We start from the raw sequence: 72,089 nt of genomic DNA, 5'->3' as shown, positions 1-72,089 counted from the left end.
AAGTGTTGCCGATTTGTTATACACCGATTCAGTGTTGGAAAGATCAGGGGCCTCATTTATAAAACAGTGCGTAGGATCCTTACTAAAAGTGTACGTGCGCCCAAAAGCCAAAAATGGCGTACGCGAAAAAATATTCAGACTTATAAAACCGTGCGTACGCCAGAACCTGCACAGGATTCACTTTATAAATCCCAGTCTGAGGAAGATTGTGTGCACATGTGTCTCCTCCCCGAAATAACCATATGTGGAGCTTACAACGCCTAGTTTTAAGCTCCAAAGGAAAAGTGTTCAAAAGCATTGCATCCACAACAAATATTTATAGGCTTGAATATATATTTTTTTTTTAACTTTTCAGTAAATGTCATGTAGTTTAAGTGTTTAACTCCGTTAACGAGAATGTCATATTTAATCTAAATGTTTATATCAGAAATAAAACATAGTTTAAATCATTGTTTTATGTAGCCTATTTATGATTAGGACTCATAATTAAGATTTACGGTTTTACTTCATCTGCCGTTAGATATGCGTCAGTTTTACTAAACGGCCCAACGCGCTCGCTGGCGCGGACATTTAAGGTGTGGATACCGGTATTTGCTTCAAGTGATAGGCTTGGTGAGTGAAATTATATTTGTATTATCTTTCTGTATATGTATAATTTTATTTTGATTTTCTGTCTAAAAGTGACCAAAAAGACATTTAACTCCAGCTCCCCATCGGTGTCGCCAAACTGCTCCATCTCCAAAACGTTCGTACGCATGGGTCAGAGTTTGCGTGCAGGTGCGCACATTTTCCCGTCAAGTTTGTTTTTATAAATCACAACTTATGCGTCGGAAGTGGCGTACGCCTCTTTCTGGGCCTGTTTTGTGCGTACGCAATGGTTATAAATGAGGCCCCTGTTGTTTTAACCATTAATTAAAGTGAATCGGTTCAAATGAGTCATTATTTCGCGAATCGGACGTGTTAGCGGACGGACGTGTACGTGTTATGTGATTATTATTCCAGCAGTTTAGGACATCGCACAAGATTTGTGTCAACACAGAAAACATTTTATGACTGATAGGTTTTTTCGTTAATTGAAAGTATGGTTTAGCTATGCCAGCTGAATCTGGGGAACGCTTTTCAGAGAAGATAAGGCAAGTTTTTTTTTTTTTTAGCACAATTCACACCCAGGCCCAGCGGTAATTCAAGAAATAAATCGACCCGTTTGTCCCCCCCTATCGGTGGTTGTGTAGGCTATTTGTTTATTATTATTTGTGCATATTTAGGCTATATTTATAATTAGAACGTATTTTGTTAATTACCGTTCACCTGTCGGCTTGTAGTAATGTTACTGTGTATGGGCGGAGAGAGGAAGGGAGAAGGAAGAAATGTGAAACCGTTTTTTGTGTGAAGGATACTGTTTTACAGCATTTACTGAGACACTTAGGCTTTAAATACATATTGTTCGTGGGCTAATGAATGGCACTAGGCCTACTTTGTTTATTTTATACTTATATTTTTCATTCTTGTTTTGCATTGAATAGCCTGTTAAATTTAAAGAATTTGTTGTGGAAATTGCCTAAAATACATTTTATTTGTATACTGTACAAATTATGTATATTAACAATATACATATTGTTTGTAGACATTTCGTTTTTACCTGTATTTTACATCGTTTTTTAGTGTAATAATAAAATTTAACTGATGTATATACCAGTGCGATTTATCGTGCTTTATTAAAAAGTGCATATACAACTGAGGATACGCAATAAAACAATTATAATGTGTTCATTACTCCCACACACGCACTAACTTTGTGTTTTATCGCTGTTATAGGCTAATTATGAGGGATCCTTGGAATATAAGCAGCCCATGGCCCAAAAAAGTTTGAGAAAGTTTAGATGAAGTAGGCTATCTGTGATGAACTGTACATCAATAAATCACACCAATCTTGTGTTATGGGCACTGCCATGCCATTGATACAGATGAAGGTATTCTGGTATTTTTCACAATGTGGTTGAGTCGAGAACATATATCACATATTTAAAAAAATAAAAATAAATCATAGTTCATTGCAGATTTGAGTACAGGCTATTTATGACTTTTTTAAATAAATCACACCATAGGCTATCTAATTTTGGTAAGATTTACCAGCTAAACCGTTTATTATTATTAATAATCATCTTTATTAAATTCTGCACACATCTTTACCTTTATGTCATTGTGAACTAAAAGTAGCTTATTTAGAAATCAATTTACAAAGGTTTAACGTTGGTTACATACAATTTTAATGTGAGTTTTAAGTTGTTTATTATTAAAATATTTATCATAAAAACATGTACCATGTTAAATGTACTTTTGCTTCATAATAAAAAAGAACATCTTGCGTATACAATAACATGTTTTTTTCTGTTTTAACATTACAGAGGAAATAATTACTGAGTCAATAATTATTAAAAATGGACAAAATCATCCACCAGTGCATCTTAGTTGAAGATGGAAATCCTGCTCGATATCGTCTGCAAACAAGTTCAGACAATTTGAATCAATCAGAACCATTCAGAAAGATGACATTTGGAGAGAGAGACACAAATAAACCCCATAAAACCATTCTGATGGTGGGAGAAACAGGAACAGGAAAAACAGCCCTGATCAACACGATGATCAACTACATGTTGGGTGTTCAGAGAGAAGACAAGGTTTGGTTTGAGATCACAGACGATCAGAGTGACCAATCACAAGCTCACAGTCAGACCTCCAGCATCACTGTTTATGGGTTTTATCCACAAGAGAGTAAAACTGATCTAACAATCATCGACACACCAGGATATGGAGACACTCGTGGAGTTGATCTTGATAAACAGATCGCTGAGAGTTTTCTTAGTTTGAGTGAATCTGCAGAAGGGATTCATGAACTACACACAGTGTGTCTGGTGATGATGGCGAGTCAAACTCGACTCTCTGACAGACAGATATACATATTTGATGCTGTTCAGTCTTTATTTGGGAAAGATATTGCTGAAAACATCGTCTTGCTCTTCACATACTCCGATGGAGCTCGGCCTAAAAATGTCCTGACGGCTGTTAAAGAGGCTAAAGTCAAGGTTGCAGTGAATTACAAGAATCAGCCTGTGTATTTCCTGTTTAATAACTGCCAGTCAGACGCTGGTGATGATGATGATGATGAAGAAGAAGATGAAGATCATGAACAGAGGATGGATCAATCATGGGATCTCAGTTTTAGAGGAATGGCAGGATTGTTCAAGTTTCTTGACAACATAAAACCAAAAAGCCTGGAGATGACTCGAGATTCTTTACAAGAATGGAAGCAATTAAAGACAAAAATCACCAATCTTCAAACACGTGTTCAAATGATGGAACAAAGGGAAAAGGAGCTGAAACAAACTCAAGAAGCTCTGGACCAGAACAAAGAACACATCACTGAAAATAAGAGCTTTGAGTATGAAGTTGAAGTGTCCTATAAAGAGAAGGTTGATATTAAATTTCCTCTAGCCTATAAGGCCACATGCTGCAGCGTCTGTGAGGAGAACTGTCATTATCCAGGATGCTGGTGGGCCAGAGATCCCTCGTGTTGCGAAGTGATGAAAGATTATCACTGTACAGTGTGCACAAAGAAATGCCACTACAGCAAACACGTCAAAGAAGCAAAAATATATATAACAAAGACAAGAAAGGAGAAGAGGACATTTGAAGATTTAAAGAAGAAATATGAAGACAAAATTGGAGGTGGTGTGTCTCTGGTCCAGAAGCTGGAAGAAGATCTGCAGGAATTAGAGCAAGAGAAAATAATGCTGGTGATTGAAGCTTTTCACTGTGTGGAAACTCTGCAGATGATCGCACTCAACACTGATTCTCTGTTCACACTTCAGCACATTGATTTTCTGATTGAGAAACTGAAGGAAATAAATGAGCCGGAAAAAGCTGAAATACTGGAAGACATCAAGAAAGTAGTAGAAAAAGAAAATCAAAGAGTATTGTGATACATAAGTGACTAAGAAAGGAAATCAAGGATCAGGAATTGGTGTAGGTCGGATATACTCTAGCTAGCATAATCAGAGATGATTTTTATCTCTGTATAATTGTCCCATATATTGTATTTATATATAAATTGGCTTCCAAAGGTAATTGATCACTAAAGTTTAACTTGGAAAGTCTGAATGCCAACATTACATAAAATATAAAAATGTAATTATGGTAAAGAACGATACTCAAACTAAATTTACAATAAGAATTTTAGTCAGTGTTTGTTTGTGGTTTGATGAATTTGTTTATTGTTAGATATGGAAAACAGGGACATGTCACTTTATATCACAAGGTAATCCAATAAAGTCACATTAGCTACACTATTTTCCAAAATATTATGCAAGTATATCAGCAGGATTTTAGTGCAATGAACATTTTAGTTTTTCAAAGAAAGTGTTTGTTTGTTTTATTCCTCATATCTTTTTAGATAACTGTCATCAATCTCAGACAGGTTTGTTAAAGTTTTAATTGTTTATATGTTGTAAGAAAAAATGATGTGGATGCTGAAGATCTCAAATATGAAGTTTATTACAGCAAAGCAGTGGCAAAGTACACGAAGCACCTTGGGTTCACCAGCGTCAGAATGAACCCAGAACATCCAAATCTCAAACCTTTTATCCTGTTGCAGTTTACCTGTCTTTATGTAAATAAAGTTTCTTCTGTTGTAACAGCTGTGGTCTGTAGTTCTGACACCTCATTGTCTGATCTGTGTCCCACACCCATTCCACATCTTCTTCTCTGATCATTTAGCCATTTTGGGGATGAGCTCACTCTAAAATATACTTTGGAGTATATTAATTTAATCTAAGGCAGAATTATTAATATTAAATGAATTTAAGGCAGAAACAATGAGCTCATTAAAGTAATGAATACATGTTAACAAATTATTAGGATATCTAGACATGTTTTGCAGCATTGCATGTTGATTCAGAGTTTGAGTCATCAAAAGTCCAGTAAAGGTCAGTAGCAATACTTTATAATTGATACAGAACTTAACCGGTAACCAGTGTAGAGATGATAAAATTGGTGTTATCATATTTTCTTGACAAAGTGTTACGTCCAATGATGTATTTGTGTTTTATTTGTTCCTCTCTCTCTCTCTCTCTCTCTCTCTCTCTCTCTCTCTCTCTCTCTCTCTCTCTCTCTCTCTCTCTCTCTCTCTCTCTCTCTCTCTCTCTCTCTCTCTCTCTCTCTCTCTCTCTTTATTGTAATTCTCTTCCCATTGATTCAGCGATGCAACAAGAAATCAGTTATTTGGTGTCAAAGGAAGAGAAGTAATATATATACATGATAAGATTAATATATTTAGGGCCCGAGCACCGATGGTGCGAGGACACTATTGGAATTGGTCTGTTTATTATTAAGATTAATATGTTGTGACACACACACACGCACACGCACATGCACGCACGCACACACACACACACACACACACACACACACACACTAAACACCTTGTGAAACTTCTAATTATATAATCTCTCTATATTTGTGACAATCTTGTAATACAATGGTACATTTTATTTAAAGTAAATTATGAAGTATACTCTCTACAGTTGTTTTTTAGTTACAACTCTTGTGTTAGTGTGTCTATTTCACTTTACTTGCTTTTTTTAAGGCAATTCGTACAAATTGTACGAGGTGGCTAATTCGTACCAATTCATACGACCTCACTCGTACGAATTAGTACGTTTTTTTGCTAAATCGTACATATTTTACGATTTGCCAAAATCGTATGAATTCATACGAATGACCTACCCCTGATCCCGCCCCTAAACCTTCCCATCACGTGGGTTTAGACAAATCGTACAAATTCGTACGAGTGAGGTCGTACAAATTCGTACGAATTAGCCATCTTTTAATCACTCGTACAAATTCGTACAAATTGGTCGTGAGATAGCGTTGGATATTTTCCTAATGTGAACGAACTCTAATAAAAAGTTAACACGACTAATGATTGATTCAACAGTACTTGAGTATACTTGATTAATACGTTTTATACAAATGTTATTAAGTTGTGCAAACTAAAAATGAATACACTACTTTACTTGGAAATTTAAAGCAAACAGTTTCCTCACTTTTTTAAGTCAACTTATTACATTTTACAGTGTTGTTTACGCCCTAGGGAGTTAGTGTATTGTTATTGTTCTTTTCTTTTTTGTAGCTAGCTTAGTTAGTTTCTTCCTAATATTTTGAGGGTTTATTTGTGTTGTTTTGGCCTCTTGAAATCCTTCAACATTTGTAAAATAAACTTGTTTTGACATTAAGTTGGTTTCTATCTTTGTTAAATCACTGGTGTTTGGAACTGAACCTTGCTGTCTCCACACATCACACCATTTTTATTCTGTTACTTGTTCCTCCAACCCTAGACTAAATAGGGACTTAACACAATAAGAACTCTAGCGGCTGCATTTTGGACTAATTGTAGAATGTTTATTGAGGATGCAGGACAACCAGCTATGATGCATTACATGAATCTAGTCTCGAGGTCATGAATGCATGAACTAATTTTTCTGCATCAAAAAAGCGAGCAATTATTACATTGTTTAAATTAATAAATGTTTTGCTAACTGTGATTTTGTATATGTACATTTCTGAAATGCATAACTAAGATAGTTACCTGATAACAGAACACTGTAAATTGTAATGGCCATTTTCTGTAAAGCTGTTTTGAAACTATGTGTATTGTGAAAAGCGCTCTACAAATAAATGTGAATTTAATTTAATTGAATATATTAACATCATTTGAATTATCATTGCTTTCGGGGAGAAACCTTGTACCTCCATATTTAGCCTTTTTTTTCATGAATAATTCACCGATTACATCTGCCTAAGGGTTCTGCAAATATTTAACCAAAGAAAAGTATAAAAAAGTGCTTGTGACTAAACTTCGTAACTCCATTGGCTTCTCAAACTGTCAGTCAAACCCTCATAACTCCTCCCCGTCTCCGCCCAAAAATTATTCTGCCTATTAAATACAATAATATGAGGTAAATCCAGCCCTGCCTACAAATAACATTAAACAACCTCTTTAGAGATGCTGAGTTTTGTTTATTACACCCAGTCTACCTGGACCATAAAAAATTTTTTCGCATAAATCACATGACCTTCAGAGAAAGGATGTTGGGTTCAGTATAAAGCAGGCTTTCTGTTGTAGTCGTCTGCAGATTCTCAGTGTGAGCTGAAGAAGACGGACCGATCAAAACATCACATTGTAAGTAAATCCATTTTAATGAATTATGATCTGAATTATGAATTATGAATTATCTGATGACTGTCAAGATATTCTTCACATATTCGTAGGCTATGTGAATTTTATGAATTTTTTTTTTTAAAGGATTCATTACAGTTTTATACACAATGAAGTATTTATGTAAGTTTACATGTAGCCTACATTGCATACTGAGTAATTTAGTTGGTATCATCATTATAATTTAATAATATTAATGATTTGTGAACTCATATATGTATCAAAGGTTACAACAGCCTGTGTCTAATTGTATTAATAATAATAGGGGGAAATGTTAACATTGTGTTTTTCTGCTCTTTTCCTGCACTGTTAGCCCGGATTTTATATCTAATTAACAATTTAATTACAGTACACTTAAATTATTTAATTTTGAATGCATTACTATAAAAATGTAAGTGAATTCTACTACTTTTGTAGACATATTTGAATGTGTGGAAAACTTTAAGTTTAATGGATTAAAATTGTAGAGTTTGTGTACTGACCACGCCCCTTACCCCCACTCGCCACAAGGACACACACACGTGACGCACGCACACACAGTTGTTTCAAGTCAGGCAAGCAACGCCATTTTCTCTCGTGGTTGAAAAGTGCATGCAAATTCGTAGAGCTGTTGGTAAGTAGTTTAAAACAAATGTTTTAGTCAGGTTTATTGTTTCTATTTTTCACCGATTATTATTTGAGTTGTGAAAACGTTGTTTTAAGTAATTTTGGACTTCTTTTCACTAACGTTAGCCCCGCTTGAACTTGAAACACAGGCGAATTTAGCAGACATAGTTTCGTCTGTTCATTTGGTTTTTTCTCTCTCTCTCCATCAAAATGATCTTTGTGAGTAGTGTTTAAACATTGTTTTAAACCGTTTGGGACAAAAATATGCCCCATAAAACCATTTTCGCTTGAGTGCAGCGAACACGAAGCCCGCTCGATCTCCTGGCGAATTAATCTGACTTTTTTCGTCTATTTAACGTTATTGGTTTGAGTTTTTATTTTATTTTATTGAGGGGCTGTTTGTGAGCAATAACATGCTTTAAACAGGTCGTGACATTTTCACTTGTTAACTAGGTGGTTTTCTCACTCGTGCACGGCGGTCCCATTTTAACCCCTGCATGTTCGACACAGATACAACGAGATTTCCAGTGAGACACGACGACCGACCACAGTTTACTTAATCTGGTGAGTGAATTTAAGCTTAAGTTAGAAAAAAAACGTACATTTTGCTACGTTTTTAATTTTTTAAATTGAGTATTTGAATAAACATATGTATAAATGAAAATGGGTATTTATGACCACTTAGGTCATAAACTGTGACTGAAATCATGTTGTGGTCATAGATGTGGTGACAGCCAATATTGTTTGCTATGTTTACCTTTATTTAGGTTTATTATGAGTTCAACAGAGTGGCGGGGAAAAATCTCAGAGAGAACTTCTTTGATGCACTTGATCATTACTCTCCAAATCTGATTTTGGCTGAGCTTTTACTCCAGACAAAGGTGGGTTTACTTGTCTACATCAGTCTACCCTCTCTTTTTCCTATTGTAATTTCTCTAATTTCTTCTCCTCTTTCCTCTGGACTTCACTTTCTTTTTCTTTCCATTCTTAAATCTCAAATTTCTTTCTCATGTCCTCTCCACTATACTCTTCCACTTTTCTTGTTTTGTCTTTTTTTCCTTTACTCCTCCATTCTCTGCTCTCTCCTTTCCTGTTTGTCATCTTGTCTTGCCCTGTTCTTTACTTACCAAAATCTGACAAATTTGGGGGAAATTTGGGTGAGCATCCCTAACAAACTTCAATATCTCCAATATCTTCCAGACCACCGAGCCAACAGATGTTCGGTCCCTTTGCCTTCGTAGACTGCCGGTCATTTTGGGGGATGACCCTTCTGTATTCTTTAAGACCTGCTCTGTAAGTTTTTAATAGGTTTTAAATGTTACTGTTACCATTAGAGTCCTGTCTGCTACTAATGTTCAGAATAGTTTATCAGTATCTCCCAGACATTTATTTTCAGTATTTTTAATATTTCGGAATATCTGTAATATTGGTTAATGAAATGAAAAACTGAAAATATTTGTCTTCAAATGTGAAATAGGCTCAAAATAAAATATTTATTTCTGCAGTTTAAAGGATTAATTCACCCAGAAATAAAAATTCATTACTCATTCTTTGGTCATTAATTACTCATACCCTCATGTCCTACCAAACCTGTAAGACTTTCATTCATCTTTCAAACACAAATGAAATCTGAGGGTTTCTGTATGTCCCTTCAGTGACAGTCTACGCAACTACCACTTCCAAGCCCTAGAACGGTTGTAAAGACATCAGTAAAATAATCCATGTGACTCCAGTGGTTTAACCATGCGTCATGGTGCTCTTGTGAATGTGCATTGGAAATATATATTTTGTAAATAACAACATTTTATTATTTTAGTGCACACCAAGCATTCACATTACTTCATAAAATTTTGGTTAAACCACTGGAGTCATATGGATTACTTTAATGAGGTTTTACCTTTATGGATCTTGAAAGTGATAGTTTTGCAGAATGTCAATGGAGGAACAGAAAACTATCAGATTTCAAAGATATTGAATATCTTTCAAAAATATATTTATTGTGTTCTGAAGATGAACGAAAGTCTTACAGGTTTGGAATGATGTGAGGGTGAGTAATTAATGGCTGAATTAAAATTTTTGGGTGAACGAAGCCTTTAAGTACAACTGAAAGTAATACCTTTTACTAATGTCTTTTGATTTTGAAGTACAGTGCTACCATAAATAGATTTATACATTACAAGTATTTGTAGCAAAAGTGCAGTGAATGTGGCTTGGCAGCTAACCATAAAAGCTTGTGCACAACTGGGGCTGAAAGTGTGTAAAATATCCAGTTAATGAAGAAAGTGATAACTTTTTTTTAATGCATTTCAGTGTAGTTTACATTGTATTGGAGATACATTTTAGTTGACAACACAGTATTATCTAACTGTCATTATAATGCCGTGTCAATCTGTTTCTTTGTTAGGATGTCAATGACCAGGACTCGTACCACCAAATTCCAGTTGGAATCCTATGCCTGGATTCAGAAAGTCCACAGCTAGTTTCTGAGTAGACAGTCTTATTACAAAAGTTAGAAACCTCTTAAACTTGAAGGCAAGAAATTGTTTCTTCACTGTTGTATTTTGAAATGAAAATGTTTCAATTGAAATAAAAAGAGAGAGAAAATTATTTGCTTGCTTTTTTATTTTATTTTACTGAAGTTATCAAGTACACATTACTTAATTTTTTTAGGGCAACCAGTTTGCTCACATTTTTTAAGTATACGGGCTAGTACATTGAACTTAAATATACTATGTGTACTAACTGCAAAGTAATTTATATTACAAAGGATTTTAAGTTAAATCAACTTGAATTTTTAAAGTTACCATTACTTAAATATTTTAGGGCAACCAGTTTGCTCACATTTTTTAAGTAGATTCAACTTGTCCGGGCTAACAGTGTGATTTCAGCTGATTATAATAAATCATGTTGCCTAAATACAGAACTTTTCCGTGTTTGAATATTCTCTCATCTTCAGAGTCATTTCCATGATGACCAGATCACGCCATAAACTGCATCCAAGCAACTGAGACACAGCGCAGAGAGGTAACAATTATGTAAGTGTGGTATCTAAATGGTGTTTTAATAATGGTGCTGGTTAATAATTTAATTATCTTTTGGTCACTTATTTATGTGGATAATTGTGAGCATCTGTTTTGTACAGAGCCCCTAAAGCTGGGCTATTCAATTAGTTTGTCATGGGAGCCAGTTCATGAAAAGTGTCCTAAATGAGGAACCGGAGAGATATGGCTTGCATGAGTGATGACACAACAGCAATATAGGAGCCCATATGTTGTATTTTTGCATCAAAGACACCAAAATAAACTTTGTTCCTACATTTAAACATGCTCATGTTGTACTTTGAAACTGCATAAGAACATCAGTGCATTGTTAGACTTTTTCTATTTAAATGTTGTATTTTGAAACTGCATAAAAACAACATCAGTGCATTGTAGGCTTTTTACATTGAAATTGGTAAATCAGAGAGCAATATCAAACTCATTTAGAATTTAGACTTAAGTGCACATAACAAAAAAGTTAATAATATGGAACATAACATTGTTTTATGTTATTGGTTCTTTTTTGTCAAAGTAAATCATTTCAGTAGCCCTATTTAAATGACAACATCCATCTCAATAATTGGTAAACATTTAGGCTGCCTACTAATGAGAGAAATATATATTTTTTTAGATTTTGCAAGAGCAGTGAAATCGGGTGTATACTGTATGTTGTCAGAGCAATATAGTGGTGCAAGTGCTGGGCTGTGAGGGATGCGCTATAAGGGATGCCATTAAATGCCATTTTAATGGCATTCATGTGCATCAATGATGACTCGCATGACACACATCGGGTCTGAACAGTTGCGATACAGTGTGGACATAATTTTAGATCAGATTCCAATCGGATACAAAGATAGTCGGATTTGGATTGACAGTGTGAATGTAGCCATAGTCAACTACTTTACGTCAACATTTTAGCCATAGTCAACGCTTCATTTACACATGTGGCTGAGGCTGTGCCTCTCTCAACCACAAACGCCTTCTTTCATTAGTTTTTTGCACTCTTCTCTTTAACTTTTGGCAGTCTATAGAACTCAAAATGTTTTTTCCCAATAATCAGCCAAATTTGCGAGTCCGTTCAGTTCAGTGGCAATGTTTACATTCAGTGCCTCTAAAATGGCCGACTTCCGGATTTGACGTGTAGTGAAAACCCTCTATAAAAACGATGGTGTGACATCATGATTGACAGGTTATCTGGGCGAAGTAGTCACTGAAGCATCAACTGACTTTTTTGGGATCTTCGGTTATACTTGTTAAATATGTGGTTAGTAGTTGTATTTACCTTATTTTAACAAGCCTCTTGTCATAATGCAATCAGCAGACATCAAAATCGGAGCAGAGCGGAGCAGACAGAGACCACTTGCAGGTACGTGTGCTTGCTATTGATTCTGCGAGAGTGAGAGCGGGGCCTTGATTTCATGGCTTTACTTCCTGCTCACTACTGGTCCCGAAATCGCTACTGCGCAGACACAGATCCCAAGATGTCAGCGCCATATCGGCCATCACTTCTCACCAAGAGGGTGAAGGGGTGTCGTCCATTTTTTTTTACAGTCTATGCTTATTTAATGGCAAATTAATGGCAATGAAACTGTTGCTTTAACCAATCAGTTAATCAGTCAGATTTAATCAGCCAATCAGATTTCGATTTGATTGCACCGGGGCCATCGAGCAGGCGTACGATAACGTCGGCATTTTCACACCCTTTGATTGGATGGTCAGAGCGTGTACTATTACTGGTAGTCAGATAACCGCATTGCGAACTGCATAAACTAAAATATAGTCCTGTAGATTTAATAGTTTCTTTCCCTCCTCGACCCCCAGCAGATTCAAACCTACCGGAAAAAAACCCTTATTCAGCCATATCCAGCTTAAAGCAGAGTTTACAGTCTATGGTCACGGCACACTATTCAATCTTTCCCGGGCAGAAATACGATGGGGCAGGCTCGACTTTCAGCATTAGCCTCGATAGAAAAAACGTATTGTTGGAACTGAAAAGCACAGATAACCTGAGAGTAATTGAAGTATTTTTGAGAAAAGAAATTAGGATGAATTTTGTGTAAAAAATAATCAGTAGTTTTGGTGATTATAATGCTTTTTTTGCCCCTGTTTTTTCCGTGGTGAATATAATTTTCTTCTTAATTTTCTCACTCGCTCGTTTCTCTCTACCCGGCCTTTTCCAAACTCACCGCATTAACACTATAACTGCCGGTGCAATATAAAAACAGCAATTTCACATCAATTATAGAGAGTCTGTGCACTGCTACTACACTATTGTACAGCAGCCATATCACCCTGTAGCCCAAGACTGGTTGCCCACTGAAGCTAAGCGGGGCTGAGCCTGGTTAGTACCACCTCCTGAGAAAACCAGGTTGCTGCTGGTAGAGGTGTTAGTGAGGCCAGCAGGGGGCGCTCACTCTGTGGTCTGTGCGGGTCCTAACGCCCCAGTGTAGTGACGGGGACACTATACTGACAAAAGAGCGCCGTCCTTCGGATGAGACGTTAAACCGAGGCCCTGACTCTCTGTGGTCATTAAAAATCCCAGGATGTCTTTCGAAAGAGTAGGGGTGTAACCCCGGCATCCTGGCCAAATTATGCCCGGTGGCCTCTGTCCATCATGGCCTCCTAATCATCCTCCTATATATACTAATTGGCTTCATCCCTGTCTCCTCTCCACCAGTAAGCTGGTGTGTGGTGGGCGTTCTGGCGCAATATGGCTGCCGTCGCATCATCCAGGTGGGGCTGCACATTGGTGGTGGTTGAGGAGATTTCCCTCTTCTATGTAAAGCACTTTGAGTGTCCAGAAAAGCGCTATATATATGTAATGAATTATTATTATTACTATTAAAAGTTATTAATTCAGGTAGGACACCACTGAAGGCCTAGGTGTGAAAGTAGGCAATATATTCACAGATCGAACTTCCCGGATCAATATCTCGCAAGCTAAAAGATGTTAAAACACAAATGACACCTATTTACAATCATAACTGTCACGATTACCAGTGAGAGCGCCCATCATTTCAACCAGAGGGCACTCGACCCCGGACTATTGTCATTCCCTAATGAAACTACATTTCCCATAACTCTCTGCCTGGACTCATCATCCCTGATTGCGTGTCTCATTGCCTTGTTTAACTCACCCTATTATAGCCTGGTTTTCACATTCATTCCCTGCGAAGTTTTGTACATGTAACACTGCATTTATGAGCGTTTCCACAGTTTTCCATGTTTCTGTTTTTTTGATATCTGCCTTTGTCCTGGTTTCCCTTTCCTGTCTCACCCTCTGGATGTGTTTGTTGATTGGAATGATTTACTGTGCTCTGACCTCTTGCCTGTTTTTTACTACGATTGTGGATTACCCTTTCATTAAAACACTGCATTTGGATCCTCAAACTTTGTGTCTCGGAGCAGTTCGTGACAATAACGTAGACAACGAGCTACAACCCAATCTTCCTCAAAACGAGCTTTATAATATAAATTGATCTCTATGAGCAGGTGACTGAGAGACAAGTGCAATGCAAGTGCAAACCCCCCCAAAAAACAAAAACCCTTTTTCATATTTGATTTTATATTATGAAAAGTATTCAATTACTTCACTGTGACACACCAAAATCAGTTTATACATCACTGCTCTCCTGCTGGTTATACAACACTTAGTTTGGCATGTAGTAGCACATAAAAAATAAGTAGGCCTATTCTTTACACAAATGATGTTGGTACGCAGCTAACATAGTTACAACCTTTTGCATGATAATTACTGAATTTGATGGCATTACACTGTATAACAATTTTTCTAATAACGGTGAAGTTGTTGATTTTGTTTTATAATAAATAATCATATTATGATTTTGTTGTAGTATAACCAGCAGGAGAGCAGTGATGTGTGAACTGAATTTGGTGACAGTACAGTGTGTCACAGTGAAGTTATTGAATATTTTTCATAATATAAAACGTGCAAAAGGGTTTTGGATTATCTTGAGATGGTTGGTTAGACTTGATCCAATTTATGATACTTAGGTTTTTGTTTCAATTCAAAAGAAATCAAATTGCAAATTATTCACTATAATTCTGTAAATTATAAAAACTATAATTAACATTGAATGTTTAATGTAAGTTGTAGACCTATAAATCTATTAAATATATAGAGATTTTTTTTATTTAGGTTTTCTTGTGAGTTATGAAATAGCTTGAACAATAGTATTACCATGACAATTTTATCACGAATGTATTGTATTATGTACTTTTGTCTCATAACTGATATCGTCATTTTTTCTGCTTTAACATTACAGAGGAAATAATTACTGAGTCAATAATTATTAAAAATGGACAAAATCATCCACCAGTGCATCTTAGTTGAAGATGGAAATCCTGCTCGATATCGTCTGCAAACAAGTTCAGACAATTTGAATCAATCAGAACCATTCAGAAAGATGACATTTGGAGAGAGAGACACAAACAAACCCCATAAAACCATTCTGATGGTGGGAGAAACAGGAACAGGAAAAACAGCCCCGATCAATGCGATGATCAACTACATGTTGGGTGTTCAGAGAGAAGACAAGGTTTGGTTTGAGATCACAGATGAAAAGAGTGACCAATCACAAGCTCACAGTCAGACCTCCAGCATCACTGTTTATGGGTTTTATCCACAAGAGAGTCTAATCGATCTAACAATCATCGACACACCAGGATATGGAGACACACATGGAGTTGAGAAAGATAAACTGATCGCTGAGAGTTTGCTTAGTTTGAGTGAATCTGCAGAAGGGATTCATGAAGTACATGCAGTGTGTCTGGTGATGATGGCGAGTCAAACTCGACTCTCTGATAGACAGATATACATATTTGATGCTGTTCAGTCTTTATTTGGGAAAGATATTGCTGAAAACATTGTCTTGCTCTTCACATACTCCGATGGAGCTCGACCTAAAAATGCCCTGACGGCTGTTAAAGAGGCTAAAGTCAAGGTTGCAGTGAATTACAAGAATCAGCCAGTGTTTTTCCTGTTTAATAACTGCCAGTCAGACGCTGGTGATGATGATGATGATGATGATGAAGAAGATGAAGATCATGAACAGAGGCGGGATAAATCATGGGATCTCAGTTTTAGAGGAATGGCAGGATTGTTCGAGTTTCTTGACAACATAAAACCAAAAAGCCTGGAGATGACTCGAGATTCTTTACAACAACAGAAGCAGTTGGAGGCAAATATCTCCAATTTACAGTCACGTGTTCAAATTATGGAACTAACGCAACATGAGCTGAAACAAACTCAAGAAGTTCTTAAGCAACAAAAGAAAGATGTAGATGAAAATAAGAGCTTTGAGTATGAAGTTGAAGTGCCCTATAAACAGAAGGTTGATATTGATTATTCTCTAACTAGCAAGGCGATGTGCTGCACCGTCTGTGAGGAGAACGTCTTGGTTACGGATGTAACCCTCGTTCCCTGAGTAGGGAACGGAGACGTTACGTCGAATGACGACGAATGGGGTTCGCTTAGAAGCCTATCATCTTCGAACAGTAATAAAACGAGCCAATGGCAAGCAAATGCCATGGGTCTGCTGAATTTGCATAGCATAACTCCGCCCCACCTTGTGGGTATAAAGGAAGTGAGCTGGCAACATGCAGATATGTTTCTTCGCTGAAGGAGCCAAGGCTGAACTCGGCTGTACCAGCGGTACAGCGGAAGTGGCAGGAAGACGTAACGTCTCCGTTCCCTACTCAGGGAACGAGGGTTACATCCGTAACCAAGACGTTCCCTTTCGTTGTCACTTCGAGTTACGTCGAATGACGACGAATGGGGTTACCAGTCCAATCACGCCACCTCGGCTGTCTTCCAGTGCCCTGCGTAAGTCTGAGCTCCCTGTCGTGCTAGCACGGACGAAGGACTCCTACCTAACACAGGAATACCAAGGTACACTGGGAGCATATCTCAGTGGAATATGCAATCAGTGCCCGCCCGAAGGGGGGACTTAAGAATAACATATGACCCGGAGGGGGGTGCATACGGAAACACTGGGGTGTCCAGCCCGTAGGGTGGAGTATTTCAACCCCAGGGGTGGCAGACTGGCTTGCCAAGGGAAAGACACATGCTCGAGAGAGGCTTACAGTGGAAATACACACGTGGGGGTCGCCCAGAGGGGGAACCATGCACATGGTGGCACCTAGCCAACGCGAAAGCTGCCGGAGGCATAACTCTGGCGTTGACGTCAACAGCGCTGGAGGAACTCAGGGCTTATCAGGCTCACCTGAGGAATATCGCACCGATAGCACCGGCTGGTTGAAGCGAGTACACAGGAGGACACTGGCTCCACTCGGAGATTATAGAATCTGGCGAATGTGTTGGGTGTCGCCCAGCCTGCAGCTCTGCAGATGTCTGTTAGCGAGGCGCCATGCGCTAGAGCCCAAGAGGAGGCCACACTCCGGGTGGAGTGGGCCGTCACACCAAGGGGGCACGGTCGACCTTGCTGCTGGTAAGCCAAAGCAATGGCGTCCACTATCCAGTGAGACAACCTTTGCTTGGAGAGAGCCTTTCCCTTCAGCTTCCCACCATAACAGACAAAGAGCTGGTCTGAGGTCCTGAAACACTGCGTTCTGTCTACGTAAGCACGGAGGGCGCGTACTGGACAGAGCAATGCCAAGGCTGGGTCTGCCTCCTCCAGGGGCAGCGCTTGCAGGTTCACCACCTGGTCCCGGAAGGGAGTGGTGGGAACCTTGGGCACATATCCAGGCCGGGGTCTCAGGATCACGTGAGAAAAGGCCGGCCCGAATTCCAGGCACGCTTCGTCTACAGAAAATGCGTGCAGGTCCCCTACCCTCTTGATGGAGGCCAAAGCAACCAGGAGTGCTGTCTTAATTGACAGGAACTTAAGCTCCACTGATTGCAGAGGCTCAAAGGGAGCACTCTGCAGGGCAGTTAGTACCACTGAGAGGTCCCAAGAGGGCACGAGAGGAGGACGAGGAGGCTGTAGTCTCCTCGCTCCTCTCAGGAACCTGATGACCAGGTCGTGCTTTCCCACGGACTTACCATCAACTGCATCGTGATGTGCGGCGATAGCGGCAACATATACTTTCAGGGTGGAGGGAGACAGCCTTCGCTCCAACCCAGCAGGAAGGAAAGCACGACACTGATCGGGCATGATCTGGGGTCTTCTGAGTGAGAAGAGCACCAAAGACGAAGAGGTTCCACTTCAACGCGTAGGCATGTCTTGTCTTAGTGGACGACGCTCTAGCGGAAGTGATGGTAGCCACCACCGCTGGTGGTAGGGTACTCAAACCTGCCTCGTCCCGTCCAGGAGCCACACGTGGAGGTTCCAAAGATCGGTACGAGGGTGCCAAAGGGTGCCCCGTCCCTGAGAAAGGAGGTCCTTCCTCAGAGGAATTGGCCAGGGAGGTGCTGTCGCGAGGAGTACAAGTTCGGAGAACCAGGTTCGGGTGGGCCAGTGCGGCGCAACCAATATGACCTGCTCCTCGTCCTCCCTGATCTTGCACAGAAGGTCTGTGCAAGAAGGCTCACTGGGGGAAACGCATACTTGCGGAGGCCCCGGGGCCAGCTGTGCACCAGAGCGTCCGTGCCGAGCGTGCCCTCGGACAGGGAGTAAAACTGGGCGCAGTGGGACGAGTCGTGGGAGGCAAACAGGTCTACCTGTGCGTCCCCGAACTGATCCCAATCAGCTGGACCGCCTGGGGATGGAGTCTCCATTCTCTCGGAAGAGGCTGAAGCCGTGAGAGCTCGTCGGCTGCACAGTTCAGGTCTCCCGGAATATAATGGCTCGAAGCGACCTCAGATGCTTCTGACTCCATATGAGGAGGTGGCGGGCGAGTTGCGACATACGGCGGGAGCGTAGACCACCTTGTCGGTTGATGTACGCTACTGTCGCGGTATTGTCTGATGGGACTAGTACGTGCTGGTTCTTGAGCAGCGCCCGGAAGCGGTGCAGAGCGAGACGTACTGCCAGCAACTCGAGGCAATTGACATGCCATAGGCGGTGGGGACCTGTCCAGGAGCCCACGGCAGCATGTCCATTGCACATGGCGGCCCAGCCCGTGGAGGAGGCATCCGTTGAGACAACAACATGCCTGGAAACTCGTTCTAAGGGCACTCCGGCCCGAGAAAGCTGAGATTCGTCCACGGGGAGAAGGTCTGATGGCAGGTCGGAGTAACTGGTACTCGGAACGTGCCCTGACGCCATGCCCACCTCGGGACTCGATCGCAAAGCCAGTGCTGAAGCGGTCTCATATGAAGCAATCCGAGCGGCGTTGCCGCGGCTGCAGATGCCATATGCCCCAGGAGCCTCTGAAAAAGTTTCAGTGGAACCGCACTCTTGCCCTCAAATTGTCTCAGGCAAGTCGGCAGTGACTGCGCGCGCTCGCTCGTAAGCTGCGCGCACATGGCGACCGAGTCAAATTTCCTACCGAGAAAAGAGATCCTCTGCACGGGGCAAAGTTTGCTCTTCTCCCAGTTGACCCGAAGGCCCAGACGGGCTAGGTGCCGGAGCACTAGGTCCCTGTGTTCGCAACCCTGGTCCGAGAGTGAGCTAGGATTAGCCAGTCATCGGGATAATTCAGGATGCGAACCCCGTGCTGCCGTAGCGGCACAAGGGCTGCCTCGACGACCTTCGTGAAGACGCGAGGAGACAGGGCCAACCCGAATGGGAGAACAGCGTACTGGAATGCCTGCCCCTCGAAAGCAACCCGCAAGAACGGTCTGTGTCGAGAAAAAATGGAGACATGAAGTAGGCGTCCTTCAGGTCGATCGCTGCAAACCAATCCTGTGGCTGCACACATTCGAAAATGCGCTAGGCCATGAGCCTCTTGAACGGAAGCCTGTGAAGGGAACGGTTCAAGACGCGCAGATCCAGGATTGGCCGTAACCCACCGGATTTCCTGGGGACAATGAAGTAGGGGCTGTAGAAGCCGGACCTCATTGCGGCTGGAGGGACAGTCTCGATCGCACCCTTCGCCAGCAGGGTGGCGACCTCCGCTCTCATGACAGGGGCATAGCCACCGACCATAGTGAAGCGGACTCCCCAGAAGCGGGGAGGAGACCGTGCGAACTGAATCGCATAGCCGAGCCTGATGGTTCGCGCAAGCCAGCGGGACAGGAGGGAAGCTCTAACCAGGCTCCCACGGACTGTGCCAGCGGGGTCATGCGAACGACAGACGTCCCCCCGGGGGTGCAGCGAAGCGGAATGACCGGCCCAGACGTGGGTGGCATAGCGGCCCGGTGTGGGGGCACGGTCATTAGCCGCGTCCTGCCAGAGGAGGCCAGGGAAGGACCAGCGTTCCACAGGGGCGTGCTCTGGCAGGGGTCTGGCGACAGAGGGGGACGAGAGTGGCTAGGCCCGTGAGCGTGCGCACTGTCATCCGAGAACTCTGTGACAGAGGAGGGCGAGAGTGGCGGGACCCGAGGGTGGCGCACACTGTCGTCCGAGAACTCTGTGTGCTCAGAGATGGGAGAGACAGTTCTTTGGAAAAAGAGGTTTTCCCCCGGCCCTCCACCGGGGGAAGGAGTGGCCCTGCAACCACCTCCTAGAAAGAACTGCAACCCATCTCTGAGCTGCCCGTAACGGGAGCACCGCATTGCTGCGGGGCTGGTACGGGCTGGGGCGCCTTCCTGCGACTACCTCCACGGCACGGCCTGGGTGAAGGGTGCTGCTAGGGCTGGCAGGGAGTTTCGCAGGAGGGTGCCCTCGGCGGCGAGCGGAATGAGGCAGCTGAGCCGGCGGCTGAGCAGCTGGCCGCGGGATCAGAGCCTCAGTCCGCTCTGGGCAGCCGAGAACTCTGGGCAGAGTCCTCGACTGCGCCGCCGAGGAGGCCAGTCTGGGATATGGGGAGTTGAGGAAGCGGCTTCGCTCAGCCTCGCCCATATCAACCAGACTAAGCCAGTTTTTGTCTCTGGACCACATATGTGGACATCACCTGACCCAGGGAGCGTGTGGTCACCTTCGTCGCCCGTAGAGCGAGGTCGGTGGCGGCACGCAGCTCTTGCAAGAGCCCTGGACCAGCCCTACCCTCGTGCATTAGCAATGAGCACCCCTGGCCTGGTAGACCTGAAGGATGGGCATAGCATGCAGTGAGGTGGCAGCCAGCCCCACAGCTCTATAGATCTCTGCCACCGGAGTAGACAAAAACCCACATGCTTTGGGGTGGGTGGGTGCTTAGGGCCGCCACGCCAGTGGAGGCGCTGTGGGGACACAGTTGTGTTGCCACAGAACACTCCATAGGGGGAACCCCAGTGTACCCACTGGCCGCGACCTCATCGAGGGCAGAGAAGGCGGAAGAGGCCGCTGAGTAATCTCATGACCTCTTCATGCACGTCCAGGAAGAAAGGAATTGGGGGCGGGCCGACGTGTGCCGGTGCGTCCCCAAAAACCGATCATCAGCTTTAAGCACTTGGGACATGGCGGAGGGTTCCACACAAGCCCAAATGCTCGCGACTGCCCGGGGAAGCATGGCAGAGTTCTGGTTCAGACTCGGGCAATGCTGGCACACCCGGAGGAGGCAGCACAGCCGAGTCTTCTCCAGCGTACTCACGCCCACCTTGTGATGCGGCGATAGACAAAATTTCATCTGCCGGGGCATCGAATGAAATGCTGGACCAGCCCGCGACCTCTGGCCGGGACTGGTCAGCGATCTCATCCGGATACCACACGGGTTGCAATGTGAAGAGGAGTGTGTGGACCGAGGATAGATCGTCGGGTTGGTTCCACACAGCAGCCTCTGATCACCCTGGCCACCAGCCGAAGTATTCCCTCTTGCGGAGAGAATAGATCGGGGTGTGGATGAGGGGACTCTCTCTCGAGGAGGTCATCGAGTCTCGATCGTTACATTGCGATGGTCATGTCCCCGCAATGAGAACATGACGCATCCACGAACGCTGTCTGTGCGTTTGCCCAAACACATCAGACAGCGTCCGTGCCCATCAGCTGATTTAATCTGTGTATCGCACCCAGAAACACACGGGCGAACCGTCTTTAAAAAGACGCGCCGCGTGCAGCTCTTTTAGAGAGATAAAACTCAAACAGCAGTGTTGAAGCGCCCAGGGAGAGACACACGACTGGCAGACCACTGCGCAGATCGGCAGGCAATATGAAGCTCGCTGGAATTCGCCGTCACACCAACACTTCTGAAGAGTAGCTCGTCTCGAAGAGTGAAGAGAGATGATCTCAGAATGGCTTGTGGAGTGAAGAATGCTCTTGGCTCCGAAAGCGAAAACATATCTGCATGTTGCCAGCTCACTTCCTTTATACCCACAAGGTGGGGCGGAGTTATGCTATGCAAATTCAGCAGACCCATGGCATTTGCTTGCCATTGGCTCGTTTTATTACTGTTCGAAGATGATAGGCTTCTAAGCGAACCCCATTCGTCGTCATTCGACGTAACTCGAAGTGACAACGAAAGGGAACTGTCATTATCCAGGATGCTGGTGGGTCAGTAATCTCTCATGGTGCAGTGTGATGAAAGATGAACACTGTAGAGTGTGCACAAAGAAATGCCACTACAGTAAACACGTCAAAGAGGCAAAAATTTATGTAACAAAGACAAAGACAGAGAAGAGGACATATGAAGAGTTAAAGAAGAAATATTATGATAAGATTGGTGACACTGTGTCTGTGGTCCAGAAGCTGGAAAAAGAACTGCAAGAATTAGAGAAAGAGAAAATTAAGCTGGTGATGGAAGCTTTTCACTGCTGACAAAAATCTGCTAAGGGGTAATAATGGAACAACAGTTTTTAAAAGTGATTTTTAATAATTTTTTACAACAGGATCTGTATTTTCATGAGATTAAATAAAATATTTCAGTTTAAAGAGACAATAAAAACAATCTTGTTCATCAAAACCACTTCTTTCCTGCTATTCAAAACTTAAAGTCAATGAATTTGTGACAGATGAATGCAACATTTTTGGCAAGCCATGTCAGTCTCTGAGCATGTAACTTATTAAAACAACAAAATAAACTTAATTCCATAAAATATGTATAATGAACTATATGCAAAAAGCATTTCAAAGGTTTCCAGCCCATTTTAAAATTATTCAAAAATCAAACATATTTCATTCCTCATGCACGTTATCACATCCGTCAAAAACATAGTCTGGCTATTTGTTGGAACTAAAAACATTTACGTTACACAGTCATGGGCATCAATCACTTCACTGAATACTTGCTGACTAAGAAATATTATTACCGTAGGAGTCAGAGGCGTTCAAATCCACTTGCAGTACTTTATTAGATGAACAAACACACAGAAGATTAAACACAGGCATGCAAAGAAACAGAAGTTATCCAGAACTTGTGGTCAGAAACAGGGAATGGTCGAGGCAGGCAGCAAATGTTCTTGAACAGAGTCCATGGAAACAGGCAGGGATCGAGGAACCAGAGAAACCAGGGAGACTAGGACTGGGAGACAGGGAACAAACGCTGAGAAATGTATGCAAGGGCAAAACAAGACTTCGCAGAGAACAAAGGGGAGAAGGGTCCAGATACAGGGGAGCTGAGTGAGCACAGGTGACAGAGATGACAGAGATGATGATGGCCAGGCAGGGATGGACGGTGATGAGTGTGATGAGATGGTGAAGGGAGTGATGGTAAGTGCAGTCCTTAATACTCGGGGGAAAGTGATCTGGAGATCACTTTCTCCAGAGCGCTCCGTGACAATTACCTTACAATCCATTCATTTTCAAATCCACATATTTTGAATATCACATCACTACAATGCACAACATGGTAGTATTTACAGTTTTTTTCAGTCGCTAACAAGCGTTTGTCCAGCCAGTTGTCACATTTTCAAAACTCTAAACACAATTAGCACAGCATCGGTCTTTTGTGGCCATACCATTCACACATTTCATGTCGTTTTCACACAATATGCAGTCAGTGAACACATTTCCACAATGCTTACATTTTCTTAACAGACAAGCTATACCTCCCAACAAAACTGTGGATTGTTTTTGTAGTATTTACGAATGTTAACACACAACATCCCACAATAGCAAAAACAATATTCCAAACCTTAGATACAGTATAAAAACCTCTGCTTCTGCAATGATCAGTTCAAAAACAATATATCTCAGATGATAACAAACAAACAATTGAATATCTCAGCTGATAACAAAAAAACAATTGAATAATTGACACAGAGCTGATTTATGTTGGGTAAATTGGACCAATCACAGCTGATTCCAGACTGGCTTAGACTAGCTTAGACTCAGTGGCAGGGTTTTTTTATTCTATTACATTGACACTAATTCAGTAAAAGGAGGAGAAGGGAGAAGAGCAGGCCCAGTGAGAGATGCAGTGAGCCAGTGGACCCTATAATGTCGAGCGCATCCTTGCCTTTCTCAATGATCTCCACCAGCGCCTGGTTCCAGAGCAGCGCCTGGTTCTCATGAAAACATGAGGACCTTTGTAATTACCTGGGACAATGTGGCTTTCCATCATTCTCAAGCAATAACAACATGGTTTGAAGTCCACCCAAGACTGGTAAGTCTCTTCCTTCCACCCTATTCACCTTTCCTCAACCCCAGAGGAGTTCTTTTCTGCATGGAGGTGGACGGTTTATGACCATCACCCACATGACCAGATGTCCCCCCTTGAAGCCATGGATGCTGGTGCAGGGACATCACAGTTCTTGATTGCATCGCCTTGGATAATATCAGATATGATGTTGATGAAAACATGTGGCCTAACCCTGAAGATCGCAGAGATTAGATACAGTAATTTTGTGCTTTTTTTAGTACAAAAAAAAAAAAAAGTACTAAAAAAGTTGTTGTTTTTTTTTGTTCAGAATGCTCTTGTGTGTTTCATGGATATTTTGTTCACTGTAAGCACTACTGTAAAACTTTTTCTGTTCTATCATACCGTGTTTCTATTGTACCTCCTGTAGTAAACAGTAAAGGATTTGCTTTTACTGGAATGCTTTTGAATGTGAACATTACTACATGTGGACATACAGTTCCCAACCAAGAAACATAAAAGTCTATGCAGTTTTTGTAATGTCAACAATATTCAGTATTTTGAAACCTGGTGTACTTTGTTTGACTGCATGTAACTTGTGAAGTGAAAACAAGTGTTATTCTTTGACAGAATAATTTCATTTTGAGAAAGATGTGTTCTATTTTGAAATGAAGAGTTAGTATATATTTAACAAAATGTGTTTTTGAGAAGAAAATTATCCATTTGGCCAATTGTGTTTTGTAGGTGTGAGTCTGTGTTAAGAGTTTAGAAAAAGTATCTGGAGTATGGTTAAGCGCTTGTTAGCGATTGAAAAAAACTGTAATATTTATGATAAGTAGAGGTCCAGTGAATCATGCATTTCCTGGAAAACCCATCATCGTTTTTTGTGAAGAGGTAGAAAATGGCGGCCTGAGCAGATTTTAAATGTCGTCTGTCAGAGACGATAATGTACCTAATACATAATAGGCAGTTGATTTTTATAAAAATCTTATAAAAACCTTACCAGATGCACTGAGACATCTCCTGAAATATGGACAACACAAACACATACTGCCGTTTGTCTCCACACCCACAGACTGAAGTTGTGGGAAAGCTTCTTTCCCCCCTGTCCTTCCTTCACATTTGTTCCTTCTCATCCCACTTCCTCTCCTTTACACATCCTTCTCTTCACTCAGTTCACTTAGAAAGATTATATCAAAATGATAATGTTCTATGTCAATACAAGGGAATTAACAGTCCTGTTTGGTATCATTTAAAATGTCATTTAAAATGTGCATCTGGTACAATGGTCTCGTCTCCACAGAAGTAAACCAAATGGTAATAAGGGTTTAGAGATACTTTGCTTAATGGGTGTCCACTTTTCCCCAGGGTCCTTTATCCAAACTCCTGTTCCTCGACGAGCTGAACTCCCAGTGTCTATAACTCTAGTAATGCAAACTCCTATTGTAAATTCATTCCCCACATTGGGGATGTTTTGTCTTGGTCTGAGTATTTCAAGAAATGTTTCAAGAGGCACAGGGCGATTCGGTCAGATCAGCCTGTAATGCTGAATGTCCTTTGACGCTCAGCATTATGTATTTTTTCTAAAGTCAGATATGCATCTTTTACTCTTTATTGCTGAGCATTTGATGTTTTGTGTTGATTATCTTTGAATTGATTATGTAATTGGCATGACACATTTACCTGACGAATAATCAGTTGTTACATTTGGATTGCTGAATTGTTACAATAACACTTGGGAGCACTTTGACTCGGCGCAGTAATATCATAACTTTTTTTTTCAGGAGTGATGATATTACTGCGCCGAGTCCAAGTGCTCCCAAGTGCTAATCCGCCATACATTATAGTTATCCTTTTTATCCTTTTAAGCGGCAGGTTTTATTTTGTGTAACCATACTTGGTGGTGTAACTACTCGTGTAACTGTATTTAAATAGGGAAAACGTGGAGGTGTTTGGTTGCTTCTAACTTCATCTCTGTCTGGTCCCTAATGAATGAACTGGGCTAAGCTAAGTGCTATCAAAGTGTCGCCGCGCGCCAGAGCGATTAAGTGCACGCACTGAGACGAGAGAGGTATGTATCAACTCGTCTTAGTTAAGGGAATAACATAGTTTAATATGAAAAAACTGTGGAGTGTTCCTTTAAGTAACGTATTCAGGTATTGTGATCACCAAAAATCAAGATGAATATCCTGAGTTTCAAACCTTTTTTAATGTTAGACCAAGATGAATGCAAAATATAAACATTTTATATACTCTGAGTATATTTAAAATGTTCAAATTAATATTCCACTCTGTAAAACTTTACAGTTTCTGCTCTGATGCCTGATCAATTAATACAATGTGTTATATATTTTGTTTAGGCAAGACAAGTTTGTTTACAGTATATAGCACATTTCATACATAATTCAAAGTGCTTTACATAGAAGTAATTAAGATAATTAAGATAATCAAAAGAAATGAGAATAATTAAAACAGTTTATAATAAATAATAAAGTAAAATACAATACAAACAGTCGGACGAACATGGCACAGTGCTCATTCAGTAAATGCACAGCTAAACAGAAGTGTTTTGAGTCTGGATTTGAATATGACTACTGTAGGAGCACACCTGATCTCTTCTGGAAGCTGGTTCCAGCTACGACTCCGCATGTCATGGATGTCCACTCAAACTTATGGTCTCCTACTCGCATAATAACCTCTCCCTCCTGACTATCCTAGAAAGCCAGACTCAGTTTTCCAGCCTGTCAAGAAGTATGTTGTGATCGACAGTGTCAAATGCAGCACTGAGGTCGAGTAATACCTGTACTGATAATTTGCCTGTATCAGTATTTAAGCGAATATCGTTTATTATCTTTATGAGCGCAAATAAGTTTAGCAACAAATTGTTCTGCAGAACTCTCAAATCCAGATTATCCTGAAGTATAGGACTATGTGAGTCAACGTCATTTTAGTATTGGGGCTGTTACACATTTTTTCATTTACAATGATTATGGTTGTTATTAAAATCTGCAAAAATGATCATACATGTGATTACAAATGTTCTTAACATTAACATTATTATTAAAATATAGCCTAGCTGCAAACAATAATTCACAAATCCCTTTTATTTAAAAATATTTCCAACCATCACTTGAATTTATCAGATGAAAATCCATCCGATTATTTTATAATAAATGTCATTTTCTTAAATGAAGCAACAGAAAAATTATGCTAACATCACTGTAATTTACTGCTCTTGTTTTGCTGTGAATCACATGATAAAGTTTTCTTTAACATATCACTGTAAGAAATTATATTGTTTGCCACTGTAATTGTTTTGAAGTCACCATAATGGTGATTAATGTTTCATTTGCTTGGGATATTGGACCCTGTATATTTATATAAAAATTTCTGAAGTAGTCAAGTCAGAAGTGTAACAAATGAAAACATTTGTTAAAATGATGACAATTTAAAATATAAAATAAGTTAATTGGCTGATTATAAGTTATTTCAAACTATTATAGCGTTATTTCAACATGAAGATTTACCAATATTTTATTTCACATTCATGTTTGTATATTAATATTTCACAATAGTTAAGCAGCTGCTGAGATTCATTTTTGAAAGATGCAACACAAACATTTTTTTTCCATCACCTAATGATGCACAGACATCAATACTCGACATACAAAAACACAACAATGGACTTAACAAAGTTTTTTTTTCTTTTTTTTCTTTTTGATAATAAAAATTGTGTTTGAAACATCAGGCTTTCAGTTAAACCAAATAAATGTGAGTTCGTGGCATTTACCAAAAAACTATAATACTCCAGGTAAATCTTAAGTAACCTATTCAGGTATTGTGATCACCAAAAGTCAAGATGAATTTACTAAATTTCAAACCTTTTTTAAATGTTAGACCAAGATGAATGCAATATATAAACATGTTATATACTCTGAGAGTATATTTAAAATGTTCACATTAATATTCAAATGCATATGCCAGTGCAAATGCATGCTTCTGCTGGAGTTCTGGAGGTGTAATTGTTAGTAAGAATTTAATTGTAGCTCCTTCTAATTGAATTCTTACTAGTAAAAATGCAATTACTACAAGTAACGCTGGGAAATTTTTAAGTGAAAATGGCTTGACATAGTACAGGGTCTAAATCAAACTTTTTGCCAAACTTTCCAATGACACGTTAGGCCTACTTGAGAAAATGTCTGTTCTTCTGCAAAACCCACAGGATGTGGTTAGAAGTGCACATACACAGAACTCTAGCAGAAGCATGCATTTGCACTGGCATATGTTTTTGAATATTACAGTTTTTTTCAGTCGCTAACAAGCGTTTGTCCAGCCAGTTGTCACATTTTCAAAACTCTAAACACAATTAGCACAGCATCGGTCTTTTGTGGCCATACCATTCACACATTTCATGTCGTTTTCACACAATATGCAGTCAGTGAACACATTTCCACAATGCTTACATTTTCTTAAAAGACAAGCTATACCTCGCAACAAAATTATGGATTGTTTTTGTAGTATTTACGAATGTTAACACACAACGTCCCACAATAGCAATGACAATATTCCAAACCTTAGATACAGTATAAAAACCTCAGCTTCTGCAATGATCAGTTGAAAAACAGTATATCTCAGCTGATAATAAACAAACAATTGAATAATTGACACATAGGCCTAGCTGATTTATGTTGGGTAAATTGGGCCAACCACAGCTGATTCCAGACTGGCTTAAGGTTATTTTTTTCTATTACATTGACACTTATACCGTAAAAGAGGACATTGAGGAGTGATGTTTTTGGAAACAGAAAAAGACAAACACTGTAATGTTTGGACGAGGAAGAGTAAGAGCAAGAGGCCCAGGTCGAGGTGTAAGAATGCGTGGTGGTGGCATTCCAAGGGCTGCAAGAACAGTAGTCAGTGATGAAATTCGTGCCACTATCATTGATCATGTAATCAACCACGGTCTTTCACTAAGAGAGGCTGGTGAAAGAGTCCAGCCCAATTTGAGGCGGTCAACGGTTGCATCCATTATACGCATCCTTCAACAAACGAACAGGTAAGTATTGCATTTTACATGGATTTACGCGCACCCTTGCCTTTCTCAATGATCTCCACAAGCGCCTGGGTACAGAGCAGAATCAGGAGGGTGAAAACATGAGGACCTTTGTAATTACCTGGGACAATGTGGCTTTCCATAATTCGCAAGCAATAACAACATGGTTTGAAGTCCACCCAAGACTGGCAAGTCTCTTCCTTCCACCCTATTCACCTTTCCTCAACCCCATAGAGGAGTTCGTTTCTGCATGGAGGTGGACGGTTTATGAACATCATCCACATGACCAGATGTCCCATGGATGCTGGCTTGAAGCCATGGATGCTGGCTGCAGGGGTTTTATCAAGTGCATCGCCTTGGATAATATCAGATGTGATGTTGATGAAAACATGTGGCCGAAGATCGCAGAGATTAGATACAGTAATTTTGTGCTTTTTTTTTAGTTCCCCCCCTTTTTATCTGGACTTTTTTGCTGTTGTTTTTTTGTTCAGAATGCTCTTGTGTGTTTCATGGATATTTTATTCACTGTAAGCAATACTGTAAAACTTTTTCTGTTCTATCATACCATGTTTCTACTGTACCTCCTGTAGTAGACAGTAAAGGAAAAAAAATAACTGATTTGCTTTTTACTGGAATGCTTTTGAATGTGAACATTACTGTACATGGACATAGATTTCCCAACCAATAAATTTAGTGTTAAAACGGTGGATTGCATGTTTTGCATGCAAATACCTGTAAAACTGAAACATAAAAGTTTATGCAGTTTTTGTAATGTCAACAATAGCCAGTATTTTGAAACCTGGTGTACTTTGATTGACTTTATGTACCTTGTGAAGTGAAAACAAGTGTTATTCTTTGACAGAATGATTTCATTTTGAGTCAGATTTCCAGTGTTTTGGTAAAGTTAGTGAGTGCAGAGAAAGATGTGTTCTATTTTGAAATGAAGAGTTAGTATATATTTAACAAAATGTGTTTTTGAGAAGAAAGTTATCCATTTGGCCAATTGTGTTTTGTAGGTGTGAGTCTGTGTTAAGAGTTTAGAAAAATTATCTGAAGTATGGGTAAGCGCTTGTTAGCGATTGAAAAAAACTGTAATTTGAACATTTTAAAATTGGGAAAAAAAATACCTGGAATATAGAGCTCTCTAATTGCATTTTTACTAGTAAAAATGCAATTACTACGAGTAACGCTGGGAAAATTAAGCGAAAACACACACACAGGTCTAAAACAAACTTTATGCCATACCAACTCTCACGCATTCAGTGTGAGACACACGCAATTGAAACTTTTTACACACCACACATCCATTTTCTCACGCAGGCAAAAATTGCGAAGCAAAGAGGACACTGACACCGACAGACAAGACAGCGAAGGTTACTTTTGATATGAAACAAATTCTCAGCTCTCAGAGTCAGTCAATTTATTTTGAAATTCAAACAATGTAAATGTGACGTGACAGCTCGTTGTAGCACCTGCAGTTTAAGCGGCACGTGCACTGATCATCTAACACGAATGAACAATAGGTATGTTAAAAGACAGACAAACTTACTGAAATTTATCCCTCATACATAATATCGATCAATCAGTGTTTTTCAACCGCGGAAAGAGGTCAAATTATACAGCTGGAGAACAATATGTCACATAACGTTACATTTACCTCAGGAAATCCATTTATTGCACGTTAGTTGGCTTGAAAATTGAACTATAGAGAGGAGTATTTTGCTAAATATGTGCACTATATATTTATTGTATTTTTACTTATTTAATTAAAATATTATAACGTTGTTATTATAATAAAATCGTATTATATCTAATTGTTGTAATTTTTACATTTGAATAATAATACCAGCTGACAGCTCTCTGTATAGCATTAGGTGAGATTTTTTTTCTTGGAAAATGTACATGTATCTACTGTACCCAATATGCATACAAATTAATCGATATTTAATCAAGATCGGAATCAAATCACAAGAATTGAAATTGTGAAATTTGCGTCAAGCTATAATAAAAACAGTAGCCTACCAGTCATTGTACCATGTAAACATTGTAACATGTTGTCACTGAACCTAGTAAAATTATGTTTAGTAGCCAAATGTTTTGACAATAAAAATACATATTTATTGTGATGTAAAAAAAAAAAAAAAAACTTGCATTTTTTAAAACTAGCTTTATAACATTATTCAAGAACCGCTATAAAGCCAAAACAATCTCTGTTACCTTCAATAGGGTATATGTCGAACGTCGCATTACGAAACCGGAAAACAGAACGCATCGCTTCCGGTTCAGGTCTTTTGTATGTGCTTCATGCATTTTTTTACTGTTTTACTCAAGATAACTTAAAAGGAGCGAGCAAAGATGATCATAACCAATGTCCCTCGCATGTGAAGATCGATATTTAAAAGTAAAAAAAAAAAAAATCTTCACACTAACGTTAAGATATTTAAATAGAATAAATAGCCAATAACAAAGTGAGATAGGTAGGTTAGCTGATTACCTTAAAATTCCATAGATATCGGCGTCAGTTCATACGGCTGTTAACACTTTCTATGACAAGCGGATGCGATGAGACCAGGTTTCCGGTTTCGTCATGCGACGTTCGACATATACCCTATTAAAAAAAAAACATTATCATCTCTGTGTAAACTTTAAAAGCATGAATCTGTGAAAACGGTGACGGCGTGCACATGCATCTTACGTGTTTAGTCTATAGATATGAGCGTTTGAATAAATATGTGCGCAGGTGTGTAGTCTTTCTTTACAAATTTACCTCAACAAATTACTTGTCTGGCCTGCATAATACAGATTTTTTTTTTGTTTCCGCTTATCCATGCGAACTGGAATCATTTCGATAACGTTTTATCTGTACAGAGGAAAAGGGAAGAGGAGGCGGCCTTCACAGGGGAGAGGCTGTGTTGTCGTTGTGTCCAGGCGCTGGTCCTTCGTCAGATCTGGATACGGCCTGGATCCATTCCGGCGGACTGCGGTAAACCTTTGGATAAACAGAGAGACTAATATTAGCATAGACGCCATTCTTCTTATGATGTAACGAGTACATCAGGATTTACGGGAAGTGTTCCCGGTCCCGGCTGACCTAATCTATGCAGCCTAACATTGAGTTATAGAAGTCTATAATGCATTATGTGAATGCTAGGCCGAAGAGATGTGTCTTTAGTCTAGATTTGAACTGACAGTGTGTCTGCTTCCCGGACAATGTTAGGAAGACTGTTCCAAAGTTTTGGTGCTAAGTAGGAAAAGGATCTACTGCCAGCAGTCGATTTTGATATTCCTGGTATTATTAACTGGCCGGAGTTTTGAGATCGCAATAGACGTGAAGGACTATAATGCGTTAAGAGCTCGCTCAAGTACTGCGGAGCTAAACCATTTAGTGCTTTGTAAGTAATCAGCAATATTTTAAAATATATACAATGTATATACAGCCGGGCTAATATGGTCATACTTCCTGGTTATATATTTTAATTTGCTCTTCTCCCTCTACACAAAAGACTGCACCTCCAAAGACCCCTGTGCCTCATCGGCCTCATCCAGGACTGTGATGAGTCTGCTTACAGACAAGAGGTTAAAGAGCTGCTGTCTGCAGTCATAACCTGGAGCTGAACACGCTCAAAACTGTGGAGATGATAGTGGACTTCAGGAGAAAACAGAATTGGAGGTGGTGAGTCTGTGGTCAAGAAGATGGAAGAAGAACTGCAAGAATTAGAGAAAGAAAATAAAGCTCGTGAATGAAGCTTTTCACTGTGTGGAAACTCTGGAGATAATCTCACTCAACACTGATTTAGTTTCAATTTTGTCAAAGCGTTCTTGTCTGTCAGTCATATAATGCAGGTCTATGGTCACCACCTCACAGAGCATGCACAGAGAAGTCCAGATTACACAATTCCCCATCGTAAGTGCACATTGATGGCCTAAGACACGAAACAAGCGGTTTGTGTGAGAAAACTAACAGTATTTATATCGTTTTTACCTCTTGTACACAACCACGTCCAAGTGATCTGAGTGTGCTACATGGTGTGTGTATAAATATATAATAAATAAGCGTGTGTATAAATAAGCATGTATAAATAAGCGTGTGTATAAATATAATAAATTATAAATAAGCGTTCTGGTCTAATTATTCGTCAGTTCTCCATACCAGTTGAAGAAGGACGGACTGTTTAACACATACCTGTATTATAAGTCGATCCATTTTACTAATTTATGATCTTAAACTAAATTATGTCTGACTGTCAAGACATTCTTTGCAGCATATTACTTAATAACATTGTATAGGCCTAACATGAAGTATATAACAGTGTATATGTGTATGCTAAGAATGTGCATTGCTCTTCATTATTAAATTACATTTATTGATGTTGATCTTAATCAATAATGAAGTACTGCAAGTAAAATATTCGCTAATCCCGACACTATAAGGTGAGAGGGAGATTTAATGTTCCCACGGTCCCACCCATTAAAAATAAATACTTGTTTACTTGTCTGTTTTTATTATTTAGCATCAAATTGCTTTGTAAGTTCTTCGTTTGTGTTAAATAAGAGGCGATCTGGCACAGGAATATGTTGTAGGCGGGTTAGAAACCTGGGGCCGTATTCACAAAGAATTAACGGTGTCGGCCCCTAATTTAATACAGTTTTTTACAATCGCTATGACAGTTTTTTCAATACATTTAACAAGTTTCCTAAACTCTTAACACGGTTAGCATAACATCAGTCTTTGTAGGCTATACAATTAACACATTTATTGTTGCTTTGACACAAAATGCATACAGTTAACTCAAATTTAAAATACTTGAACTTCTTTTACACACAATCTCAACCAAGACCAAAACAATGTAATTTTACTGCCAAGTTTACAAATGCTTTCACACTGTATGTCAGAACAGATAACATCTTGTTCTAAACATAATTTATAGGCTAAAGTCAAAGTGAACAGCTGTTCATATTGTGAATTGAAACACAAATATTCCCTGTATTTTATTCCATTGCTACTGAGAAACAGCTTATTGAAGTTATGCAAATATATAAATTACAGCTGATATCCAAGGAATTACACTCAGGTGTTGAGTTTACGTAATGTAAAAGAGGACTCTTTGGATTGATCTTGTGTGGAAGAGGAACAATATCAACAGAAAGAAAGAAAGAAAGAAAGAAAGAAAGAAAGAAAGAAAGAAAGAAAGAAAGAAAGAAAGAAAGAAAGAAAGAAAGAAAAATGCCTACACGGGGGAGAGGAAGATGAGTACCAGGACAAGGGAGAGGAGTGGGGCAAGGACCAGGACAAGGGAGAGGTATATCTTGCAGTAATGTCCTTTGGCAAATAAAGTCTTTACTTCAGACAATTCTGTGTCTGTCTTTTTTTTTTTTTTTATATATATATATAAACTGTACATAAAGCTACTCTGAGATGGTCATAATTTTTTTTTATTGAATTTCTGCAGAAAAAGAAAAGAAATGTATGCATTTACTAAACTCAACAAAACAAAAATGTAGAGAAAATTGTATATTCAATACAATATACTGTCTATTGTATAAGGGCAGACCTGACACATAACATAATGCAGTTTCTGTAATTTCAGCTGATGTTAGTGTTTTTTTTTTTTGTGTTATGATTGACTAAATGTTCCTGTTGGAAGAGAACATGTGTTAGTGTTTTGAATAATTATTTGATTTTGAAACATGTTTGCAGTGTTTTGTTAGATATAGGGCCCTATCTTGCACCCAGCGCAATTGACTTTGAACACCGACGCATGTATCATTCCTATTTTGCACCCGCGCACAGCGGACTTTTCCCTCCACAGACGCACGTCGGTAAATTAGGGAATGAACTTGCGCTCGCGGGGGCGGTTCAGCGCAAAGAGAAGGCGTGTTCCGGCGCAAAACTTCCATGGTGCTATTTTCCAGTTTTAGAAAGCAATTGCGCCATTGACCAGGAAAAAAACAGTCTAAAGACAGTGGCGCGTTGCGCGTTAGTGATATGGTATTTTAAGGGCGCGTGCTTGGCCATAATGTAGTGTGTTAACGCGCATACGCTTTGATTCTCTAATATAAACAGACGCAGCAGTTTTCATTTTTGCAAATCATACATTATTACAAGGAAAAATATTAACACACGAGGGAAATCATTGTTGTGTTCGTGAAGATGTGAAAAAGATCTATCTAGATTAAAAAAAAAAAAATCTAGATTAGGCTACACATTTACCCAAATTATATGTCTGTTTAACCGAAGCTAATCTGGGCAAGCAAATTAATTAAGCCCAATGTCACTTCTCTGTGTTTGACGGCCCTGACGAGAACGTCGGCCTCCTCGGCTGTGAACTGCTTCTGGCGTGCGCCGGCAAACCCGCCGTTATAATAGCAATCCGCCGTGGAACAAGCGCGTCTGCTCTTAAAGGGAATGTGAGAGGACGCTCTGATTGGTTTATTTCACGTTACGCCCAAACCACACCTATGAATAATGAAGCTACTTCAGACCAACCCCTTTTAGATTTGCGCCGGGCGCAAGAGTCATATATCCCGCCGGGAAAATAGCAACAGCGCCGGGATCCGCCCACAAAGTTACTTGCGCATTGCGCTTTGACACTTGCGTTTCAGATCGTTAAAATAGGGCCCATAGTGTATTGTGTTAGTGTATTATTGTATTTTGAAAATTAGTTTTGGAGTTTAGTTTACAATGTGTGATTTTGAGCATGAAATTAACCGTTTTGCCAATTGTGTGTTTTAGGTGTGTTGGTGTGTTAAGAGTTTAGGAAAATTGTTAAATGTATTGAAAAAACTGTCATAGCGATTGTAAAAAACTGTAACTAATGATCCTTGCGACGGAAGTTAATCAAATAAAACTAACTTTAGCTGGAAAATATCTTTATTCAAGAACCGCTATGAAGACAAAACAATCTGTTACCTTAAATTATACGTTTATTACTGTAAAGCTGCTTTGAAACAATCTACATTGTTAAAAGCGCTATATAAATTAACTTTATATGAATGAACTTGACTTAACATTTACTATTGTACATTTCTGATCCCCTCCCTCACACACACACACTCATGTGTTTTTTTACACACACTTCTGTCCCATTGTCTTTTTAAAACAGTCACTGTTACTCATTATTTGTGTCCCCCCTCTAATGTTTTCACTCTAATGTTTAAAGGGCACCTATTATGCAAAATTCCCTTTTACATGGTGTTTGAACATAAATGTGTGTTGGCAGTGTGTGTACACAACCACCCTATAATGATAAAAAATCCAACCAGTGTTTATTTTTATTTTTTAATCCCCATAAATCATTTAGCACTGTCTCAGAACGAGCTGTTCTCAGAATCAATGCAATGTGACGTAGAATTGCTCAAGCCCCGCCCACAACTGTTGATTTACACTGCAGTTTGAGCATTTGTTTGTGCTATTCAATGAGTGGTTCTGCTCCTTTAAGCAGCACCGCAGTGCGGCGATGCCACTGGTCTCAATTCTGATGCCATAAGTCCATTCAAGTCAAGTCACCTTCATTTATATAGCGCTTTTAACAGTATGGATTGTTTCAAAGCAGCTTTACAGTGATAATAGAAATTACAGTAACAGATTGTTTAGGCTTTACCATAGCTCTAGGATAAAGTTATTGTCCAACTAAAGATGGTCTTGATTGATTCACTTCCGTTGCAAAGATCATCAGTTATTAACTTAGGGGCCGCTAACACGACACCGTTCTAACAGAAAACCCTTAACGTGCTCCGGCCGCCCATCCGCACAAAACAGTGCCTGGTGTTTTGAGAATGCACTCCCTACAATAGGTTTGAAGGTGCAAATGATTATCCGTTTTTCTCTGCGCAAACCTCAAAAACGCAAACCCGCAAAAACGCATCACGTGTTCAGTCGATAGGTATGCACGTTTGAATATATATGTGCGCAGGCGTGTAAGTTCTTCACAAATCAACCCTCAACAAACTACTTGTCTGGCCTTAAAAAATTTATAATAAAGACATTTTTGTCACGTCTGCGTAGCGAACCGAAATTATCCCGATAACGTACAGAGGTAAAGGGAAGGGAAGGAGGCCTTCACTAGTTGACACTTCAGGACTGCGTTGTCGTCATGTCCAGGCACTGGTCCTTCCTCAAAACTGGATACGGCCTGGATCCAACGGACTGCGGTAAACCTCGGGATGCGGTAAAGCGCGGATCACCCGCAGATTTGCACGTGATTACAGCCCGACCTGTCGGGGAGTTCGTTAACTTGCAAATCGGGCTTAAAATCCTATAGTGTGAACTAGGCATTAAGGTTCTTCTCAAACGGAAGGCTGCATCCTACCATGACTGCGTCCTTCCTAGTTCAGTCTTTATGAGGCTTGTAGGCTAGAGTAACTCCTCAGCATTGACATCAATATCAAGACCATGTAGGTTTTAAGTAGGCTAAATTAAAATAAGTGGGCTAAATTAAAACTAAACTGATCTTTTAAAATATTTCTTAAAATAAAATTGGTAATGCTGCCTTTTCATTTTGTTTGAGCATGAGTATCATGTTTACAGTAGAATTTCCTTAAAAGATTCTGTTGATCTTTGTCAACATAATGACTAAAGGTCACATTTCCTCACATATCTGTCTATAGCAATAAAACAACCTGAAGCTTTCTTTGAAATCCAATGGTTGTCAAAAGGGTGTTGCCCGCAGTGTTAAAATATTAAAGGGGTACTTCACCACTGGCAAAATGGGCTTTCAATAAAACTTGGCTGCCAATACAGTAGAAAGGCAAGAATAGATTTTGCTACCTCAGAATCCTTGTGATTTCAACAACGAGAGTCTTTGTTGTCACAAGATAGGGTCACACCTGACAAACCGCCATTCATGCATGTTTGAGTGGACTGCTTCGGTCCCTTTGAAGTCAAACGGGGAAGGAGCGTTGTAAAACGTTATCGGGTGATATTCACATGTTTGACTATAAGAGCGGTTCACCTTGAAATAGCAAATTCACTTGATGCGGACTCTTTCATCCATGCATTAAGAAGATTTATTGCACGTTGAGGACAAGTTGTCGAAATCCGTTCAGACAATGGTACAAACTTTGTTGGTGCCCAATGTGAACTGCAGCAGGCTATGAAAAACTGGAATCATAATCAGATCAATTCATTTCTGCTTCAAAAAGGGATTAAGTGGAACTTTAATCCCCCGGCTGGTTTGCACTTTGGAGGAATTTGGGAACGGCTTATAAGATCAGTAAAGAAGATTTTAAATGTTATCCTTAGAAAACCAAGTTTAGATGAGGAAGGTCTTTACACACTCCTTTGTGAAGTTGAATCAATCCTTAATAATTGTCCAATATCAAGAGCATCTCTGGATGTTAATGATTTGCAGAGGTGGAAAGTCCAGGTTCAGAAAGTAAAAGTCCTCCTCAGTATTTTGTTCCAATCACCTGGATTTGCTAATTAGCACAGTTTTTCAGCCAGGAGAGAGAACTAATTAGTGAAATCAGCTGATGGGTGAAATAAACATATGGCAGGACTTTTACTTTCTGACCCCTGGACTTTCCACCTCTGATGATTTGGAAGCCCTTACTCCTAACCATCTTCTCCTTGTCACAGTCATCGTCTGCACCACTGTCTTTGTCTGCACTACACTTCCCAGAATCCCTCGTGTCTTCACACCTGAACTCACTTCCTCATTACCCACCTGTTCATCGTCTTGATCATCCTTGTCACCTGTGCTCACATCATCTTCTGTGATTATGTCTGTATTTAGTTTCCTCTGTTCAGTCTGTCCTTGTCAGCTGTTAATTGTATTTACTTGTATGTGGAGGTTGTTATCTGCCTTTTTATACCTGTTTGGATTATCTTTAGGAATTAAATCTCTGGCATTGAAGCCCTCTGCAGTCCTCCTCTTCTTCAGCCTGCATACACCCCTGACACTCCTCTTGAAAACACAGCCGTCTTTATCACCTGGACTGTTTAAAAGGGACGATTTGTATTCTCAATGACGTTGGCGACAGGTCCAATACATGGCGGATCTATTTTGGAAGAGATGGATCGGGGAGTATCCACTTCAACTACAAGAAAGCCAGAAGTGGCTGGTGAAGAAACGCAATTTTTAAGTGGGAAATATTGTACTTGTAGTGGATGATACTGCTCCAAGGAGCTCATGGATAATGGGCAAGATTGTTCAGATCACACAGGATAAAAGGGGATTGACATGTCAAGTAAGAATCAAGACCAAGAGTTCCTGCTTGACCAGACCCATTACTAAAGTTTGCCTTCTGGAAACGGAGGACTTTTAACTATTCTATGACCGACTGACTAATTGACTGACTGAGTTATGAGAGCTCTCAAATTACTTACTGAAGACTTTGACTAAAGACCGTTTGATTGACATGTTTTACTTCAGTTGATTACGGACACTGTTCACACATTGAAGAATTGGAGATTTACACATACACATGTGTATACATTGAGAGGGACACATATTGAGATGGGGCTTTAAAAACAGAGAGAAAACAGACTGTGAGGGTGGTTCTTCCCCTGTGTGATACTGTGCTCATTGGCGGGTTGTTCTTTTTATTGAGGCTGGGCTGTGGAACGGGTGAAGATCGAAGCTGAGTAGTAGGAAGAAAAGGGTGAAGGATTTGTCAGCGAAAACCTAAGGAATATCGTCAGCAGTGGGAAGGACGCAAAGTGATGAGTATTGGATCCGTTGTTTATTTGCACTAACACTGAAGTGGTGTTGAGAGTTTGGAAAGTGAGTGGCACGAGTGAACTAGTACACCGAGTGAATTGTTGATCTGTCTCCAACATCTGTCCTCTCCTTGCCGAATGTGATAATCGCTGCACCGTTCTTCTGCTTTTCCTGGAGCGAAGTCAAGCCCTGGCCAAAGACGAGATCCGATCTGGTGGGAGAAAGACCGGTGGGTGAGTGCTGGCCCGAATGCATGGTGTGCGAGTGGAATTGCAGTGCCTGAAGTGACGATTCACACGGTTTGTGCTGTGAAGTGAAATTATTGTGTGGAGAAGTAATAGAAGTCTGCCGTGCACTCTCCTCCTACAGTCTTTCACCCGCTGTCTCTAAAGAAGGGTTTTGATAAAGCAAGCGCCCAACTTCCTGCGTTGAGAAGACCCGGCTCCGTTAATGCTGAGTGCTTCATATATCGTTGAACTGTTAGAACCGTGCTGTGTTTGTTCCAGTGCCCAGCGAAGCGGAGCGTTGCGCTCAAAGTGTCCTCCCCGCCTGGTGGTCTCCACCCGCCTCTTTGAAGCCTCTGTCCTGTCCAGAAAAAGAGAAGGTAATTCAGCTGAATGTTCCATAAACTGTTGAATAGTTAAAGTCTTGCTGTATTATTCCCGCGCCCAGCCAAGTGGAGCGTTGCGCTCCAAGTGTCCTCCCCGCCTGGTGGTCTCCATACGCCTCCTTGAAGCCTTTGCCCTGTTCAGAAGAAGAGAAGGTATTTTAGTTGAAAGTTACATACACTGTTGAACAGCCAAACCTTACTGTATCGTTCCAGTGCACAGCCAAAGTGGAGCGTTCCGCTCCAAGTGTCCTCCCCGTCTGGTGGTCTCCACACGTCCTCCATTTGAAGTATCGGCCCTAATCGTAAAGAGAGAAGGTATCTCAGCTGAATGTTTCATACTGTTGAACCGTTAAACCTTGCTGTATTGTTCCAGTGACTCGCTTGCCCCCACATCTGAGTACCTACCTCCGGAGTAACACCAGTGACTCGCTTCGCCCCCGCCTCTGCATACCTACCTGGTTTCAGTCTGAATGGGGTTCGTATGACCACGACCCCCTCTTGAGTCTCGTAGAGGAGTACTTACCCAGTGACCTACCTGGACGGCGCGAGGATTCCCTCTGATTCCCCTTCAACGAGCCTCCGGCCCGCCATGATCGTTCCTCCCCTCCTGTCCCAGGAGGTCCAGAGACTAGTGAACTACCCTGGCGGCAAGAAGAAGATTTTAATTAGGACTTATCCAATTTACCATTTTTAACATAATAAAGAAACTGTTTTTATTTTTATTCTCTTGTCTGTCTGGTCCTTGACACGTTCCTCGAGGTGGTTCCCGGTTTTCAGGGGTGGGTGCAGTCTGGCTTGGCCCGCCCCGACCTGTGACAGAACTTGGCGTAGTCGGCAGGGTTACCACCTCGAGTGGAGCGATCAAGGACCTAGATGGCAGAAGAAGAAGAGCCAGTGGCCCGACAGCCAGTTATGCCTTTCTTTATGGGGGCCCCGTGGGCCCAGAAGTACGGATGTCCAGGGTCAGAATTGAGCCTGTCAGCATGGAAGACCCAGGTTGAATACCTGTCAGGGCTCCAAGGGCTAAGTGCCCCTCAGAAGGTACAGTTTGTGTTGAATTCATTGGAGGGAGAAGCAAGAAGAGAAGTACAGGCAGCGCCGGAAGCAACCCGCATCACAGTCCAAGCCATCTTTGATTTTCTCACGGGGCAATACGGAGACACCACCCCGGTAGCTGTCCTGAAAACACAATTCTTTAATTGTAGGCAAGGGCCTCGACAAACTGTTCGGCCATTCGCGTTGCAACTGAGGGAACAGTTTACCAGGCTAAGGAGAAGACCGGATCACGGCCTGGGGGACGAGGAAACCCTATTGCGAGATCAGTTTCTGTTGGGATTACGGGAGGGCCCCGTGCGTCAGAGTCTGCAGGTGCAACTGAGGCGGAAGCCGGACCTCACGTTCGAAGAGCTGCGGCAAGAGGCTCTAGCCCTCGAGCGTGACCACACCGAAGGTATGGATCCCCCCAGCTGTCTGGCTGCGAACATTGTCAGTGGGCCTTCGGCCCCTGTTACTTCCGATTGGAAGCATGCCCTCCGGAAAGAATTAAAAAGGAATATCCGTGAGCAAATGTCTGAACTGTCTAAGTCTGTCGTCGAAGAACTCCGCCGAGAACGCCTCCATTCATTACCCTCACCGCGGGAGCGAGCCTACTCCGACGGGAGTCGCCCTCCAGAACGTCACTTCACTCGATCCACGGGTCCCCGATTCCAGTGGGACGAACAGGGGCGTCCTATCTGCAACGGCTGTGGGGAAGCCGGACATTACGTTCGTCAGTGTCCCTCCAGACGCGTTTCGCAAGGGGTTTTTTAGAGTCTCCGGCCACTCTGGGTCAAGTGGTCGGGACCCCCTTTTCAGACCCCTCGTCTTCCAAACTGTCTAAGGAACGCCTGGTGGGCCGTTGTCCGGTCATCATGGTTCAAGTCAATGGCCAGAAGGTGCAGTGTCTGTTGGACACGGGGTCGCAAGTCACCGAAGCCCCCTGGTTAACTCTGCGAGGGGCCAATGGTCTCGACATCCCGTACGTGGGATACGTAGTGACAGACCTAGAAATTCATGGCATGGTCGTACCCCAGAAGGGAGTGGTGGTGGTTCGCGACGCCTGCCTGGGGTCTCATCGCGCCCTGTTGGGCATGAATGTCATTTCCGAATGCTGGGAGGGGCTATTCCAGAGCGGGCCGGCCCGAGCAACTGCGACGCCTGAGGGCAGAGAATGGGATCGCATTAGAGCTGACTGTCGCCGAGTTTGCCTGGCCGAACAGCAGGGGGACCGGGAGAGCACTGGAAGAGTGGCTTGCCGCTATGCGTTGTCCATCCCGGCTCGAAGCGAGGCGATGGTTTGGGTCCGGGTGCCCCCTAGACTTTACCACCCGGAAGAGTGGGTGCTGGTGGAACCGCACAACGACGGTCCTAAGGTGGAAGTGGCCAGAGGACTGGCATCCGCCCAAGGCAGCCGAGTCCAGGTGAGAGTCCGGAACACGAACCCTTTCCCGATCCAACTGCATCGTCATCAGTGTCTAGCCCGAGTTACCTCAGTGTTACCCCAGCAAGTGCAAGATCCAGGAGGGGTCAAGTTCAGTCAAGTGGGCCCGACCGTAGTGGAGGTTGCGTTGGCGCAGACGGGGACGCACAGAAGAGAGGCTGGAGAAGGACTGCCGGCCCACCTCGGAGGTGAGTCCCTACGGGGAGAAGGGCTGGAGGAGGATCAAACAAGACGGCTCAAGGCTTTTCTATCAAAATGGCCACAGTTGTTCTCCACCCATGACGAGGACTACGGGTGTACTAACATCGTTCAGCATCAAATTCCCACTGGAGAAGCCACGCCTAGTAGAGAGCGCTACCGACCGGTACCCCCAACATTATATTCTGAGGTTCGGGCTCTTCTGCGGGGGATGCTGGATAAAGGGATCATCCGCGAGAGAAGTAGCCCTTGGGCAGCCCCGATTGTTCTGGTAAGGAAGAAAACAGGCACATGGAGATTCTGTGTGGATTATCGGAGGTTGAACCGAGTGACGAAGCGGGATGCTTTTCCATTGCCTCGAGTCGAGGATTCCCTCACAAGTCTCACACAGGCGGCCTGGTATTCCACACTAGACTTGGCGGGCGGATACTGGCAGGTACAGGTGGACGAGCGAGACCGGGAGAAGACGGCCTTCACGACTCCCTTTGGGTTATATGAGTGGGACCGGATGCCGTTCGGCCTCTGCAACGCCCCCGCCACGTTCCAACGGCTAATGCAGCGCTGTCTAGGGGGCCAGCTAATGGATACGGCTCTTGTGTACCTGGACGACGTGATTATCTACTCCCCTGACTTTGAGTCTCACCTTCAGCACCTTGAGCAGGTGTTCCGCTCCCTCGAGAAGTATGGGCTGAAGCTCCAACCAGATAAATGTCAGCTTTTCCGGAAGGAGGTAAAGTTCCTGGGCCATATCGTGAGCGCTGCAGGAATCGCTGTGGACCCAGAGAAGGTGTCGGCTGTACAGGGGTGGACTGCCCCGAAGACCAACAGGAGGAAGAAAGAGTTATTGCCTATGCGAGCCACCTATAAAGGTGACCGTGGTGACTGATAACAATCCACTGGTACACCTGCAAACCGCCAAGCTGGGGGCGGTGGAACAGAGGTGGGTGGCACAATTGGCCAACTTTGAGTACCAGCTTCAGTACCGGCCAGGAAGGGAACATACCAACGCTGACGTGCTGTCTAGGTGGCCCGAAGGAGGACCGGAGGGTCCGGGACCCATGCTTGAGGTGGACCGCGACGAGGGAATGATGGTGGGCATTGTGGAGGCACCGGGACCACCGTCGGAGGAACCGCCCGCAAGTTGGGGATGAGACCCACAGCGCTGGAGGATGTTGCAGGGCGAGGATGAGGACCTGTCACTGGTCCGGGTCTGGCTGGAACAGGACAAGTGGCCGGAGGGTGCGGGACGCCGGGCTCAAACCCGAATCGTGAGGGGCCTGTTGGGCCAGAAGGAGAGGCTCCACCTGAAGGAGGGGGTGATTTGTCGGTCCCTCCAGGACTCACGCTCGGTTGACCCGGTCTGTCAAGTGGTGGTCCCCGAGGGAAGATGTCACGCTCTGCTGGAGGCTTATCACACCAAGCTTGGTCATCAAGGGCCGGAGAGGACGACGGCACTCTTGCGACGCCACTTTTACTGGCCTGGGATGGAGGGGACCACGAGGACTTACCTGCAGGGCTGCCCGCGCTGCACCTTGTTCAAAGCCAGGAAAGAGACACGAGCTCCATTGGTCCCAATTCGAGCCAAAGCACCGATGTATATCCTCGCTATGGACTATCTGACGCTGGGTCGGCCGGTCGATCGCATTCAAAACCTCCTAGTGGTCACTGACATGTTCACTAAATATGCCTGGGCCATCCCAACTCTGGACCAAACCGCCATTACCACCGCTAATGCCCTGTGGAGGCACGTCATCCAGCCCTTTGGGTGTCCCGAAGTGTTCCATTCGGATCAAGGGCCAAATTTTGAATCCAGGGTAGTACATGAGTTGTGCCAACTGTACGGATGTAAGAAGACCCATACGACGCCCTATCATCCTCAGGGGAACGGAGGGTGCGAGAGGTTTAACCAGACGCTGCTCGGTCTCTTGGGGACCTTGGAAACCGACCAACAGGGGCATTGGGCTGACAACCTCCCGGCGATGGTCCAGGCGTATAACAACAGCATACACAGCACGACCGGGTATTCACCGACCTACATGATGTTCGGAAGGCATGTGAGACTACCAGTTGACCTACTGCTGGGGACTGCGGCGCTAAAGAGGGAGGCGGTGTAACGGAGTGGGTGGCCAGACACCATCAACGCCTTCAACTGGCCTACGAACGGGCCTCGGACCGAATTAAGCAAGCCGCAGCCAAGAACAAAAGGTTGTATGACCATACGGCTCGAAGTGCACCGCTACTGCCTGGCGAAAGAGTTCTGGTGTGAGATAACCGGCGACAAGGAAAGGGGAAACTCAGTAATCGGTGGGAGCCCCAGCCGTATGTGGTCCAACGACAGACGCATCTCGATCAGCCGGTGTATGCCATCCGTCCCGAAGGGAGAGAAGGTCCAGAGCGGGTGCTCCACCGAAACCTGATGCGCCCTTGTCCAAATTACCCCAAACCAGTTGTAGAGAGACCTCCGACTGAACCAGCGTGGATGCCTCCCGTGGTGGGATGGGCTGTGGCCCCTCGGAGGTTGGATATAGGGCCAAGGCCAGAGGAACCTAACTCTCCACCAAGGCCAGAGGAACCTAACTCCCCACCAAGGCCAGAGGGACCTAACTCCCCGCCTAGGCGATCCCAACGGGAGAACCGGGGGCAACCCCCAGCCAGGTATGGAGACTGGGTGTCCGGATCCCGTTCTAGGGACTAGAACGGTTTGGCAGGGGGGTATGTCACGGGGTGACAAAAACCAGAACGGGACCAAGATCCTGGTGAATGCAGTTTATTTTGGATTTTCCAGTGAACATCCGTTCCTATGCACTGCGAATCTGTTGCCATGGCAGCGAGGCCAATTGCCTGAGTGACAGCAGGTGTGGGGCAATCACAGGGAACGCTGCGAGAGGGACACATATTGAGATGGGGCTTTAAAAACAGAGAGAAAACAGACTGTGAGGGTGGTTCTCCTCCCGTGTGATACTGTGCTCGTTGGCGGGTTGTTCTTTTTATTGAGGCTGGGCTGTGGAACGGGTGAAGATCGAAGCTGAGTAGTAGGAAGAAAAGGGTGAAGGATTTGTCAGCGAAAACCTAAGGAATATCGTCAGCAGTGGGAAGGACGCAAAGTGATGAGTATTGGATCCGTTGTTTATTTGCACTAACACTGAAGTGGTGTTGAGAGTTTGGAAAGTGAGTGGCACGAGTGAACTAGTACACCGAGTGAATTGTTGATCTGTCTCCAACATCTGTCCTCTCCTTGCCGAATGTGATAATCGCTGCACCGTTCTTCTGCTTTTCCTGGAGCGAAGTCAAGCCCTGGCCAAAGACGAGATCCGATCTGGTGGGAGAAAGACCGGTGGGTGAGTGCTGGCCCGAATGCACGGTGTGCGAGTGGAATTGCAGTGCCTGAAGTGACGATTCACACGGTTTGTGCTGTGAAGTGAAATTATTGTGTGGAGAAGTAATAGAAGTCTGCCGTGCACTCTCCTCCTACAGTCTTCCACCCGCTCTCTCTAAAGAAGGGTTTTGATAAAGCAAGCGCCCAACTTCCTGCGTTGAAGACCCGGCTCCGTTAATGCTGAGTGCTTCATATATCGTTGAACTGTTAGAACCGTGCTGTGTTTGTTCCAGTGCCCAGCGAAGCGGAGCGTTGCGCTCAAAGTGTCCTCCCCGCCTGGTGGTCTCCACCCGCCTCTTTGAAGCCTCTGTCCTGTCCAGAAAAGGAGAAGGTAATTCGGCTGAATGTTCCATAAACTGTTGAATAGTTAAAGTCTTGCTGTATTATTCCAGCGCCCAGCCAAGTGGAGCGTTGCGCTCCAAGTGTCCTCCCCGCCTGGTGGTCTCCACCCGCCTCTTTGAAGCCTCTGTCCTGTCCAGAAAAAGAGAAGGTAATTCAGCTGAATGTTCCATAAACTGTTGAATAGTTAAAGTCTTGCTGTATTATTCCCGCGCCCAGCCAAGTGGAGCGTTGCGCTCCAAGTGTCCTCCCCGCCTGGTGGTCTCCATACGCCTCCTTGAAGCCTTTGCCCTGTTCAGAAGAAGAGAAGGTATTTTAGTTGAAAGTTACATACACTGTTGAACAGCCAAATCTTACTGTATCGTTCCAGTGCACAGCCAAAGTGGAGCGTTCCGCTCCAAGTGTCCTCCCCGTCTGGTGGTCTCCACACGTCCTCCATTTGAAGTATCGGCCCTAATCGGAAAGAGAGAAGGTATCTCAGCTGAATGTTTCATACTGTTGAACAGTTAAACCTTGCTGTATCGTTCCAGTGTACAGCCAAAGTGGAGCGTTCCGCTCAAGTGTCCTCCCCATCTGGTGGTCTCCACCCGTCCTCCATTTGAAGTATCGGCCCTAATCGGAAAGAGAGAAGGTATCTCAGCTGAATGTTTCATACTGTTGAACAGTTAAACCTTGCTGTATCGTTCCAGTGACTCGCTTGCCCCCACATCTGAGTACCTACCTCCAGAGTAACACCAGTGACTCGCTTCGCTCCCGCCTCTGCATAACTACCTGGTTTCAGTCTGAATGGGGTTCGTATGACCACGACCCCCTCTTGAGTCTCGTAGAGGAGTACTTACCCAGTGACCTACCTGGACGGCGCGAGGATTCCCTCTGATTCCCCTTCAACGAGCCTCCGGCCCGCCACGATCATTCCTCCCCTCCTGTCCCAGGAGGTCCAGAGACTAGTGAACTGCCCTGGCGGCAAGAAGAAGATTTTAATTAGGACTTATCCAATTTACCATTTTTAACATAATAAAGAAACTGTTATTATTTTTATTCTCTTGTCTGTCTGGTCCTTGACACATTCCTCGAGGTGGTTCCCGGTTTTCAGGGGTGGGTGCAGTCTGGCTTGGCCCGCCCCGACCTGTGACATATAACTTGCATGATTGTGTTGTATTGTTATGATTATTACAGTTTTGGGGTGTAATAATCAGGGGCTGGAGTGTAGGTGCCAGGTTTGGGTTGATGTCTTTTATTTAGAATTTTTTTGTTTCAGTTTACGTCACTTGGTACAGGTGCATATTACCTGTTAGTTTGCGTGTGGTTAGCATGTAGGAAGGGGGTGAGTAGCTGGGACACTCACTTTCTGTTGACCGTATTTTTATTTTATTTCATTGCTTTTTTTGCTTACTTTACCGTCATCATTCATTATGTGTCTGTTCGTTTCAATGTTACAATAAATCACCTGGACTGTGCAGTGGAAACGCGTCATCTTTTACTCCCTCTACGTTACTGGCTGCCGCTATAATAGTCCTTAGAATTCAAGTTTTATCATGACTGGTAAAACCTGAAACATCAGTATTTTTTACTTTCTTTAGACAATATACAATATCACTCAATATTACTATAAAATACTTTGGTAATGCCATAAATTAATCTGACCTGTCGCAACACGTCGAGGTCACTTTCGTGATTTGGGAAAAACCTGTAAAAGTCCTTTGCAAAACTCAAGTGAAAGCCTTTTACGGGCTTTTCCCAAATCACGGAAGTGACCTTGAAGTCCGGGTTAGCGGTAGCATAAGCCATCAGGCAAGTGTTATTTAAATAAACTCCTGATGTACTTAAAAACTTTCCAATGTTTTTATGAGTACAGAACCTATTTGTACTACTGTGGATGTTTATTACTATTCCGGGCATTATTAGTTGGGTTATTTTCCAGATACAACCTTCGGATCCACTAAGCCATTCGGCTGATATCTCTAAATAAGCTCTCACTTTAATAATGTTCGACCAAGGGAAAAAAACTTCTAAGGCTCGAGGTCATGGTGCAAAGGACCCTAGGTTGAAATTAGTCCGAACCATCCCTTTTGGTCTTCAATCCTGCTCCTGGAGGGCCACCGTCCTGCAGAGTTTAGTTCCATCCTGCTTCTGCACACATGCCTTTGTATTTTTAAGCGATCCTGAAGAGATTGATGAACTGATTCAGGTGTGTTTGATTAGGGTTGGAACTAAACTCTGCAGGACAGTGGCCCTCCAGGAGCAGGATTGAAGACCAGTGCTTTAAACGATAAGATGTTTCCTCACAAAAGCTGTTTATTCAGTGTAGTAAAGCCTCTTGTCCATTGACATCCATTCATAAAAAACTGCCTTTGGTCTCCTTTCCTGCGTACCAGCGTTAGCATTAGCCTTTACGCTTTTTTGGCTAAAGGTTGCAGGCTTGTCATCTAGTGGCTTGGTTATGCGCTTACCAGAGTCAAAAACTGCCTTGCTTTATTCAATTCAATACAATTCAAATTTATTTGTATAGCGCTTTTCACAATACATATTGTTTCAAAGCAGCTTTACAGAAAATGCATTTCAGAAATGTACATACAAAAATACAGTTAGTTAATCATAAATTTAGGGCATAACATATCGCCGGCGTTGGGTCGTCTCTTCACAGGCGTCGAGTCGTCTCTTCACAGGCGTTGGGGCATCTGAAGTCTCCATGAGAGGCTGGATACAAAACTGGAGCTGACGAACTCTATTTGAGTTATATCGGGACAGGCGTCCCAAGAAAACAACAAAAAAGGCAGATGGGAAATAATTAGCGTAGCTGCTGTTCATAATATGAATGCATTTGATCTGATTTAACTGTAGTATAAAAGGTATGAGATGCATCAGGAATATCAGGAAGGCTATTCCAGAGTTTAGGAGCTAGATGTGAAAACACCCTCCCTCCTTTAGTGGACTTAGTTATCCTAGGTACGACCAGAAGCCTCGAATTTAGCGATCTTAAAGAGCGCGATGGATTATATGGCGATAGAAGATCCCTTAAATACACAGGAGCTAAACCATTTAGGGCTTTATAGGTCAGTAGCAATACTTTGTAATTGATACGGAACTTAATAGGTAACCAGTGTAGAGATGATAAAATTGGTGTTATATGATCATATTTTCTTGATTTAGTAAGAACTCTAGCAGAGTTCTAGCATAAAACTGTAGCTTGTTTACTTAGGATGCAGGACAACCAGCTAATAGACCATTACAGTAATCTAGTCTCGAGGTCATGAATGCATGAACTAACTTTTCTGCATCAGAAACAGATAGCATGTTACGTAGCTTAGCAATGTTTCTAAGGTGGAAAAAGGCTGTTCTTGTGACATATGAAATATGATTTTCAAAAGACAGGTTGCGGTCTAGTATAACACCCAGATCTTTTACTGTAGAGGATAAAGTAACAGGACATCCTACTATGTTAAAGTTGTATTGTGAGAGGTTTTGTGGGCAGTTTTTTGGACCAATCAGTAATACCTCCGTTTTATCTGAATTTAATAGAAGAAAATTACACGTCATCCAATATTTTATATCTTTAACACACTCTGTCATTTTAGATAATTTAGTGTTATCATCTGGTCGTGATGAAATATATAATTGAGTGTCATCAGCATAACAGTGGAAACTAATTCCATGTTTTCTTATAATATTACTTTAGTAGGAAATACTTCTTAGCAAACTTTTATTCATAATGGTGTTGACTTGTATTGTTCCCGGGTGCAAGAATTTAAAAAGTGAACATTTAGTGCGATACTTTCCAGTGAAGGATCCAGAGCGTTGTAGGCAGCGTCTAAAGGCTGTAAAGAATCATAAATATGAAAAGAACACTGCAACAGAAAAAAAGCACATTTGGATTCAACATTTCAAACTGTATGACAACGACCATAGTTTTTTAGGCCAAATGGAGGGGAAAAACTGAAAGAAATTCCTGTTTTGTCAGTTCCGGCCAACCCCCGAAAGCAAGACGGCGTCATGTAGGCCTACATGTAAGAAAGCTGTTGCAATAGTGTCCCATTTTTAACAATGGATAATCAATGCAGTTTAAAGAGAAAACAAAGTACTATTGTTACGGAACAGGGACCCGGAGACAGAAGAGCAGGTGAAGGTGTTTATTTTAACAGCAGTGGGTAGACAAAATAGGTGAATGGCAAACACAAGGCAGAGGATGAACACAGGATACAGACGCTGGTGAGGATCGCTGGAGAAGAACATTGTGGATGATTACTGGAGGTAACAGGGAAGAAGACACAGGAGATAACGGTCCTACAGGTTCCACACACATGGGTAAAACGAGACTGGACAATGAGGGAACACAAGGTGAGTGGCTTTATGGTGAAGATAACGAGGGAGATTGCTGGCAGGTGATTGTGAAGGAGATGCAGTTGTGGGCCAAGGAGGATACTGGGAAGTGAAGTGAGGAGGTGGTGACCTAGTTGATGACTATGACAACAACTATACAATTTTCAGTGATAAGGATGGAACCTTTTGGTTACACTTAATTTTGATAGTCCACTTTATACATTCTACTAACTATAAGTAACTTTTCAACTACATGTCAAGTAACTCTCATTAGAGTATTAGTAGAGTGTAGTAGACTTTCAGTAGACTGTTAGGTTAGGGTTAGGTGTTAGGGTTCGGGTTAGGAGAATAAGTTGACTTGTACTGTAGTTGCCAAGTTACTTATAGTCAGTAGAATGTCAGTTGGGGGACCAACAAAATAAAGTGTTAGTAGATTGTTTAACCGTTTACTAATATTCTAATGACAGTTAGTTGACATGTAACTGCAATGTTACTTATAGTTAGTAGTTATGTAAAGTGGACTATTGAAATAAAGTGTTACCAAACTTTTCAACAGGATATTTTTGTGATAGTTTGCATACATTTAGGATAATTTCTGTCTTGTAAGTTTGAATATAGATCAATATCTGTTATGTGATCAGGGCAGAACTAAATTTTTATGATCCTTGTTTTTTTATGATAAACATCTTGCAGGTTTTGTGAGGCGGTGTGCAAACATGCACTAAACTGTATATACACTTTGATCTCTTTTTTTTATTGTTTAGCAGAGTCAGGCTACCTTTATCTCTACCGTGATATGACCATGTGCATAAATGGCCTATTTTCCTCTAAATCACATGGCCATAATAAGGGTGTTGCCCGCAGTATAAAAACACCTGTTGATCTATTTGTCTTCAAGTGTTTCAAGTCAGTTGAAGAAGCAACATTAAAACAGTATGAAGATCCATTTTAAAAAGGAATTGTTGTCTGATTATTGTCAAGATCTCTCCATATTTATAAGATTAATGAAATACACTACACTTTATACACAATGATATATGAGGACATAACATCTTATGAATATGTTATCTTTGTGCTCTTCAGTCTCTAGTGATCATATGTAGTGATGTATTGATGACTTGTGAAATCTTAAATATAAATCTCTGTAAGATCATGAGAGTAAGACAAGATGCATGCTAACAATAGGTTCATCATTTGTGACATAAAATGAGTTTAGTGGTCTTTACTTAACTGAACTAACCAAGCAAACCATCCCACATGTACTGCATTAACCTGATCAACTGTTTAACATTACAGGAAAAACATGGCGAGTTTAGACAAAGGTTTGTGCAAAATTAACGAACTCATCGAGAAAAGCACCATAATTGAAGAAAGAAATCCTGCTCGATACCGTCTAAAACTGATTACACATGATTTGGATCCATCTAAACCAGGGGTTTTCAAATTGGGTGAATGTGAGCCTCCGCTTACAGTAGGTAAGGACAACTGAGCACCCCCTTCCCCAAAACCCTGTCCGCCTGCCCTAACCCACACCCAGCAAACACATTTACGTTGTGGCAACGTCTCTGGCACGTTGCATTTCTGCCATGGCAACGTCGCTGTCTATGTGCTCGCAACATTGTAACAACGTAGAATTGTAAGACGCGACAGGGCTGTAGCTGTTACTCGACATTCAGCAACAGAGAGACGACGTTCTGACAATTTTTTTTAATATGCTGCTAATAATTTGCCTATAGATATCCCCCATTTAGCATTTTGTTAGATAATTATATACTTTTTAAATATTGTTTATCCTTATTATTATTTAATGGGCTATCAGTAAATTAGCCTACAGTAATTATAATCAACACCTGCAAGTGTACACTTTGAAGAGTAAAAATTACAGAAGGTTTCGTTAATTCAACTTTATTAAAACTGCATATGGTAATCAAATTGCACTTCCAAAAGTCATACATTTGTGAAAAAAAAAAAAAAAAAAAATACATGAATATACAAATTTATTTTAAGTATAATAAATAAAACATAAAAAGCAAAGGCAGATCAGAACATTTAATGAACAAAACCGGGGAAACATCCACAGATCCAGAGGAGCAAAGAAACGAATGAGACTAAATAGCGGACAAATCAAATGAAAAACTAAACAGTGCGAGCAAGGCTACATTAGTCACATTAGAAATTTAAGTTGTAGGTTGTTTGATAGCTGAGGTATTCTAAATTACACGCAATACTCACGTATCCTTACTCGATGATGAATGAGAACACAATGAGCCCAACAGGTGATTGGAATTTAAAAGGCTGATTTTCGCACTTCAGGGCAGTGACGAGTGACCAGTGACGAGTAGATTTAGTCCAGTGGTTGTCCAGACACCATAGACATAACCTTACGCAATGGCCCTGAACGGTGGTGAAATGTCAACATTGTGACAACGCTGTAACAACCTTCACAACGTAGTTAAAGCAACCTTTTGGCCATGTTGTTAAAACGTTGTTAGAAGGTCGGGTACGTTGTGCCAACGTTCTGTCTTTGCTGTGCACACCCCTCTGCAGTAAATGCCATATTGCAACCCAGTCTCACGGCAGTTCGTGATATGGTCACGTAATTTAATCTATTGATTCGTGGCACGGGCACGTTTATTTCGTTATTTTCGTAATTCCAGCACGTTTTTTAAACTAATGTGTTTCAATGGGAAGCATCTTTCGTGATCAAAGCACGATTCTATCTCCCTATCGGGCTGCAGTAGAGAAGCTGTTTAATCAACATTTATTCACGAGATCTTATCATGGTTTATGTATTTATTTTAATTATATTATTTCGTTCTTATTGCCAGGGAAGCTGGATTGCTTTGCTGTTTATTGATATTTAAAAAAAATATTTTATTAGTAGGAATTCGCGCTGAAGAAGTCTCATTCCGAACACCTCGCGATATTTGGCATCAGTTCACGTGTGCCAGATGTTGGTAAGTAGTCGTAAATACGCTGTCCTAATAATGTTTGATATAATGTATTTTCTGTGTGTCGAAATTAATCAGATTAGCTCAAGTTCAGTCACTGCATTATATCTGTCATCTCAACGGAGGCTTTGCGTTTCATTGCTTTCTATGAAAATGGTTTCTATGGTGATTAAACACTGTCTGTCACGTGATGTGCTATACAGTAGGCCTAGAGTAGACCTTCAATCAGTTAATCATATTCATATCAGGTTTTTAAGTTGTACAATTAGTTCCAAAGTTGTATGTGTAGTAGAAGCACAGTAAAAACAACACCATGCTTTTACCACAGTAACATTAGTTTTACTGTGATAAGTGTAGTAAAAAGACAGTAATCACACAACTTACCATGCTTTTACCACACTATTGGTAGTTTTAATGTGGTACTTATTGTAAATGCACAGTGACCACAACACTAACCATGCTTTTACCTCAGTAACCTTAGTTTTACTGTGATGGGTAGTAAAGGACAGCAATCACAAAACTTACCATGCTTTTACCTCAGTATTGGTAGTTTTAAAGTGATAATTGTTGTAAATTATGCATATTAACCACAACACCTACCATGCTTTTAATGCTTAATATTGTAACATCCAATATTTGTAAGGAAAATCAGTACTTTTCCCTTTAAATAATCCTATATATTATACATAATGATATTTAATTTTCTCTGTTTTCAGCTGAAAAGACCAAAAGGGCCTTTCGGACTCAGTCAGCCCATTATTGTTTGAGGACAAGTAAACGGAGGAGACGGACCGCTGCAAAGACAAATATTCGCAATGGTACGTATGTGTTGGTTTTAACCCTAAATCAAACATTTTATCAAGCATTTGTTGTTTCTTAAACCTGTTCTTACAAAACCCAAAGCCCAATCAGTATGAACAGTCTCAAAGTCTTAATAATTCACAAGATTTAACAAGTTGTCAAATTCGTACGATACTAGTACATATTTGTATACTCGTACATAATCCTGCAGCTTTTACTCCTAGTGCTGTCATTGGCTACTGCCTCAATTCCTGTACATATTTATCGCGACATTTGTAAATCAGTTGCGCCCCTTCTTGGAAAGTAGTCTGATGTCCCACACACTGTCAGAAAGTTTATATTAATTGCATTGTATTCATTAAAATGATTACAAATTGGTCCCTGTCTGTTCATGTTCCAATGTCCAATGATACATGATGTCTCTCCACACCTCATAACCTACCTCTGTTTGCAAGAGTGGAAAAGCTAATCTGACTTGTCACATGACATCAGATACTCGATTATTTTGTCGTAATCAGATCAGTTACACTGCTGATAACTGTCCCGTTTGCATGTAAATCATGTTATTTTTAAACGAGTTCATATGATTATTGCTTGCTATTAAAGACATACTTTTATTCATAGAAATGCCAACATATCAGTGAACGTATAACATAAAAATGCTTTTAACATTTAATTATGCAACACTCTTTACAGAAATAAATCCTACAGTTGTATAACTGACTGCTTGCATGTAATGTAATAAAATGACCTTACTTTCTGTATTGCAGGATTACTTTAGATCTCTACAACATCAAACTCAACAGCTCTTTTAAGAGCCAACCCTCACAAGAGCTGCTAGTGATTCGCAGCGGATCTTGCCGTGATCAGCCCTTCCCAGGTAAAGTTTCTAGAATATTTCAATCAGTATTTACTCATCAAATGCTCTCTCCTGAATCGTAAGGTAAATTATAACTGTCTTAATTTATGTTTCAAGAACAATAGTAATTGCACATAGAGTAAGTAGAGACTTTCTTGTTTTACAGCAGAGAAGGAAGACCAGTCCTTATATCAACACAAGCTAATCGAATAAGTCCTTTGTTTCGGGTGAGGAAGGAACATCTGCTGCCCAAAGAAGACAGAAAGGTGCGCGAGTCCATTGGTATGTCTTGTATTGAAACAATGCTGTAATATGTAGTACATAATTTGATTTTGACAATTTTACATTGTACAGGTTATCACTTGGTTTTTGACCAAGTGAAGCTCTTGAAACTAGTGACAGAAGAGTTTGTTGTCTTGAAAAAAATCAAGCATCACTTGCAAAGGCAAAAGAGACCATGCCTTTCTTAAAGATCTTTTAAAATAGGTTGCTGTTGATATGGGTAAAAAATGTTTTGTTCAGTACTTAGCTTATATTATTTGCTGAAATATTATATATATATATATATAATATATATATATAAAATACTTCAATGTGTATATTATATAATGTACTGACTGCTGCTTTGTAAATTTAAATCAGGAACGGCCAACTCTGGCCCTTTAGCGTTCTCCTTTTTGAGGTTGAGAGTTTTCCTCCAACCCTAATCGAGCACATATGAAAATCTTCAGCTTTACTTACAATAGGCAGGAGGGTTTGAGGTTGGAGCCAAATCTGCAGGACAGTGGACGCTAAGGGCCAGAGTAGCCCATCACTGCTTAATATATCGCAGAACATAGGCCCCGTTTACACGAAGTGAAGACACAGATATTTCCCTGCGGTTTGGCCTCTCATTTACACGAAAACCGAGTTTTTATCACAGAAAACGATTATTTCTAAGAACTCGGGCCAAAGTGGAGATTTTGGAAAACTTTGTTTGCACGTTTGCATGTAAACTGACGTCACAGTATGTGACTATTTTCGGGATTCTGATTGGCTAACGTGGGCTTGAGCTTCTCGTTACACTGCCACCTACAGGTTTGGCATGCTCTGGACGGCATATACACGGGTTCGTGTGCACGATGTTATTTTTTAAAACGAAGAGGGGTGAAATGTCCGTTTATGAAAATAGCCTTCCACGTGTAAACATAGCCATAAAGCTGACATGACTGTCCATTAAACAACTTAATTTGTATTGTTTGTGTTTTTTGCTTTACTTTCAGACCAGGACTGGAGAACGCCTGACAATGGGATGTTGAGACTTCTTCCTCTGGTTGAGAAAAAGCTACACCACATCAGTGATCACATCTTCTGTTCTTCTGTTGTACTGTAGGGTACACCTGAACAAACTGTTTAGACGAGGAAGAAGAACATCAACATGATAGAGACATAATAATAATAATAATAAATTTTATTTATAATGCACTTTTCATTTGCGAACAAATCCCAAAGTGCTACATCAAACATATTTCAGAAGTAAAAACAGGGGCAAGGATAAGAAAACATTAAATATAAAACAGTTCAGTTTCACATTAATTGTAGCTATTTTTAAATAAAAAAGTTTTTAAGTCTTTTTTAAAGTGGTCAACTGCCTGTGGAACCCTCAGGTGGTCTGGCAATGAGTTCCACAGTCTCGGGGCAACAGAGGAGAAAGCACGGTCTCCCATGGTCCGGAGCTTGGTTCTGGGAGGACGGAGACGATTGCCATTTTGTGAACGGAGGTTTCTGGTTGATGTTTGCTGGGTGAGAAGTTCCTTGAGGTAGGGTGGAGCATTTCCATGGATGCATTGGTGGGTGAGGAGAGTGATTTTGTATTGGATCCTGGCGGAGATGGGGAGCCAGTGAAGTGCTTGAAGGATGGGGGTTATGTGTTCGTATTTACGCACTCTCATTAGGATCCTAGCAGCACTGTTCTGTATGTGTTGGAGTTTCTGCAGACTCTTGCTAGAGATCCCATACAGAAGTGCGTTACAATAGTCCAGCCTGGAGGAGACAAAGGCATGGACAAGTTTTGTGGCGTCAGAAAGGGTGAGTGTGGGACGGAGTTTGGCAATATTCCTAAGGTGGAAAAAGGATGATTTGCACAGATGTTTGACATGGTTGTCAAATGTGAGGTGAGAGTCAAGTTTTACACCGAGGTTGGTTACTGTAGATGAGAGAGGGATGACTTTTCCAGAAAAAGTGATAGAGGTTATTAGGGACGACTGAACCTGCTGAGGGGTGCCGACAAGAATTGCCTCAGTTTTGGAATAATTTAACTGAAGGAAGTTCTGACTCATCCAGGCCTTTATCTCCTCCAGGCAGGAGGTCAGTAGTGGTGGTGTGGAAGATGTGGAAGATGATGAAGGCAGAGCAGCCGGGAGGTGGGGGGTTGGGTTTATTTTGAGGTAAAGTTGTGTATCATCAGCGTAGCAATGGAAGGAGATACCATGCTGGCTAATGATGCGGCCAAGGGGGAGCATATAGAGAATAAAGAGAATTGGACCAAGTACTGACCCTTGAGGAACACCACATGTGACAGCATGTGGGTGAGATTTAGCTGCACCCAAACTGACGTACTCGGTCCTTCCAGATAAGTAGGATGTGAACCAGTCCAAAGCAGAATTTGATAGTCCTATATCACTATGGAGGCGGTCGAGAAGAATGTTGTGGTCGACAGTGTCAAAAGCTGCTGTGAGGTCAAGGAGGATAAGAATTGAGGGGGAGCCAGCATCGGCTGCCATCAGAAGGTCATTCGTGACTCTGACCAGAGCTGTTTCTGTGCTGTGGGCGGACCGGAAGCCTGACTGAAACTTATCATACATGTTGTGACGTTGAAGATGGTCCTGGAGCTGAGCAGCAACTGCTTTTTCCAATACTTTGGAAAGGAATGGAAGTTTGGATATGGGCCTGAAGTTGGCAAGGTTTTCCGGGTCCAAACTGGGTTTTTTAAGAAGTGGGGTGATAGCCGCAATTTTGAGGGGGGAAGGAACATGGCCAGACTGGAGGGAGTGGTTTATTGTTTTTGTGATGAGGGGACTTATGGCAGAGAGATTTGATTTTATCAGGATAGTGGGAAAGGGGTCCAGGGCACAGGAAGATGATTTCATTTTTTTAATGATTCCCTCAATTTCAAGTTGAGAAACTTCAGAGAAGCAATGAAGAGAGTGGAAGAAACCAGACTGTGAACTGACAGAATGGGCAGGTAGTGCAGAGGAACCGGAGAGATGCGATCGGATGGAGTCAATTTTTGTTCTGAAGAAAGTGATAAAGTTATTGCAGCGTTCCTCTGTGTTTTCTGTGTGAGTTTTAGTCTGAGGTTTAAGGAGATGGTTTATTGTAGAGAAGAGCTGCTTGGAGTTTCCAGGACTGTTGTTGATGATGTCCGAAAAGTACTGTGACCGTGCATCTTGAAGTGACTTGGAGTAGGCTTGTTGGTGATCTCTATAGGCTAATCTATGTACAGTTAATGCAGATGTTTTGAAACGACGCTCAAGGATACGGCCAAGTGCCTTCATTTTCCGCAGCTCCAAGGTGTACCATGGGGCTGAGCGTACGAAGGATACTGTTTTGGTCTTGATGGGGGCATGAAGATCCAGAAGTCTGCAAAGTGAATTATTGTAAAACGCGACTGATTCACTGGCTGATGAAAGATTTGCAGAGGAGAGATGGTAGAGATCCAGGGTCAAGGTGTCTGGGTCAATGTTTTTAATGTTACGAAAGCAGATTTGGCGTTTAGGCTTGGAGTGAGGAGGCAAAAATGGCATTTCCACCGAAATTAACTTATGGTCAGATAAGCCAAGATCATGCACTTGCAGGTTATTAATGGAAGCAGAATCAGTGATGACCAGATCAAGAGTATGCCCTCTGGTGTGTGTTGGGACATCAACATGCTGTGTAAGATTCAAGCAGTCTAGTAATTGTAAAAATTCAGCAGCTGAGCGACAAGAGGGGGTGTCAACGTGAATATTCATATCTCCAAGTATTAAAAGGTTTGTAGATGTGGAACCAATTGTTGTGATTAGATCGTGCATCTCCTCGACAAAGGCTGAGTTTGGTTTGGGTGGGCGGTAGATAAGTAATATTGTCATCGGAAAAGGAGGTTTGCATTTGAAAGCTAAGCATTCAAATGAAGAAAATTCAGGTAATGACAGAGCGGACAGTTTGAATTTAGTTTGGTGTATTATCACAAGACCACCACCACGTCCAGTGCTACGAGCTTTCTGCAGGTAGGTGTAAGCAGAGGGACAGGCTTCGTTTATGGCATAATAAGCCTCTGGCTTATGCCAAGTTTCAGTGAGGCACATGAAGTCCGTCCGATTTTCCAAGATGTGATCGTGTATAAAGCTTGCTTTTCCTGTCAAGGATTGTGTATTTAAAAGCTCTATTTTAATGTGTGAAGAGTTTGCGATTTTCTGCACGGGTCTGAGCAGGCTGTGATCCGCTCCTGGTTTTCTGACCCACTCAGTGTGCCTCGCAGTGTTTCCAAGGGCACTAGACCAGGCAGTTACAGCGCTCTGATGACGTAACTGTAGTGCGACGTTTCGCTCAGCCGACCAGAAAGATGCAATAGAAGACCCGGTGTAAACAAACTTTCTGCGGGAACCTCTGTGGATGTAACGTGGCCTGCGCAGGAGTCCAGACTGTTTGATGGCTGAGATGCATACTGGAGTGGAGTAGTTGTTATATTTCAGCAGTTGTAGATCGGAGTATATCAACATGATGCCAATCGCGTTGAATGTTCGTCTGATGATTGCCGTTTGCACGAGTTAGCGGCGCAGAGATGGAAACTGGGCAGGTGATCCGAGGCAAAACAATGCCAATCCTCACCGAAACAGCTGAAGGACTGTCTGGGACAAAGCCACTAACAGTGGGAGCTAGAAAGCGCCGGGATTTTCCGGGTCGGTGCCTCTTTTGCGAGAGGACGATTTGCTGAAGCCAATGTGAGCGAAGAAAGTAGCAGGTAAGCTACACAGTCATACAAATCCAGTGGACAACCGAGCGTGCAGGTCCAAAAAAAAATGGGAAAATGCTTCACCCAGCGATAGTTACAAAGACATGTAAAACAGAACTAAAAAAGTTAAAAAACATAAAATCTAGGGTTAAAAATCTAATATCTAAAATCAGTCAAAGTCAGGAGCAGAAGCGGCGAACAGTCAGCGCCTGCGTCCTCTGCATCCTCCAGACTGACGATGACATGTACAGGGAAGAGCAAGAAACCAGTTTAGCTGTGATAATGAATCATTATTTTCCAACACAATATCAAATCTGTTTTCTGTATCATAGGTGACTGAATATGATTCTCTGGCACTCATTTTGTGGCTCAGCAGCTGTGAATGGATTAATATGATGTTAATGTATTTTTGAAAACACATTTTTATTTATCTTGAATCTCATTGTCTTTATGCTACTTTATCAACTTTATGCTGTGTCCTCCAATAAAGTATTGTGTAATAAAGTATGGTGAATATTGTGTATTGAAAGTGGTGTTTGGTACAGTAAAAAAAAAATATATATTTGAGAAATGTTAATTTCTTATTTCTTTAGTTTAGTTTAAAACAACTACAATTTTAAATTTTAATTTTAAAACAACTACATGTAATTAATTACCATGATTCTTTTTCTTAGGACATACACATTTAGATCTGGTTAGTGATATTTGGGACAACAATGCAACAAAAGTTGCACATACTTGCATGTATAAGCAGTTTGCAGTGAAATAAAGGGAAGCTATGTGAATAACAAGAGGCTGCAGTGGCTATCTTGCTATAAACACTTCAAGCATAATTGAAGATGATCCATGTTGATCATTGTAGTACATCTACTAGCCTACTGCATTTAAAATGAAAGCATAGACATTACTGATGTCAGGCATATAAGCAGCAACCAGAGGGGGTGAAAAGGAAATGTTGGCAATGTTTTTTTGTTGTTTTACTGAATGGTGCATTATTCCTGTGTAATAGTAATAGTGTGTGTAGATTGTACTGCACTTCCACCCCCAAGGGCCCAGCAACGGCCCCCAGAAGAGCAAAAAACTTCACATTTCAAATGGCTGTAACTCACAGTCCGGTTAGTGTATCAAAGAGAAAATCAGCAGGACAACTGCTTATGCTATGTTTACCAAATACTGTTGTGCACAGTTTTCTGACTTATACAGAAAGCTGGCATAAAGGTTATTTTTAAAGTACTCACAGTAAATTATCAAATTTCAGCCTGTCCCTCATATATGTCATAAACGTTTGCACAATGAACAAATTTAGATATCCAGTTGTCCATTAAAGTTATTCTTTATTTAACATTTATTGTTTCATTACTAAACGTTTTAAACTACATTACCCAGATATCTTTGTCATTCTATCAATGGAACAGGAAACATTGTCCTGTAGTTCATTGAAATGAGCAGACATGCTTAGGGTTAGGGTAGGGATCTCAGTAAAGGAGCAATTTCTCACAACATAGAGACACTTTATAGTTAACTTTATGTATAACTAACGCAATAATAACACCAAAACATGCTTTGTAACATGAAGCGCCGTTTTATATGGGTTAAACGATAGTCCAATCACAGCGAGCTCTGCGATAAAGTCACAGCCAATAACAACCCAGCTGAACAGATGCGTCACACTTACTTGCCCATTTATGGTAAATGATGACAGATCTCTTCTGGTTCCGGCTGTAGGGATAGATACCTTAAATATTTAATATTTGGGCTGTAATGTATTCATTCTAATTAAATTATAAAATCACATTTAAAAACAAGACTCCTCTGTGTGGTTACCATCCAAAAACGAGATCACATGATCAATGACACAAATGTTTATATTTGATTAGACTGATTCAAAATTACATTTGAAAGATAAACTTTTTTCTAAGCAATGGCCTACAGCAGGGGTAGTTTTGCAGTATTTTAATTAAAGATAATTACATATACTAAAGTGCTTCTAACATTTACAGCGTATGTATAGTATATCAAAGGTATATCAATTATATTCAAATAAATGTAACAAAATCACAATGAATGCACACAATTTTGAAAGCATATTCCAATATTTAATGTCAAACTGTTTAAAAGACAAATTTAGTGCCAAACCTACTGCACAACAGTATAAAAATCAGTTAATTATATATAAAAAAAATATCCAGATACAGGGGCAATCTATTATAGTGACACATACAGTAACGTTAAAAAAATCGCTATGATGAAGTTACATTTTTACAAACCAAGAGATGAGATTCAACTTTGTTATGTGAAAATATATTTGTTTCTTCGCTTTAAAGAACAAATAGGCAAAAATGTAAGCACAACATTTTACATTCTCAACTTTAATTCTATATCCCTGTGATTATTGGTCACTTTTATTGTAACTAAATGAAAGGCAACTTAAAATAGTTAATGATTATAAACGTCAGTAAGAAAATGCTTCAATAAAATACATTCACGGGTATATTACATTTACATTAACCAGGTAGTGATATAATGATACCATAGATGTAGTTATGGTGGACATTTACTATAGTGACCACTGTAATAAAATGTTTAATGAAGCTAAATGTAAGACATGAAGTCCATCTAAATGTAAAGGTAACAAACTCAGAATAATGTCCAGTATGTCAAGTGTGTCATTTCTGTAATATTCTTTCAGCACCAATAAGATTTCCATAAATATTGATTGTTTTCTCTATCTTCAATTGTTCGGACAAACACCTGCTATATACACTTGCAGAAATATACATGTGTCTATTGCATCATGAAGTCACTGCATGACTAGAACTAATGGATGGCAATGAATATGTCCTTTTGGAAAACACCTGATGCACACTGATGCTTCTTTGATGAAGGGATTAGGCAGACATCAAGTACAGTTTATGAAGCTGAAAAGAGAAAACAAAATGCTTTAACAATATGGAAAAAAGATAAATCACTATTTTCAATATTGGTTCTGCATATATCAAAGAGATCCTGAGGAGGAGTGGGACTTCACATGAAGACTTTCAGAAACTGTGACAGAGCAAAGGGTGCACCTCGCTGGACACATCCGACGCATGCCCAAACAACACCACCCAAAGACAGTGATGAAGTGGACACCAACAGGAGGATGCAGGAGACAGGGAAGACCAAGGAAGACATGGAGACAGATGTTTCACGAAGACCTGAAGAATGTCAGTGTCCCATGGGAAGATGCGGAGAACTTGGCCACGGATCGAATACGTTGGAGGACACTTGTTGCCCAATGTGCCCAGCACAGGACTTGATGATGATGTTGGGAGTTTATCCATAACTGTGGGATATATTTCTGTAAAGAGTGTTGCATAATTAAATGTTAAAAGCATTTTTATGTTATACGTTCACTGATATGTTGGCATTTCTATGAATAAAAGTATGTCTTTAATAGCAAGCAATAATCATATGAACTCGTTTAAAAATAACATGATTTACATGCAAACGGGACAGTTATCAGCAGTGTAACTGATCTGATTACGACAAAATAATCGAGTATCTGATGTCATGTGACAAGTCAGATTAGCTTTTCCACTCTTGCAAACAGAGGTAGGTTATGAGGTGTGGAGAGACATCATGTATCATTGGACATTGGAACATGAACAGACAGGGACCAATTTGTAATCATTTTAATGAATACAATGCAATTAATATAAACTTTCTGACAGTGTGTGGGACATCAGACTACTTTCCAAGAAGGGGCGCAACTGATTTACAAATGTCGCGATAAATATGTACAGGAATTGAGGCAGTAGCCAATGACAGCACTAGGAGTAAAAGCTGCAGGATTATGTACGAGTATACAAATATGTACTAGTATCGTACGAATTTGACAACTTGTTAAATCTTGTGAATTATTAAGACTTTGAGACTGTTCATACTGATTGGACTTTGGGTTTTGTAAGAACAGGTTTAAGAAACAACAAATGCTTGATAAAATGTTTGATTTAGGGTTAAAACCAACACATACGTACCATTGCAAATATTTGTCTTTGTCCGAAAGGCCCTTTTGGTCTTTTCAGCTGAAAACAGAGAAAATTAAATATCATTATGTATAATATATAGGATTATTTAAAGGGAAAAGTACTGATTTTCCTTACAAATATTGGATGTTACAATATTAAGCATTAAAAGCATGGTAGGTGTTGTGGTTAATATGCATAATTTACAACAATTATCACTTTAAAACTACCAATACTGAGGTAAAAGCATGGTAAGTTTTGTGATTGCTGTCCTTTACTACCCATCGCAGTAAAACTAAGGTTACTGAGGTAAAAGCATGGTTAGTGTTGTGGTCACTGTGCATTTACAATAAGTACCACATTAAAACTACCAATAGTGTGGTAAAAGCATGGTAAGTTGTGTGATTACTGTCTTTTTACTACACTTATCACAGTAAAACTATGTTACTGTGGTAAAAGCATGGTGTTGTTTTTACTGTGCTTCTACTACACATACAACTTTGGAACTAATTGTACAACTTAAAAACCTGATATGAATATGATTAACTGATTGAAGGTCTACTCTAGGCCTACTGTATAGCACATCACGTGACAGACAGTGTTTAATCACCATAGAAACCATTTTCATAGAAAGCAATGAAACGCAAAGCCTCCGTGGAGATGACAGATATAATGCAGTGACTGAACTTGAGCTAATCTGATTAATTTCGACACACAGAAAATACATTATATCAAACATTATTAGGACAGCGTATTTACGACTACTTACCAACATCTGGCACACGTGAACTGATGCCAAATATCGCGAGGTGTTCTGAATGAGACTTCTTCAGCGCGATTTCCTACTAATAAAATATTTTTTTAAAATATCAATAAACAGCAAAGCAATCCAGCTTCCCTGGCAATAAGAACGAAATAATATAATTAAAATAAATACATAAACCATGATAAGATCTCGTGAATAAATGTTGATTAAACAGCTTCTCTTCTGCAGCCCGATAGGGAGATAGAATCGTGCTTTGATCACGAAAGATGCTTCCCATTGAAACACATTAGTTTAAAAAACGTGCTGGAATTACGAAAATAACGAAATAAACGTGCCCGTGCCACGAATCAATAGATTAAATTACGTGACCATATCACGAACTGCCGTGAGACTGGGTTGCATATTTTGTGTGTTCCAGGCAATGATGAGTTTCAATAACAACTGATAAAATGTATAAATCGTATTATACATAAAATGTATAGATCAATCTTTTTTAATTGTATTTGAAGAAATTTTATTTTTTACAACTTTTTTTTAAAAGTGCAGTCATAAACGATTCTTTGCAACAGCAAATAAATACCAAATTCATGCAGGCCTAATTGAGGCTACTGAAAAAATCACTAAACATGAGTAGCCTATGCCTATAACCACAAGTCAACAAAACATGCTTAAAAGGATTAGTTCACTTCAAAATGAAAATTCTGTCATCATATTCTCACCCTCAAGTTGTTTCAAACCTGTATGAATTTCTTTCTTCTGCTGAACACAAAAGAAGATATTTAGAAGAATGTCAGTAACCAAACAGTTAACTGGTCCCATTGACTTCCATATGGAAGATATTTTGATATTTTGTTTGCATTGTTGCAATGATTCCATATGGAAGTCAATTTTGTCAATTTTTGTTTGTAAAAGATGGCTTATATTGTTTTGGCATAGATGTACAGTAATTGGTTATTATGTATGTGGCTGTGCCAACCCATGAGAAAGAGGAGCAGAACTTATTTGGAGCAGTGATTACTCAAGGACAGAAATTACTTTGGTTCTACTCCCAGAACCTTAAAAGAAGTCAGCCATCTTAGTTGAGTTTACTGGAGTTCAAGGACATGAAGAGGTGGACAGCTTGCACCTGCAAGGCCTTGAGAAGGATCTGGGAAACTTTGGGAAAATGACAACCTAACGCCAGTGGTAAACAACAGGAGTATAAAAGACTATTGAGCTGATTGCCTCTTGGGATGCTGATACGTCAGTGCCCCCGATGCCTAGAAACCCAAAGCAGAAGACAAGAAGCCCAGAGCTTATACACCTTTAATTCAAAACGTGCTTATTGTATTTTATACTTTAATGATGAAGTTTAATTGGCCTTTACATTTTTGTTTATTATAAAAAGAAAAGTAACCAATTAAAATAAATGTAATTGATTACAAATACTGCCTACTGAGACTCAGATTTATGATGCTGTAAGATTTTGAATAAGAACATACCACAGAGAAGTCTTCTGACCAAATTATAAGTGATTTTAAAATGCTTATAATTTAGGCCAGACTCGACTTACTTTACCTAACCTGAGAATAATAAATAAATAGATTAAAGGTGTTAAGATAAAAGTACACACCGTAAAACAGAACGTGTGTGAAAACAGTTGAAATGTGTTAAATATTTTAAAGAAATGTGTTGTAACGAGTAGAAATAAGATGTGGCCCCTTTGAACTCTGAAGTCTGCATTGTGCGCCTCGAACACCCCAAGCAGATTATTTCTGTTTTTCTGTTTGATGCTCATATAAAGTTGTTTTGTTTATTAAGTAACGCTTAAAAGTAGACGGTCAAATGTGTGACAGACAGTTACAGGAGTTCCACGTGGAATAAAGTGACAAAGTACAAAGTACTTATGAGTTGTGAAATGCCCATCCCCTCTGTGAGTCTGTCTGGCCTCTGAAATGATGCAGTCTCCATAGTTTCCTCCAGACACAACATATTACAGTGTCTTTGTTTTAAGAACTGTGACATTGTGCCAACTGAATTCGTTATAGTGTGTTATAAATCGAGAAGGACTGAGCAGCACTGCTAGAAAACAGTAGGCCTATCCTGCAGGTGGAAGAAAGTCAAATGCTTCGACATTTTTCTCTGTATTGCGATTTCGGACTCAGATATGATGGTTTTCCCAACAATCACGTGACTTTTAGAAAATGGGTGTTTATTTCAGGACCCTATAAATAAGTGATCTGATCCAGTTATATCTACAGTTCTCCTTGTCTGCTGAAGAAGGACAGAACATTTAACAGGGATCATATTGTAAGTAGATTAATTTTACTGATTTATGATCTTAAACTGAATTATATCTGACTGTCAAGACATTATTTGCAGTATATGACTTGATAACATTTTATAGACCTACATAATGTATATAACAGTGTATATGTAAGAATTTGCATTGCTCTTCATAGTGTATTATTGAATTACATTTATTTTTGTTGATCTTAATCAATAATGAAGTACTGTCTGCAAGTAAAATATTTGCTAATACCCGACACGAATACAAATAGCAATAAGGTGAGAGGGAGATTTAATGTTCACATCCATTAAAAATAATAATAATAATAATAATTTTACGTCTATTTTTGTATTATTTAGCATCAAATTGCTTTTGTAAGCTGAAAGACCCCATCTTCTGAACCAGTTAAGACAGAATCTCAAGTTGTTATCAGAAAGGTAAGACTATCATTATTCAGAGTCATCTCTTTAATTGTAAAATTCTGTTCCTTGTGCTTTTTCTTTTATTCATCCCGATTCAACCAAGTCCGATCCTCCTTAGTTGACCGTAGAAGAAAATTTTGATGAGGGCTATAAAAAACCCAACATTTAACTTCTGAGTTCGCCTATAATTTTAAATAAGGTACGATCATTCTTTTTTTTTTTTTTAAATCGTATCTTTTTAATCTTATTATTGAGACAGGGGGGACATGCCCCGAATATTGTCCGTCCCCACCACTTTTTGAAACATCTACAGTAGCTACCTAATATAATAGAAACATCTCCAGATGATTAGCAATTCTGGTGGTGGTTGAGGAGAGATTCCCTAAATTGATTGTAAAGCGGATTGAGTGTACAGTAGTATGAAAACGCTATATAAATGCCTCATTCATTCATTTATTTCATTCGTTCATTTGTGTTAAATAAGAGGCGATCTGGCGCAGGAATGTGCTGTAGCCTAATAATAATATTAATCTAGGGCGGGTTAGAACCCAGAAGCTCTGGCTCGCGGTCATGGTGCAAAGGACCCTAGGTTGAAATTACTCCGAACCATCCCTTTAACAAAAGTTCTACCACAAGTCCATTTGGACATACAGACTTTTGAAGCGGATTTATTTATTTATTCACTAATTTGAATAATCACGAGACCAACAATATAATATTGTAGTAGATGTAAGGAGGAAGCTATAACATTAAACATGAGTGTCTATAAATTAAACTCAGTGTACTACTGAAATTGTATTTTATTTGTGCATTTACTATTGTATATTTCTGATCCCCTCCCACATACACACACACTCATGTGTTTTTTTTTACACACACACACACACACACACACACACACACACACACACACACACACACACACACACACACACACACACACACACACACACACACACACTTCACGTCTCTTTTTTTTTTTTTTTTTAAACAAGTCACTGTTACTCATTATTTGTGTCCCCCTCTAATGTTTTCACTCTAATGTTTAAGCAATTTTCTTTAAATATACACCTTATTTTTCACGCAAGAGCAGGCGCCTCCATATTTTAAATATAATGTGTTAGATTTCTGGAAAGCCACTTCCGCTAATCGTAGTTGTATGTGAACCTGTAGTTTTGCGTCGACTGTGTAGTTTTGACTGGCTAGCTAACTTTTAATATGGATTACAGACAGACTGGTGTACTTTGCGCAGTGTGCCATAATAGCTGGTCCAAGTGTAAAAAATAACTGAAAGATATTTGTTTTGACCATAATCCATGCAGCAGAACTGAATGTGGATGTGGAGCATCTGCAAGAAGCTCGTCGGCTTTGGTTAAAAGCATTATTGTAATGTGTGAACACGCTGGTAATGCGAGTTGCTTGTTATTTTAGTTTTAGTCAGATAGTTAACAGTGTATCTGTTGCATTAACCGTTCAATCTCCTAGTGACACATTTGTGAGAAACCGCCAAAATTCCTGTACTTTTGCTCTTCCACTCCGTTAATAATGGCAGACCCACAGAAGATCATCCCTTTAATATTGGCCACTGTAATTTCTTCATCAAGACACACAAATGAGGGTGTAGCTTCTTTTCCTTCTTTAGCCACTTCCGTGACCGTGAGGGAAAGTATCTTTTATGCTACGAACCTGTTTTAGCATGACTTGAACTTTATTGTAAGGGCAAAACTTAAAGACAAACTCTTCTTCCAAAACAGGTCAAAAAACAGTTTATTTTATTTTATTAGAAAATAGACATGACATACAACAATCACAGCAATAACATGACATCCAAAAAGATAGCAATCAACAGTATTGATTTTACAAGAAGTGAATAAGAAACAAATAAAATTAAAACGAAATAAGCTAAAAAAATTAAATAAGAATAAGGGGTATCTATTGTGCATAATAATAATAATTTAAGATAAAATTATAACCAGTCATTTATACTACTTAAAGAAAGAAACAGCATATATACATTCACTTTTCAGTTAGCTTCAATTCTTTAGCAAATACAATTGTATCACTCCATTTTTTGTTATCGATACATTTGAGAGACTTAATATACAACTGAAAATCAGCCAAAAAAACCTTCAGACAAGGTTTGGAATTATTTATTTTACTCTTGTGAATATGAAATTTACCTAATAAAATCACACGATTCATCATAAAATTAACAGAAGCAATTTTCAAATCAAAATAAGTCAATCTATATTGTTAAAAGGGCTATATAAATGAAGGTGACTTGACTAATCTGAAGAAATGGGTGCAAATTGCGTTCCCATATGAACGTCATAAGAAACCCAAACTCACAGCACATGCAGAGATGGCGTTTGTTAAACGAGCTGACGCGCATCGAAGACTACTCGTCTACTCCGAGTCACAACACAAAATGTTCTCATAAGATGTCAGGCCACTTCTTCATTTCATCCCCACACTGTGTAATACACCGCTAGTGTGATAAACATTAACCATCACGATGTTTATTTTGTGCGTGCTTTCACAACATGGCTTCTTACCAGCTAGATCTAACACATTAAAAGGAAGTGCGCCATCGTATTAACTTCCGCGTTGCAAAATAAAGTGGATACAAGACTTCTGAAACATCAGACATGTACAGCTTGAACAACTTAAACTGTAAAAATAACCTTTTTCTGTTTTAAAATGACAGGGGGAAAATATGACAAGTTTATGTCGAAAAGGTGAAATTGATGTAATCACCAAGAACAGCACCTTAATCAAAGATGGAAATCCTGCTCGATACCTTCTGCAAAAAAAGACAGACAATTTGGATCAGTCTAAACCATATAACAAAATGACATTTGGAGAGAGAGACAAAAGCAAACCCCATAAAATAATTCTGATAGTGGGAGAAACAGGAACAGGAAAAACAACCCTGATCAACACGATGATCAACTACATGTTGGGTGTTCAGAGAGAAGACAAGGTTTGGTTTGAGATCACAGATGATCAGAGTGAACGATCATCAGCTCACAGTCAGACCTCCAGCATCACTGTTTATGGGTTTTATCCACAAGAGAGTTCAATCGATCTAACAATCATCGACACACCAGGATATGGAGACACTCGTGGAGTTGATCTTGATAAACAGATCGCTGAGAGTTTGCTTAGTTTATGTGAATCTGAAGAAGGGATTCATGATGTACATGCAGTGTGTCTGGTGATTAAAGCATCTCAAAATCGACTCTCTGACAGACAGATATACATATTTGATGCTGTTCAGTCTTTATTTGGGAGAGATATTGCTGAAAACATCATCTTGCTCTTCACACACTCAACTGGAATGCCGCCTAAAGATGCCCTGACGGCTGTTAAAGAGGCTAAAATCAAGTGTGCAGTGAAGGACAAGAAGCCGGTGTATTTCCTGTTTGAAAACTGTCAGTCAGACGCTGCTGATGAAGAATATGAAATGATGCAGGAACAATCATGGAATCGCAGTTTCACAGGAATGGCAAGATTGTTCGAGTTTCTTGAAACAATAAAACCAAAATCCCTGATGATGACTCGAGATGTGTTGCAGAAACGGAAGCAGTTGGAGGCAAATATCTCTAATCTTCCATCACGTGTTCAACTGATAGAACTA

General features: G+C 40.9%; 1 protein-coding gene and 3 long non-coding RNA genes across 7 annotated transcripts in view; 3 read left to right on the top strand and 1 right to left on the bottom strand.

Moving 5' to 3' along the window:
• Positions 1–4,695, top strand: part of LOC306992955 (uncharacterized protein) — a 7,053-nt gene extending 2,358 nt beyond the window's left edge. The window contains exon 2 of the mRNA XM_079602302.1: positions 2,406–4,695. Within this exon, the coding sequence (XP_079458428.1) occupies positions 2,439–3,980 (1,542 nt within the window). The 5' untranslated portion in view covers positions 2,406–2,438 and the 3' untranslated portion in view covers positions 3,981–4,695. The remainder of the gene's footprint in view (positions 1–2,405) is intronic.
• Positions 4,696–7,585: 2,890 nt separating this feature from the next.
• Positions 7,586–10,463, top strand: LOC306992954. The gene is made up of 5 exons (XR_013796370.1): positions 7,586–7,886; positions 8,333–8,443; positions 8,647–8,760; positions 9,080–9,172; positions 10,284–10,463. It is a non-coding gene; the product is annotated as an uncharacterized lncRNA (long non-coding RNA).
• Positions 10,464–53,969: 43,506 nt separating this feature from the next.
• On the top strand, positions 53,970–57,419 carry LOC306992881. Of its 4 annotated transcripts, none has more exons than XR_013796352.1 (5): positions 53,970–54,359; positions 55,070–55,171; positions 55,925–56,034; positions 56,183–56,279; positions 57,276–57,419. It is a non-coding gene; the product is annotated as an uncharacterized lncRNA (long non-coding RNA). The 4 variants fall into 4 exon arrangements; XR_013796353.1 differs by having other exon boundaries at positions 56,183–56,295; XR_013796354.1 differs by having other exon boundaries at positions 56,180–56,279.
• Positions 57,420–60,570: 3,151 nt separating this feature from the next.
• LOC306992731 lies at positions 60,571–66,152 on the bottom strand. Its single transcript, XR_013796329.1, has 3 exons — positions 65,762–66,152; positions 65,005–65,052; positions 60,571–64,325 (listed from the first exon to the last, which is right to left on the bottom strand). It is a non-coding gene; the product is annotated as an uncharacterized lncRNA (long non-coding RNA).
• Positions 66,153–72,089: the final 5,937 nt, after the last annotated feature.

This window comes from Phoxinus phoxinus (genome assembly GCF_949152265.1).
Source record: "Phoxinus phoxinus genome assembly, chromosome: 24".
NCBI lineage: Eukaryota > Metazoa > Chordata > Actinopteri > Cypriniformes > Leuciscidae > Phoxinus > Phoxinus phoxinus.
Note: the sequence above shows the minus strand (reverse complement) of the source record. Positions and strands in the feature narration are given on the sequence as shown.